This window comes from Taudactylus pleione, unplaced genomic scaffold, assembly GCF_031769625.1.
Source record: "Taudactylus pleione unplaced genomic scaffold, aTauple2 ptg000967l, whole genome shotgun sequence".
NCBI lineage: Eukaryota > Metazoa > Chordata > Amphibia > Anura > Myobatrachidae > Taudactylus > Taudactylus pleione.
In genome coordinates this window covers 4,766,542-4,838,630 of record NW_028285368.1, presented here as the reverse complement: position 1 = coordinate 4,838,630, position 72,089 = coordinate 4,766,542, and the positions used below count along the sequence as shown (strand labels likewise).

Below are 72,089 nucleotides of genomic sequence, written 5' to 3'. Positions count from 1 at the left end.
ACCCCAATTTATATTATGCTAAATAGGACTGGACAGTGTATTTTATATAGTGTGTGCAGTGACGGAGCAGGGTGATGGAGGAGAGGAGGGGTCGGAGTGTGAGGGAAGGAGCAGGGTGATGGAGGAGAGGATGGGACCAGAGGAGCAGGGTAATGCAAGAAGGATCAGAATGTGAGGGAAGGAGCAAGGTTATGGAGGACTGGAGGGGTTGGAGTGTGAAGGAAGGAGGAGGGTGATGGATTAGAGGATGGGAACGGAGAAGCAGGGTAATGGAGGAGAGCCCGCGGTGTGAGTGAAGGAGCATGGTGATGGAGGAGACGAGACAGGGCTGCCATCAGAAATTGTGGGTCCTAGGACTGACCAAAAAAGGCAGGGCCCCCCCTTCCATCCCCCTCCTCCCCACTACCACTAAGTCTCATGAGTCATGACTTACCTTATTGCCTTGAAGAATGCTCCTTCCTTCTGGCTCCTTCTCCTCCAGGTCTGGCTGGCACTGCTCCTCACGCGTCGCTGCTACTCTGACCTCTTCCAGCGGCGTGGAGTGACGTCATGAAGTCACACACGCTCACTCCAATGGGGAAAAAATAAAATTATTGAACAAGAGCAGTGGCAAACAGGTGGGGGGGGAGTATTTCTAACATATATAACATATATACATACACACATATATATACACACACACATATATATATATATATATATATATGAATATATATAGGTCACTAAACCTATTGATTTTCTGCCACAAACTTCAAAAAGCAATGAAATTACGATCATTAAGGTTGACGCCTTAATGGACGTGTTCCTTGCACAATACAGATATGGTATGCCATCACACCCTGTATAATATATATGTGTGTGTGTGTGTTTATTAAACATACACGATATATACAGTATATAGCAAACATATATATATATATATATATATATATACACACACACACACACGCTACCACATTTACAGTATACATACACTAACATATATATATATACACTAACATACATACACATATATCCACACGAACACATACATACACGACAGATTTACACACTAACATACATACACATTATACAAAACATACATACTGTACTTACACTTCTGAGGCAACAGCAGGTTGCTAATGGGGGTGGGCACCTCACATCATTAGACCACGTCCCCTCCGCAATGACAATTCACGTGTGTATGGGGGTGGGGCTTGAATTGGCTCCACCCCCATTGCGATCATAGACTGAAGGGGGAATCAGTCAATCAGTTCCCAGGTTGGAGCAGGCCTTCCTCCTATAACTCAACTGAGTATCACAGGGCCCCCACCCATACTGCCAGTGGCTGGCAGGTCCAGTGTCTGCCAGCGTCCGGCAGGGTCCCCCTGATGGCAGCCCTGAGATGTAGGTGTTGGAATGTGAGGGAAGTAGCAGATTGATGGAGCGCTGGCATCCCATACCCATCTCAATATAACAGTAAAGTGAACCTATAGGTTTGCTAGAAATTAAAATATGGTGAGTGAGGGAGACCAGAGCAACACTGACAATGTCATTGTGGGTAACTACAATGTTGACTTCAAAGTAGTGTATTGTCCACACATTGGAGGAGGTGCACACTCCAATTTGGTCAGCCATGTATCTATCATTGGATTATTGTCAGATATACTATATGTGATATTATCTCAGTGTGTAATGATTAACTTCCCACTTCATGACCAGGAACCTCACTCTCCTTCCCTTTTTGATGGAACGTACAGTGTAACCGTCACGTGTATACAACTGATGCTGAGATGCATTTGGAACAAGCCAGAGTTCTTGAAAAATAGACTAGGACTGTCCTTGAAAAACAATCACGTGAGAGCTCTACTCTTTCAAGCACAGTTCTACATAACAAGATTATTTGAACATTTCTACATTCATCAGTGTAATTATCTGTTAGAGTAGGGCATTCACCTTTCTAACAATTTTTTTAATTGCGTGCCAACTTTTTGTTCAGTTGATTAATGAAGCAACCTAGAAAATAATAAATTCTTATTAGTGAAACAATTAAAATTTGTATAAAGCCTAAAAAAATATAAAATCATGAAAATGAACAGTGTTCAACAGCATTGTAAGTAATAGATACTGTGTATATATTAGTATTGCATAATACACATTAAGGCCCTTTTGTTACCAGAACATGTGGCCATGCGCTACATTTGTTTTTTGTGTAAATGCATTAATCTGACTGCTTACACCAACTTTTAGAATCTATCTCGCATAAAATGTTTGCTCTTTGCAAATTCTGATGAAAATATATATTGAATAAAAATAAATGAGTGATCAAAGATCGGCCTACCATCACTTTATTACTAACCACACATATACATTTTAGTTTTGTCTTGTTTTTTTTTTTTTACTCAAAATACAGTTCATTCCAACATCATGTCTTATATTAATTATGGGCGAGGGGACAATCTATTGCTTGAGTCAATATCATACCTTTAAATGTTTTTATTGCATAGCTAGAATTAATTGTAGAGTGCTCCACTGGGGCACGAACTCTGTAAAGAACTGCGGTGTGCTATACAAACTGTTAATAAATAAATAGTGCCCGACAAGTATATACTGTAAATGTTTATTTACTATATGGCAGCTTTTCAAAGCTGACGATTATCAGCATTTTTGCATGCAGAATTTAAAACATCTATACGATTACGTGTAAAATACACTTGGTTTTCACTTAATAGTATTTCTGTTTTAACCACTTGTCTGGCATGGCATCAGATGCGACTACGCCAGGCTGGGCTTTCCATGACATGGTGGCATCTGATTTCACCAGTTAGAAACTCCCACTGGACAGCTGCTGGTAGAAAATCTTCCAGGCCCCTCTGAATGCATGGCTCCTACCCCAGTGTCTGCCGATCACTGCGCCCAGCCTGGCGGCAGCTTCCAACCGTTTGCATGTAATGAAAGTAGCTACTCTGTTCCTGTGTATACCACTATAACTACACCAGCTCGAGGCTCCTACTGAGGCTGCACAACAAGCTGAAAGTCCTATCTCTACAATGGCGCATTCTTGAGGTAATAGTTTAAAAAACCTAACTTTCTAATTTACCTGAACCCCAAAAGCACGTACCCTGGCACAATAGCTACCTAATAAAACAAACCCCAAGTCTAAATTCGCCACCTACCCCGAGTTCTGCTCTGATATTAGACCTTGTCAGTGAATGATATATCACAGGGGCAGAATGGTTTCTAGTGATATATTGTACTATTGGATACTACTAAAATCTTGAATATTTACAGGTTGGTATATCAATATTTTCTATATATCAGAAATGTCAATGTCCATCCCTAACACCGATTGGCCATCCCTAGTTCCAACCAGCCTAGCCAATATAAACAGGAGCCCACAGTCATGAGGAGCTCCCAGATCATCCTTGATCTGTCCCCCCTCACAGATCATATGGTGTCTCTTCAAGTATCTTCTGCACACACACACACACACACACACACACACACACGATATCCTCCATCTCTTGCCAGCAACAGTGGTGGGCAGTCCTATGAGGAATGTCCACCCCCTGCTGCTGGCTTATCTTCTCACAGGACTGTGAGTCTTGTGACAGTGTAGCTGAGGATACAGAGAGCAGTGATACAATTGATAGTTATTATAGTGACTGACAATTATAATAAGTTATACTTTCTAAACTGTTGAAGGCAACAAATTGGTGATTTCTGAGCGCAAAATAGGATCTGCTGACTGTAGTCACTATTAGGGGTATCCTTAACCCCAGAATATCAAATGAAGAAACAGTATATAATGACCTGGGTGCTGAACATAATATACACTTGACTGGGAGATAAAAGCAATGATACATTTATTACATGAACAAAGATAAAATCCAAAAAAATTCACAGAAAATATTGGTACAAATATTGAAATATACTTAGTCTCTGATGGTGAGTGTCACTTTGGGTAAAAGCAACAGCAGGGATTTTACAGAATACACACTTGCTGGACACTCGCAGGCATGAAGCAGAGTCCTGGTAGAATAGATAGCAGCGCACAGGCTGGCCAACGAGTTTTGAGCAAATATTGGTCTTCCTCAAGGCTGTCTGTGTGCAGTCTAGTGTATGCCCTTTAAATAGCAGCTGCCTGATGTGTCATCTCCATGACCCGGAGTTTTTTTTTTTTTATTTCTTCTTTGTTGAGTGAGCTTCACCTCTTCGTGTCTGTGAGGACACTATAGGTGGTCGGGGGTGCTTGGAGCCGTAACCAAGGTTCTTAAGGCATGGTAGATTCATTGCGCCGTGTGGTCTCCGAAAAACCAGAAGTGCGTCTCTGTACACTTTCGTTTTTTGGTCTGGTAGACGGAGATTCATCCTCTAGTGTTTTGAATGATATTTCTCAATTTTGTTGTTGATATTAGATGGCCAAGTATGTATGGAAATAAAAAAAGTGCATTTAATAGGAAATACATGAACAGAGGTATATTAATAGGACATATACTGTATATCAGTTATATGTGTACCATAGGTCACAGAGTCTAGGATTATACTGCACATAACAGTAGTATAGGAATATTTATGAGGGCAGGAGTATAAAATGAGGCATAAGGAATTAACAACGAATTTAAACATATAAAACCAATAAAAATATGCTAAAACTCATAAATCACAAACAAAACCAAAAATATATAAAAGAGGGGCAAAAAATTATAAAACTGTATAAAAGTTAAATAAAACCTCTAAAAGACCATAAAATTTGTGAGAGGTATTTTTAATAAAATATGTATTTTTGGGTATTTACAGAAACCATTTCAATTGGAAGTCTTTATTGAGACCCTCTGGGACCAATGTTTTTAACTTCTCCTTTCGGGCCAATTTGGTTTCCCTGTTTCTGTTTTTCCAGTAATTTTTGACACATTCTGTACCCATAAAGTTTGATATAAAATTTGTGGAGCAAGAATTGTTTTTGCTAGAATGATCAGACAATGAATGTGTTTCAAGGCCCTTTCTTATATTACGGAGATGTTCCCCCATACATGTCTTTAGGGCTCTGGATGTGCGTCCGATATACAATAGTCCACAAGAACATTCTATGAGGTAGATAACGTTAGGAGTATGACGTGATGAAGTCTGTAGTTATTCTTTTCCTTTCACTGTGAACTTGGTGAATTCTCTTTTTGGGTTAAGGTTTAACACATATTGCAGGTACCGCAATGATGAAACCCTTCAGTTCTTATGGGCTTCATGTGTTCACCTTCCAAAACACTTTTCACAAGTTTTTGTTTGAGATTATCCGCCCTTCTGTATATAAAACTGAGTTTATCTGGTAAAACTTTTGATAAAAGGTGCTAATGTTGTTTAAAAATCCTTTCTATATGCGGATGATGTGACCCAGACTTGGTTATAAACTACCATTCTTTCTTCTTGCTTTTTTACTTTGGGTCTAAAGAAAGTGTTTCTTTCCAGTTCCAATATTTCCTTCTTTGCTTTTTCCAGTTGTTCCTTTTTATATCCTCTGGATAAGAAATTTTGTTCCATCTCCTCCATCTGTTTCCCGCATACTACTACTTCGGTGCAATTTCTTCTTACACTCACAAATTGGCTTTTAGGCACTCCATCAAGCCAAAAGGTTCAGATGTTCACTTTTCTTGTGTATAAAACTATTGGTATCAGTTGGCTTATGAAAACATTTTGCTTGAAGCGTTCCATCTTTAGAGTATACCGTTATGTCTAGGAAGTTGATCTTGTCTTTGCGGATAGTAAAAGTCAATTGTATATTCAGCGGATCATTAAGATAATTGCAAAAAATATCTAAATCCTCCAATGAACCTTTCCAAAAAACAGTATGTGTCATCTATATATCTGTTCCAGGATACAAGGTCTTGCCCCCAGGATGGATGGTGCCATATGTAGTCCTCTTCCCACTTAACTAGGAAGAGATTTTCATAGCTGGGGGCAAACATGGTACCCATGGCTGTTCCAATGCGTTGTAAATAATAATCCCGTTAAAATAAAAATAATTGTTTTGAAGAATAAAATTTATACTTTGTTTAATAAAATCTTTTTTCTTTTCTTCAAGATCAGTTTGGTCTAAAAACCAACTGGTTCCTTTATCGTGTTCTATTATGGTGTATAATGACGTAACATCAGCCGACATTCATACATATTGTCGTTCCATGCTACTTTCTGCAATTTCAGTAGGGTGTCGGTCGTATCTTTGAGATGGGATGGTGTTTTTTTGACAATAGGTTGTAAGTGATGGTCGACATATCATGATAGGTTACTTGTAAGGCTGTCGGTACCTGCAATGACGGGGCGTCCTGGTGGATTTTGCTCGTTTGTGAATTTTGGGTAGGACATATATGGTGGAGGTGAGAGGATCTTTGATATCCAAGAATTCTCTCTCTTCTTTTGAGATGGATCCTTTGTTATGATATTCTTCAATTCATTCTGAGAAATGGTTTCTGATCCTAGAAGTCGGGTCATTCTTCAATTTTTGGTAGGAAGGGCTATGAAGTTGTCAGTATATTTTGGTCTCATATCATGTCCGATTCATAATTATAATGCTACCTCCTTTGTCGGATGGTTTAATGACAATATTCTTGTCGCCACGTAGATCCTCAATCGCTTTTCTTTCCTTTTTACTCATATTCCACTTCCTCACATACTTTTTCTTTGTCAATTCTTCAATGTCATCTAACACCAACTTCATAAAGCTTTCAATACAATGTCTTTTTATATGGGTGGGATAAAAGGTAGATTTATTTTTAAAGGATTGAGCTTCCATTGATGTTTGGATGTTTTGGGGTAAAAAAAAAAATTTAAGTGTCATTTTTCGGACAAATTTTTGTAGGTCTATGAAGGATTTAAATTAAACCATTCCGCAGGTAGGGACGAACTTGAGGCCTCTCTGTAGTGCTCTCTCCTCTTCTTCAGTAAGAATTCTGTCACTTAAGTTAAAAATCCTGCAAGATTCGTCCTTTATAATTTCACTCTTTTTATTGGTTTTATTCTTGCCCCTCTTTTTTAATTCCCCCCTCTTTTGCCTTTTTTTGTTTTCTTATATGTTACGCCATCCAATTCTCCTTCCTCCATCTGTTGCCTAAAAAAGCTCTTGATGTGGTAGCTTCTTCTTCCAGTGGATTAAATCTATTGGATAGACGTAGTCTTTGGTCTTCTCTTGGTTGATAGGGTTTACTATATGGGTATCTTGGGCTCCTCCATTCAGTATTACTGTGTTGTTTCTGAAAATACTGATGTCTCGGATATTGTCTTTGATAAATGTTGTCTTGTGGATATCTGTGCAACTCTTCTCTATATTTATACTCCTTATGGTTATTTGTATGCTTCCTTATTTTCAATGTTTTGTATGTCTTCTAATTGTCCTTTGTCTTTTCTCTCATTTTTCTTAGGATGTTTCTCTATTGTCTTTATTTTTCTTTGATTTCCTTTTTTAAAAGGAAATCAAAGTCCCGTTGAAATTTCTTCCACTTTTTCTTTATGATTTTCTTGTGTTTCTTTCAATTTTTTCTTACATTTTTCCCCAACTCCAAGCATTCTTCAGATTCCTCAAATGGTCGGATCAGTGCTTGCAGGATGTCTATACATTCGTTTAATGTTTTTAGAGTTTGTCTCCGTTCTTTGAAAATAAGATCAATCAATTGGAATGAGCATAAATCTAGGATCTTTTTCCATTCCTTGGTGAATTCCTCCATTGCTTCTCCAAACAAAGGTAGTTTCTTAATAAGGAGTCCTTTGGGGATAATTTGTTTGGCCTTTTACTTTTCCAAGGCTGCAATTTCCCACCAAAGCTTATTCTCCCTAATTGAGCATTTATTGAGAGCAGACATGGCTGTCTGAATATCATCTGTGATGTCATCATCTTTAAAATAAACAGCTGTTTTAACAGTGTTCTCTCTATCTGCAATGTGGGAAAACAAATTGCTGCTCTGAGTCACACCTCAAAAGGGAAAAGTAAATAAAGGCAACAAATTGTTGGGTTCTGAGCGTAAAATAGGATCTGCTGTCTGTAGTCACCATTACTATTGTGACTATTACTACCTTAACCCCAGAATATCAAATTAAGAAACCATATATAGCGACATGGGTGCTGAACATAATATACACTCCACTGGGAGATAAAAGCACGATATGTAGTTTCTGGCTGAATCAGAATGACATATCGGCTGCATTGCTCAGTGTGTATGGCCAATATGCTCGCTCCCGTGGTCTCATGTGGTATTGTCCGGTAGGCCGTGTTGCATGTCCAACCGGACAATATCGCATTTGGCTCCATTGCAGGTAATTAAGGAAGGAACGAGGGATTGTTATATCGTTCATTACCTCATTCTAATATGTACCAGAGGTACAATATGTCGGCCAACATATCGTACCGGTACACATTGCTCAGTGTGTACCCGGTTTTATAGATAGCAAAAGAAGAAAAATTGGATGCAAGGGAACAGATATAAGGTTCAGAGGAACATTTTTATAAGAGTAGAGAGACAGAGAACAGAAACAGACAGGAGAATTTGGTGGGACAGAAATAAATGGAAAGAATGGTAGGCTAAATATTAGGTGGAGGGGGAGGCACTGTTGAAGAGGTGGGATTTGATGGGCATCTTGAATGAGTGAAGTTTGGGGGAAGCGTTGGTCAGATGGGGAAAGGATTTCCACCGGTGGAAAGCAGTGTGTGAGAAATCTTAAATGCTGGAGTATGAGGTGGTTACCGGGGGTGGAGAGAGGCATGGGTTCGAGGAAGATTGGAAAGGGTGAGAAGGGATGTACCACAAGACAATGCATATGGTATGGGGGAAAGGTGAACTGATGAGGCCTCTGAAGGTGAGGAGCATGAATTGGATCCTGTAAGATATGGGGAGCCAGTGGAGGGTTACAGAGTGGTGTAGCAGAGTAGGAGCACATAAGAAGATCAATCTTTATACAGTATTTATGATGGATTCCTGGGGTGAGAGTCAGTAGTTGGAAAGGTGAGACAAGTTCCTCACACTCCTCTTACTCTGCCCCCCTACATATACATATATACAGGTAGAGGGATGGAGGAGTGTGACAGGAGACAATGTGTGTGGAAAGTGTGATGCAATGGCAGGCGATCTGGTGCATCTTGTAATTGTATCTCTATTGAAGATATGTGTCACAATTCATGGATGGATAAGGATGCTAGCTCGTATTTTGGGATTGGCAAGACCCAGTGCTGAGGAGCAGTGTCTAATGTGCCGGCGGTATTCACCAGGGGCCCCCGCAAGGAGGTATGGACTTGGCTGCATCTGACATGCAGGTTGCCGCCCTCAAACTTGGTTCCCTAATACAGGCACTGGTGTATTCAGGAATAGAGCAGCATACGATGGTACTAAGGAACAGACAAAAACAGGTGACATTGAATAGCCAAGATTAAAAACCAGGATATCAAGCGCAGTACCAGGGGTGAGACGAAATCAGGTCACGAACAAAGCCAATTTCAGGAACGAACAGTGAGGATCACTAGGGAACGCCGGAGTATGGTTGGAAGCCTATACTCAGGCAGTGGACTGTACTTCGGAAACCTCTTATATACACTGTGCCTTCAAAATTCGCACCAAAAGTAGAGTCCAAGATCTGCTTCACCTCGTATTCCTCCTGATGATGCACTGGAATCACATAGGGAGGAATGCGGAAAACCAATTAATCACCAGAGGTTTGAGAAGGGAGACATGAAACACATTAGGAATTCTGAGCATGCCTGGAAGCTTCAGATGAAATGTTATTGCATTGATCACCTGAAAGATCTGGAAGGGACCAATAAATCTGGGAGTGAATTTCATGGTGGGAACCTTCAATCTTAAGTGTTTAGTTGACAACCACACCTTATCACCAGGTCTGAGTAAAGCCCCCCCTCTTCTTCCTGTCAGCAAAGAATTTCTACCTCAAAGAGGTTTTCCACAGATTCCATTTCACTTTGCTCCAAATTTTGATAAACCGCTGAGTGGTAGCTCGAACTGCTGGAAGGGGAACTGACTGGCAAGAGGGTAACTCCGGCAAGACAGGATGAAATCCATTCTGAATGAAACAGGGAGAAAATCCAGATGTCTCATGAAAAAGATTATTATGGGCAAATTCGCCCATGGCAATAGAGAGACCCAGTCGTTCTGATTTAGCAGAGACATACATTCTGATAAATTTCTCAAGATCTTGATTCACACGTTCCATCTGTCTATTACTCTGGGGGTGATATGAAGAAGAAAAGTTCAGGCGGATATTAAAACACTTGCAGAGTGTTCTCTAAAACTTGGATGTAAACTGCACCCCTTGTTCCGAAATGATTTCCTTGGGAAATCCATTCAGCCTGAAAGTGTCTTTAATGAAAGGGGTGTGGATCATTAGGTCTACATTGTCTAGATAGACAATGTTTAGGTAGACAATAGAAGATAGACAGACACTAAAGGTCGACTAGCGACAATATCGACATGTACAAAAGGTTGACAGGGTCATTAGGTCGACACTGATATAGTCGACATGCAAATGGTTGACACTTTTTTTTTTAGGGTTAGTGTCAGGGTTAGGCACTTACTCCAACGGTTAGGGACTTACCCCGACGGTTAGGCACTTACTCCGACGGTTAGGGTTAGGCACTTGGAGAGTTAGGATTAGGGTAAAGATTAGGGCTTAAAAAAACAAAACGTGTTGACCATATGAATGTCGACCTAATGACCATGTCGACCTTCAGTGCATGTCGACATTGTTACTAGTTGTTGACCTTTCGTGTGTTGACCTTCAGTCTGTCGACCTTACTAGTTGACCTTTAGCCCCTGTCAACCTTCATTACCTGTCGACCTTGTTACTAGTCGACCTTTAGTATGTTGACCTTCAGACCCTGTCGACCTACTGCCTGTCTATCTTCCATTGTCTACCTAAACATGGTCTATCTAGACAATGTAGACCTAATGACCGGATACCCAGGTCAGCAACACTTCCATCACACACCCATAAGGCGGCTCCCAGGAGTGCCCAGTACATTTCTGATTTCTATGAATCTCAAATGGAACTGTACCGGTTTGTACTCAGTGTAACACCTGTACAGTGAGTTTTTTTGGGTTTTTCATACACATAGCAGAATATCACTCACTTCTGTGAACATGGATATTGCATGTAGCTGAGAATCAGGCCCTGTTTTATAACAATACAGTAACAAATCTTACACAGGTTTTCCTCTCATTTGCCATCTGTAACCTGTAAAGAGAGAAAAAAAAAAAGTCAAATAGCACTGCTCACATGATGTGCCCTCGTCTATATCGCTCAATTGTTTGGAAGCTGTGATAACACTTTAGAAAGCATTAGGTTTAGGGCTCCTGGGGGGGACTTAGGGGAGGTTAGGGTTAGGCTAGGGTGAGGGAGGGTTAGGCACCCCCCTGGGGGACTTAGGGTTAGGCAGCGGGGAAGGGGGGGTTAGGTTTAGGCACAGGGGGGGAAGTTAGGGTTAGGCACCCCTAAGGAGGGTTAGGTTATTTGATACTTACCTTTAGGACGATCAGGATTTCCAGCGCTGTCGGGTAGCTGCTGTCGGGAATTGAACCGCCGGGCATGCGCCCGCCGGTAATACATATCACACCCCTGGAATTGTGGGTTTCTGAAACATATGTGCCATAATGTCGCAAGCAGAAGATGTGGTATAATTTATACGCCAGTAATGGCCTTGTATGTACATTTTTGAGTATCCCTTGTATTGTGTTCCCTCCAGGGCTCAACAATACCTTTGGCTCCATTAATCCCATCAGATGACCACCCCAATGGAACCTTTATAGACTAGGGAGTTCAGAAGAAATGTTATGAAACCTCATTATTGATAGATGAGTTTATATTAAATGCCTTCAATTCAGTTTCCCATATCTAATTAGTTAGAATTTATGAAGGTAATGCAAAAAAGTGTCTAGTCAAGAAGATATCTAAACGGTATGCATTCGGGATGCCGACGGTCTAAATGGTTAGGTACCCCCGGTGGGAGGTTAGGCACCCCCTGGATTGTTTGGTTTAGGCATCGGGAAAGGGGGGGTTGGGGTTAGGCACCACTAAGGGAGGGCTGGGGGGGGGGTGGATTGGTTTATACTTACCTTTAGCACAGTCGGGATCTTCACTGGTGCCGGTCTTCCGGCGTCGGAGTTTGAACTACCGGACATGAGTCCGGCGGTAAATCATACCGATCCCATCTATACAGCTTGTCACTCAACATATAATAATTAATAATTTTTACAAAGCAATATTAATTTTAAGAAATGGTCCCTGCATAATGGTTGCCATAAGTAAAGTTCTAGTCAGGAAAAATTACTCTTCTTTCAAACAGTGGTTTATTACATTAGAGCAGCCGTAAGTGGAAGTGAATAGACTGCATCTGGCACCAACGTCTTCATGTAATAAGATATTGTCAGCAGGGCTGGATTGAGGGCCAGATGGGCCTGGAGCTGAAAATGACCAAGGGTCTAGCATGAGAAGCAGTGGAGGTGACCAGTGCTGTTAGGGGGTGACCAGTGCCATGTGGGTGTGTACACCACCTATACTCTCAGCCCCAATTTCTCCCTAAATATGGTAAAGAAAAATATGCTACATTTTGTGAGGTAAATAGAAATACAGTTTTATGACTTATGATTTATGGATGACCGTGTGGAGAGTAGATGGCCAGTCAACATCATGTTGTCGTGACAATGGGCCTATTTTATGAGGAGGCCTGGAGCTGTAGCTCCATCCACCCTATTGTTAATCTGGCCCTGATTATCAGCTATATAGAGGCGTTACATCATGGCAAACATGTTTTACTACAAGTTAATTCTAGGAGGTAAATTTACTAAAGTGAGTCTTTAGAAGTGGAGATGTTGCCCATAGCAACCATTCAGATTCTACTTAACATTTAACTATACCATCTAGAAGATAATAGCTAGAATCTGATTGGTTGCTAAGGGCAATATCTCCACTTCTAAAAACTCTCACTTTAGCAAATTTGCCCCTAGCACTGGTTATGGGATGTAGTTATCAGACGGGCGGATGGTATGCCGCCGATCTGAATCCCTACGCTGAAAGTCCGACATGGGACTTATAATAGGCAACTGTATTTAGATGCCTATCTTAAACCCGACACCAGAACACAGACAGATGCCAGCTCGAACAAAGTAAGTCCGGGGTGTCTTAGCGGTTAGCCGCAGGGAAGGGGGTTTAGGTACCATAGCAGGGTTAGGGGGGGGGGGGGGAGTTTAGGCACCCCTAATGTGTGTGTGTGTGTGGGGGGGGTTAGGCACTAAGGGGGGAGGGTTAAGTTTAGGTACAAAGGGGGGAGACTTAGGTTTAGGCACCAACGGGGAGGCTTAGGCTACAAGAAGGGAGGGTTAGGGAGAGAAAGGGGGTGGGTAAGTATAATTACCCAACACCTGTCAGGATACAAACCATCAGGATGCCGCTGTCGGTATTTTGACAGAAGGCATCCAGACAGCCGACCATTACATACAGATTTCCTGGCTATTGGTTATGCCCATAACAGTCCCAGCATTACTTACATGCACTAAAACCCAGTAACATCAGTCATGGATTTTTTTTAGCTTCATGGGGTTGGAGTAAACCAATGTGTTTTATGCTGGCCCAATATATGTAATGTTAAATGATTTAGGTTTTGCCTCACAGCTTAGTTAAAAATACTCACCCACTTATCACTTATAAACTAAGTATATATGTGCACTTTTACTTCCAAGTGACAATTGCATATACACAAATAGATATTGATTACAATTGCTGTATCACTATGTGATCTAGCAATTCAGTGCAAGTGGTTTCACTTTCTACCAATTACTGGTTAGTGGCCCTGACTCAGCAAGGATTGCAGTTGCTAATACGCACGCAATTAGCAGATTGTTGCGTACTGCGCATGCATCGCAGTGCGTGAACCAGCCACTGTGATCGGGACTGCAGTCGCAGTGACCACACAGAGCCATTGCAGAGTGATTGACAGGAAGTGCAGTTTGTGGGTGGTGATGGGGGGTGGTCGGAGAAACATAGGCGTGCCAGTGCGTTTAAACACCGTTGCAGGGGCGTGCATAAATTAGCCACTGCGATGTTTTACGCAGCTTGATGACTCATAGTGTGCAATGAAGTTAGCAATTTCTGAGTAAGGTCTGACTTTGTGCAAGTGTGCGTGAGGCAAACGATGGTACTCGACTGTACCGATGGTTTAACAGTCTTGCTAAACATTACGGATGTGTGTAAGGTAAAGTGGGCATCCTAATGTTGTGCTGTGGCGGAATGGATTAGCATACTATCGCAGTTCAAGTTGCAATCGGTAGTGAATCAGGCCCAGTATCCTCAATCAAAATGGCAAATGATGGTGGCTGAAGTGTGTTAGCATTCTTCCACCCAAATCTTTGTAACGCTTGAAATCCTGAATATACATTAATCTCCAAACCTAACACCTGAGGTTTTCAGAAGACTATTTGCTTTTTTGACACATCAAGGAAGAAACATTTCCAATATCCACTTAGACCAGCAGTTTTCAGCCATTGTGCCACGGTGCTATTGTTCAGCGTCCCGCAGCAGTCAGAGCCGCCGATCATATTAAGTACTGCAGTCCGAGCGGACCAGGCTGCCGCTGAGCTCTTCTGGGAAGCTCAGGCACGCCCAGGCCATGACCTCTGTAGACGCTGTGGTGTGACATCACAGATCACACCCGCTCACTCAGCCATGCAAGCCCGCCCCACCAGCCCGCCCTCTGCTGTGTTGCCAGCTCTGCACTGTCAGCCAATGAGGGACAGGTAGTTGTCAAAAAATTTATATTTTTAATGTGGGAGCCAGTGTGAATTGCTTTTGGGTGAAAGCAATGTTTTTGTTTTTTTTTTGTAGGGGTCAGCCAATGTTTTTTTTTTTTTTTAAGGGGAGCAATGTCGTTTATATTTATTCTGTGTGGCCAGCCAATGTGATTGTTTTTCCTGTGGGGAGCAATGTGGTTTTGTTTGTTTCTGTAGGGGCCAGCCAATGTTATTTTTCCCGGTGGGGGCCAATGTATGTGTTCTATTTCTCTGGAGCCAATGTATGTGCATTTTATTCCTGTGGGGACAATGTGTGTGTGTTTTATTCCTATGGAGGCCAATGGCTGCGCTTTTTTTTTTTTATATGGGATCAAATGTATTTTCATAAGTCGCGCACACCGCATCGCCGGATGGTGTGCCTTGGCAATTTTAAAATCTTCGTAGTGTGTCTCAAGTTGAAAATCACTGACCTAGACAGTCACATCATTCCTTATACGTGTAATGTATATTTACTCTGTACCCATGTTCTTCTTGTTATGAAAATTGACACATAAAATGTTCACCTAAATGGGAATATATGAAGAAAATAAATCTCTCACTGTATGACACTGCTGCATACGGGTTGGGTACAGGATGCCGACAGTCAGAATCATGACGCAGGTAAGTGTACTAACCCTAACGCTCCTTTCCTGCAGCCTAACCCAAACCCTCCCCTTCCGCAGCCTAACTGTAACCTTTCCCTTGTAGCCTAAACCTCCCCCTAGTACCTAACCCTAATACTTACAGTATGGACGCTGGCTGTCGGAATTCTGGTAATGCGACCGCCGGTGGGTTTGGTACGGAATCCCAGCAGTCGGGATGCCGGCGGTTAGAATACCAACAGAGGCATCCTAACACAATTAGGTAAGTGTACTAAACCTAACCCTCCCCTGCTGCAGCCTAACCCTAATCCTCTCCGTAACACGAATACTTACCAATGAGATGCCGACTGTTCAGGATTCTGAAGCAGGGATTCCGATTGTTGTCCATGTATAGCCCATAAAAGTCAGCATGTCTGCTTCAAAAAATAATCAAGACCTCCAAAATATTGGATAGGGTAGCACTGCAACGTGTTATTACAGTCAGAGAAGGATACCTTTATAGCAAGGAATTTAAAAGCTAAACTGCAAGAAATATCTGTTTCTATTTTGGCATGCATTTAAAATGTTGACTGGAAAATGTAAGTCAACAATTGTGAAAACTAAAAAGTATATAAATATATAAATCAAAAACCAACAAACACAGCACATTACACTACATGATTAAGAGTAATTTACTTCTCATTCAGAAATGTAAACATACAACTAGGGTTTACCAAATAGTAACATGTTTATTTCACTCATGTTCTTAAAAATAGTTCATCTGTAGTTGTCGCAAAAACATCCTACTGTAAAAAAATATCGAACTGTTAGGAAAAAAAAAAACCAAAAAACAAAACATGAAAAACAGACCCAAAAATGTTAAGATTTTATTTACAAAGTTTTTTTTCCTCTTTTTGTTGTTGTACAGAAAGTAAAAATGGTGCTCCAACGTCTATTTAATAGGTAGCCATTGACAATCATGACTCACCAAATCAGACCCTCAATGTTCTATTTCATTAACCCTTAAGAACCCCAACAAAATAGTAAAAGCATTGACCCAGTTTATTTAGCTGAAATATATAGGTGTGTGTAATATTATTTAATACACACAAATATATATGTCATTTTGTAATATATATTTATTTTTTTGCCTTTTCCAGACTTAATTATAAACCATGATGTAATAAGCTTCCAGTAGGTTTTATTGGCTGTGTAGGAATGTCACAGTAACGACTCTTTGGCTCTTTTTGGGTGTTCAGGGATAGGGCTTGTTTTAATTGTTACAATTCATTTGCAGCCTGCTTTTCAGTAATCCATGGATGGGGCCAGTTCAACCAATACTGTATAATCCAATAAGGTCCTTTTTCATTTCTCTTTTATGACTTTAGTCGTCCTCTTCATCACCTTCGTCATCTGTTTCTCTCTTTCTCTTCTCTCCTTTTCCAGTTTCTTCATCTTCTGAAAAATAGGACAGGTAAGAAAATAAATTGACATAAAAAGATACTACAAAACATTTCCTGATTTTAGAATCCACATACAGCCATAACACGGTCATATATAAAGGTGTTTAATTACAACACCTTAAAAACTTAATCTACCCTCTGTATTTTGTGTTTGAAATAAATGAACAATAGTTTAAGCAAGATGTCAGTCAGGATATAGTATGATTGTCGAATCAAAATGTCGACAAGCATTATGGGACTCTGGAAGGTAGGCGCTGCAATGTTGAAATTACCATAATGTTTACAGGTATATTGTTGGCACACGTAAAATGCTTAGAATAGCATATACTGTCTTTATAAGCTGCATATTAGATGTATTAAACTATGCTTATCGGCCTATTTTACAATCTATATTCTTTGCCAACTAAATGTGCGATTATTAGTAAAATGTAAACGCATCCATAAGGCAATGGAGTAATTGGCAGATATATGTAGAACAGGGGGAGATGGATATCACCTGAGGAGTTGTGTTAATATGACAATGTATTTAACAATGTATTAATATAGTTAATGGAAGACACTAAGAAATATATACCTATACATAATTTATATTGAAAAATGCGATATTATGAGATTCTGTAATTTTACACTCCCTTTTTCTTTTTTTTTTTTCTTCTTTTGTTTCTTTTCTTGTCTATGTAACTTTTGAAGAAAAAAAAAAAAAGTCTAGTTTCAAGTTAAAGCAGATTTTACATTAAATCTACTGTATCCATATTTTTCTCACACATGTAAGTTACAGCGCATATTTAAGCAGTGAAATGGTGCCATACAAGGAGGTTCACAATTATTTTTGCCTGTGGAAATAATAATTTAATAAAAAAGTTTTGCAACAATGTTGTCACATGAGTAGATTTTTTTATTCTAGTTCAAAAAAGTCCGACTGCAGTATTTAGAGCCCGCAGAAAACCTGCCAGAGAAAACCAGTGCTTCATATAAAAATGTAACAGTTCTTCTGTAGCTACAAAACTGGATTAAAACAACTACTAAAATATTCTGTAGAGCTTTTCAAGTAGCTTTTTGCTTGGCAGAAAGAAAAACTGAATGATAGATAGCCTGCAGGCGGCACAACCACTATCCCAGCCGTAATGGTGCCCAATAAAGACTTGGAGAGTGCCCTGTGTAACGGATGATGCCCCACGTAATTTCAGTCTGATTTCTAAGATTTAAGCAGTCGTGAAAGCAGCTGCCTGGCCAGGAAAGTGAACATGAAGAATAATGAAAATAACAAGAGAAGGAAGAAGCTGAGAGAAGTAATACAGGGGACATGCTTGACAAAATTTGGTGAGCATGGTTTGAGGAAAGCTGGCGAGCAGGAGTTAGAAAAATTGATGAGCAGGGGGGCATGCACATACAGATAATGGGGGGTGGGGGTTATAGCAGAGAACACAGAGACATGGAAGTAATGAAGACACATTTTTTTAAATCTGTTTATGCCATTTTTGTTTTTTTGCTCTTTGGAAAACTCACTCTAGTACGTCCAGTGTTAGAAGTAGAGAAAAGTCTACAGATGGCAGGAAGAGGATGGATGCCAATCAGAGGTAGGACAATTATATTTAAGAAATATTGATGTTATACTATTTTCTTTTTGGTTTTTTTATTTTGGAAAGGATATTTAAGTGGGTTAGGTATGGTGCCTGGAAGAGGTGATGAGTGAGTGGTACTTTTGTGGCTAGGTATGAAGTCAAAAAGTGGTGGTGAGCGAGTGGTATTTCTTTTCTTTTTTAATTGCGTTAATTTTTGGACTTTTATAGTTTACACCGACAAAATGACAGCAAACAAGTGTACAAAAATATAAGGTTTAACATATATTACGTTTAAACATTCAAGAATATAACCGAATAAGTATAGCACAAAACGAGCGGCTCAGTGTAATATATCACAAAGAGATTAAAGCATACGAGAAGTAACTCACATAATATTGAAAATCATTATACACTAAAATCTTTTACAATATAATAGTTATGAAGTGGGGACTGGAAGACGCCATTCAGACCCACGCAACATGAGACCAGGTGAATAATGGGTATCAGTGAAACTAATATGTACTCCGCTCTATAAAAGGGATCAGTGCAAAACATCCATATCCCAAAACAAAGCACCGGACTGAGTCGCCCTAATATCAACCTACCCATATAAGACAAGCAGGAAGTAAAAATAAACAAATCAATAGAAATAAACCAACAAAATATACACCAGTCATTATCTCAAATATATAGACAACAAATTATAATAAATAATCTCCCAATACCTCCCATCCTATACGACCATACCCCCAATTTACGGCACACCTGGATCCCCCAACAATCCCCTCCCAACCCTAACTACTCTATGAGAACATAGGGGCAACTATTCCCGTGTACCTGAAGGCCATTGTGTATCTAGCCCAGGATCAAAAGAGGCACAAGAGACTCCTAAAAATAACAAAATAGCCTACCCAAAAATAAAACCTAAAAGTAAGGTCAGACAGGAAAACTTGAGAGAACATAACAGATCATACCCGGGGTATATCAACCCATGTCGAGGTTCTCTGGGTGCCCGCAAAGAAATTCTGTCAAACTGCCACCCCCAACATTCTTAATAAGGAGAAGAGCAGTATCAGGATATACATAACAGGTATTTTTTACAATAAATGTTCTCGGAGGGCCACTTAAAAAAAATTAGACTCCGGAGATGTACAGCAGGGCTGGTCAGCAGTAAGCTGAGAAGAAAATGAGCTTGTAATGAAACATCTTTCAAGGATGGCAGGGTCTTCTGGGCACAGCACCCTCTGAGATTCCAAGGGGATCAGCTGAGTAACAATAGGAGTGCTGCAGACCATAAGGACGGAAACAGAACACTCATCCTCAACATTTCCAACCAGCTTCTGCGGCAGAACTTGACATAAAGGAGACAAATCAGCATGCAGCTTCATCACCTGAGCTGCCAATCTCTTTCCGAGGCAATTGTCGAAGCTGGATAATTGGCTGAGACAAGATCAGTTTAAAATTGGATCGCAGCGACGCCATCTTGCGACTGGCAGCAAGACGCCATCTTGGAAATGAGATTGCAAGACGCCATTTTGCGAATGGCCACCTAAGCGCTATTTTAGATAAACTCACACTTTAGTACATGTGGCGATATTACTATTAGCATCATGCGATTGCATCTGTGACCATCGCCATAAGTTACGGCGATTCATCAAAAGACCATTTCATGACTTTACGTAGTTTGGGTGCTCTGGATAAAGTGTGTATATTATTATAATTCCCCTAAAGGATATATTTCAGAAATGGCTGTACAGTATGTCAAAATTGGATTGCTTTAGTTAAACAGAGCAAATGGCCACGTGACAACTAGCCTGTGAAGACAAGCTTCATGGACATAACGTCTGCTCACTCCAGGTGGCCCTGCTCGAATACAGCAAGAGGGTCGTTTGTAGCACCTTACATTAGCAGGCTTCCTACAATAAAATACCTTCAAAGTCAAGAGTGTTATCTGAGGTTTGGGTCTTGTAGCTGTGCTAATTTGCATCTACACAGGCCCTGGGAGAACAAAGACCAGTATTTTGGAGCCTGAAAAGGGTGGGGGCTGCTGGGGCATGAGCAAGTCATGGAACTATAATGCTCAGCATTCCACACTGCTAGGTGTTCACTTCTAGAGATAGCTGAGAGCGAAGAAGTGCTCCCCATGTCGGTCTATGGTGGTCTCCCTACACAAAGATTCTCTAAGACTTCAGATCAGCGTCATCTCTGTGCTCTAATGAATTCACGTGCCTGTAGAGGCTCATGCTATAATTGCGTAATCACTGTGAGTTTAAGTGAGATTTAAGTGCACCATTTCTCATACACACATTAATACGCACAATTGCGCTGTTAACTAGTCGCATATTAGCGAATGCATAAGACCCTGTATGAAAACGCTGAATATTAGCTCCATGCACATGCATCTGCCCCAAGTTAACTAGCGTCTTTACATCAAACCCCACATACTCACACATTACATATTCACATACAAGGTTCCATAAGCTTTAAGGTATAAGATTCAAGTATGCACATTTACTATAATTGCTATGAAATAAAGATTATTTCGTAACTAAGGTTTTATACGTGATAAGTAAGCCATGTTTGGTATTGTACTGATGCGTACTCTCTCAACAGTATTCCGGTAATATCGATGGAGAGATCGCAACATGCATTCTCAACTTATGGACCGCAGAGACTTCAAGCAACAAAATGTACATTATATGAACAACTGTTAGGATTTGCATGAGGTGGGAAACCAGAGACCTCCAGTTGTTAGAGGCTGGACTGTGTCTATTTGAACCAACCTGTTAAATTCTTTGTAACATATGCCCTCTCCTTTAGGACCAATGGTATTGGCAACAAACTTCTCTATTGTGTTGTTTATTTCTGGGGGGTATAAATATGTGTGCTCTGACCCTGGGTTCCTAGTCTTTGTGCTGAATGCTGATTGATGAGGGGTTTCTTGCTGATTCTCAACATCTGGACGAGAGAGCGCCGCGTATGTATAATTGTACTTGGGTCTGTATAATCTCTTTGCGCTAAGATTATATGAGGATCATAGCGTGTAACTGCTGTACTTTTACTTGAATAATACTTTGTGCTTTGGAACCACAGGTTCTAGGTCTGGAGTCTTTATTTACTGTATGACTGCATACGCAAATTAGCGTCATCCTTAGAGGTTTATAGGCAGGATATTAGAAGGTATAGGCAGGGGTATATAGAGGTTCAAAGGCAGTATCGTTACAATAATAGCTAGTAAGAGTATTTCCATAATGTGCACAAAAGATACAGTCACAACAGGAGAGAATCACAAAGGTAAGTATCAGCAACCGAAGAACAGTCCAATAGGCAGCACTAAACAGGAGACTTAGCCACAGGAAGTCCAGGATAATGCAGGAAATTAGAGAGGAAAAAAGCAATCACTGCAGCAGGTGCCCAGTAGGTCCGCAGCACTGTGCGATTCTCTGTGCCCGTTTTTAGTTGACCTCCCGGGAGTCTATTGCTGCCTATGTTCCACCTCGTACGATCCTTGGCAAAATGGCTAGGGCTAGAAATGTGTTAAAGAGCAGCCCAATCCTGATGTAGAACCAAGCCGCCTAAAATGAAGAAAAAGATTATTGAACGCTGTATATCCAGCAGTGATGTGTTGCAGGGACTGGGGCTGTGAACAAGAGAGTCCGCCTCACAGTGTTTGCTTGTGTCCGAGCCAAGTAAGATCCCTCGCGGCTCTGGTGTAAGCTTCAGTAGCTGACAATCAGCGTGGCCGAGCTAGTCACAGGGGGCATCCAGACTGCAACACTTGCCGGATCAATACACACAGGTACCTGCAGCAAACCCTCAATATGGTGGCGGGCAAGTGCGGTCACTAGAGGACAGTAGGCACAGGAGATTAGACCACAATCAGGAACCATTGGGCACTAAGAGGAATCCCAGAAAACAGCAGGGCAACAAACAGAATGTCACAGCAATGGCGGCCCGGCAGCTGAAAACGACACAGGCACCAGCATAGCACGGGCATACAAAGGAGTAAAGCGAAGGTCCGAAGCCCAGTAAAAGCACCCCCAGGGCAGCAGGATGACGTCCCACTGAGAAAAATAGTAAGATGGAGTCTCGGATTAGCCACAGGATAAGGAATCAGGATATTTAGGCTGGAGTACTGTAATACTCATATCTTATTCCGTGCCTGTCCAAGCCAAGCCCTCTCAGTATTTTTTTTTTCTTTTTAAGGAAAATTATTAAAACTCTCATCAGCTACTTATATAGCATCAGGATATTTTGTTGCACTTTACAATTAGGAACAACCAATAATAACTGGGTAATGACAGTCAGACAGAGGTAAAAGGGCCTTGCTTGCAAGCTTACAATCTATAGGGAACTAGTCATGTATACACAAGGATAGCTGCTACCTATTGCACATTGGCCCAGCCGGATTGCAGAGGTTCTTGGTGGGCTATATAATCCAGTCACACAGGAATGTTTGCCAAGGATTAGGATGATGTGAAATAAGAGAAAATATGTAAAGGTATGAGTGGACTGTATAGAGGGGATGTAATTGGGTAGGATAGCTTATGGAGGTTATTGTTGATAATGGAGTGCGCTACCTGTTCCAAGATGGCCGCAGACGTCAATACTGCACATGTGCGGCATCATCTATCCACTTTGAGTGATACAGTGGGAGACGTTTGAGCTCCCTTGAGACTAGGTATTTATTCTGCACCGCTACCCGCTAGAAGTATACACTCACAGCCTGGTGAGCTGCATCACAACCCTCTCCGCACCATTACAACCAGTGTATCACAGGGAGTATGGATGTACATCACCTATCTTCTAATAAACCATTCACTGGTTAAGCAAATGAGTGGTTTGTAGTGATTAGGAATTCAATGGTGTGTATATAATTCTGTCATACCTCCACATCTGTACACACAGGTTATGGGCCCAGGCACACAAGAATAAATTATACAAGCCCCAAGCTACTAGGATGCATGCAGCAGCACACAGGCTCCATCTTAGGCACAGACTTCTACAGGCCACAGAGCAAGGACAGCAGAGTGTTAACAGTGCAGTGTCAGCATAAAAGCTAGTCATTACACAGAAGCTGCATAAAACAGTGTTTCCAGCACAGTATGTCAGTACAGAAAATAATTAAGTAGTGTACATATGGCTGCAAGAAACACACACGAGCTGCACCCATGATGGGTTTTTATAAAATTGGAGAGGTACAAAAAAATTTATACAAACTGATAGTTTGCTATGGAAAACAATTAAAGTGTGATAGATCACAGTAGACCCAGGTGAAAGTCTAAACCCAGATGATGTAGAAAGAGTCTAGGGAACCATAGGCTTCAATGTACAGCAACACGTGCACTCTATTATACATGGAAAGGAGTCAACAAATAACATATGGGCAGCACTGCAGACAGCATACCATGATGGAAGTCTCATGTATTATACAATACCAGGTAATGCGAATGCAGCAGTATGAGTGATTACATTGACAGAATGAGGTCTGTTTCTCAACAATTAAGTGTCTGTTGGCGTGAAAGAAGATGAAGACATTGCTACAGAACTTGAAGCCAGAGTTTGACTTCCTGGCATTGGAAGCAAACACAGCAAATTTAACCACAGACAGATGGTTTCTAACGTATATCATGCGAATCAAGTGACAAATAGCTGCAATAAGGATTGCTAGTATATTGGATTCATATGTAACAAGGCAATTCAGCTACAATGAGGAATAATTCATCAAGTTAGTTGCAGGTGACCCCATCACAATCAAAGGGATTGGCAATAAAGTGCTTACAGCTACAAAAGTTGGAAAAATTAAAAGCACATCTGAAAGTTGGAACAAGAATTAAACTCACAGAAATCCAAGACATTATTTACAGTCAGGTGCATAAATATTGGGACATTGACAGAATTTTCATATTTTGGCCTCTATTCACCACCACAATGGCTTTGAAATGAAACAAAACAAGATGTGCTTTAACTGCAGACTTTCAGATTTAATTTGAGGGTAATTACATCCAAATCAGGTGAACGGTGTAGGAATTACAATGGTTTCTATATGTGCCTCTCACTTTTTAAGGGGCCAAAAGTAATGGGACTATCAACTCAAAAGCTATTTCATGGACAGGTGTGGGCTATTCCCTCGTTATTTCATTATCAATTAAGCAGGTAAAAGGTCTGGAGTTGATTCTAGGTGTGACATTTGCATTTGGAATCAGTTGCTGTCGACTCAATATGAGATCCAAAGAGCGGTCACCATCAGTGAAGCAAGCCATCATTAGGCTGAAAAATCAAAACAAACCAATCAGAGAGATTGCAAAAACCATTAGGTGTGGCCAAATCAACTGGTTGGAACATTCTTAAAAAGAAAGAACGCAGCGGAGAGCTCAGCAACATCAAAAGACCCGGAAAACAACTGGCGGATGACAGAAGAATTATTTCCCTGGTGAAGAAAAACCCCTTCACAACAGTTGGCCAAATCAAGAACACTCTCCAGGAGGTAGGTGTATGTGTGTCAAAGTCAACAATCAAGAGAAGACTTCACAAGAGTGAATATAGAGGGTTCACCACAACATGTAAACCATTGGTGAGCCTCAAAAACAGGAAGACCAGATTAGAGTTTGCCAAACAACATCTAAAAAAGCCAATACAGTTCTGGAACAACATCCTATGGACAGATGAGACAAAGATCAACTTGTACCAGAGTGATGGGAAGAGAAGAGTATGGAGAAGGAAAGGAACTGCTCATGATCCAAAACATACCACCTCATCAGTGAAGCATGGTGGTGGTAGTGTCATGGCGTGGGCATGTATGGCTGCCAATGGAACTGGTTCCTTTGTATTTATTGATGATGTGACTACTGACAAAAGCAGCAGAATGAATTCTGAAGTGTTTCGGGCAATATTATATGCTCATACTCAGTCAAATGCTTCAGAACTCATTGGACGGCGCTTCACAGTGCAGATGGACAATGACCCGAAGCATACTGTAAAAAGAAACCAAAGAGTTTTTTAAGGCTAAAAAGTGGAATGTTATGCAATGGCCAAGTCAATCCCCTGACCTGAATCCGATTGAGCATGCATTTCACTTGATGAAGACAAAACTGAAGGGAAAATGCCCCAAGAACAAGCAGGAACTGAAGACATTTGCAGTAGAGGCCTGGCAGAGCATCACCAGGGATGACACCCAGCGTCTGGTGATGTCTATGCGTTCCAGACTTCAGACTGTAATTGCCTGCAAAGGATTTGCAACAAAGTATTAAAAAGTGAAAGTTAGATTTAGGATTGTTTAGTTTGTCCCATTACTTTTGGCCCCTTAAAAAGTGGGAGGCACATATAGAAACCGTTGTAATTCCTACACCGTTCACCTGATTTGGATGTAATTACCCTCAAATTAAATCTGAAAGTCTGCAGTTAAAGCACATCTTATTTGTTTCATTTCAAAGCCATTGTGGTGGTGAATAGAGGAGAAAAAAAAATATGAAAATTCTGTCAATGTCCCAATATTTATGCACCTGACTGTATGTACCAGAAATGGGAACAAATCTTATAGTCATCAGCGTCCTAAAACAGAAAGGTCACAAAGTTCACTTTGCTAAAGGAAAGTGTGAAACAGAAGAGAGACCATAACAGCTGCAGGCACAAGGTACCAGCAATAGTACATCCTAGATACACAGTACTGTTATGCGTTGATGACAACTGCTTCATAGTCACTGGAGCACCGAAGATTTGGTCACCTTGGGTATGAGTGTTCAAAAGCTACAAAACAGGATGGTCATAGGAATGTCAGTGACTAACGTAGGAAAAAAAAAAACAGTACCTGAGAGCTGCACAGCAGGAAACCAAAGTCATAAACCATTTTCCAAGTCAACAGAGCTACAGCACTAGTTGAGACAGTATATTTAGATGTATGTGGTCCAATGAAAGTAAAGTCAGTAAGTGGAAACAGATACATAGTGCCATTAATAGATTACTTCACAAGAATGACATACATATTTACGTCATCAGAGAGAAATCCGAAGTTGCAAAGCAAACTGCAGTATACAAAAGACAAGTAAAAAATCAAACTGGTAAGACTCAAGATACGGAGATCTGATAATGGTGGACAATACCTAAACAAAGAGGTGGAATCTTTCATAATAAAATATGGACTAGAGCATTAATTGACCAATGCCTACACTCCTGAGCAAACTGGTGCGAATGAACGAGCAAACCATACACTATTTGAAAAAGCAAGATGTATGCTGAAGTATGCAGGCCTAGTACAGCAGTTTATCTAGAACATTGTTCTCCTACAGGTGCCCTAATGGACATATTACCTATTGAAGCCTGGTCAAACAGAAAAATCAAGTGTAAGACATCTGAGAACATTTGGAAGTACTACCCATGTACACGTACTAAAAGAAAGATGCAAGTTGGAATACAACTACCAAGAAACTTGTCAAGTCCAGAGATGTTATATTCAAAGAAATAGCGCAAGCTAGAGAAAAACTGGAATTTGATATGCAGAACTAGTATGTGTTACTGAACTTGCCAGAAGCTGGAGATGTGTCTGAACCAGATGGTACCAGCATGGAAGACCACCTGGGATGTAAAATGAGGATTTTGCATTCAGTGAGCCACAGGATATCCCGAAGCTAAAGTCTAGATCTGATTTGTGAATACTTGGCAAAGAGACTTTGCAAGATCTACACTCAAACTATTGTGAAAGACATCAAGAATCATGACAGTAACATCAGTCCCGAGTTCGTGAGCCAAGAGACTGATATGGCCCTCGCTGTCAGTGAGGTTAAAATACCTACCAACAAGGACAAATGAAAGTCATGTGATAGGTTGATGACTTTTTATGGATTTAACCCAGTTTCTCATCCAGGTAGCTGCAGAGAAGCTGAAATGTAATGTTTGTGTTACATGAAGTTTGTAGCGAGGGGGTGTGTTGATAAGGTACTGCGCTACTGTGTAGACTCCATTTTGTTCCACCAGGGAGGCTTAATTTCCTGTTCCAAGATGGCCACCAAGGTCAGATGTACATCACCATCTTGCCACTAAGAGTGACACAATGTGAGACTCCCTTAAGACCTGGTATATTACCGCCATCACTGCTGTACCAGCATCCTGCACCGCTACCCAGTAGAAGTATACACTCACAGGCTGGTGAGCTGTATCACAACCAGTGTATCACAGAGTGTATGAATTTACATCTCCTAATAAACCATCCCACTAGTTAAGCAACTGGGCTGTTGGTAGTGATAAGGCATTCGCTGCTGTGTACATAATTCTGTCATACCACCACACTTGTACACACAGTTCCAGCAGTTATGTGCGTGGTTCTTGACTTTGATAAGCTTGACTGAAGAGGTGAGCTTTCAGGGAATGCATGAACGTTTGAGAGGATCTCGAAAACTGTAGTGCAGAGGATACAATTAAATAACCAGAGAGGACAATAGGAAATGGGCCCCTGGAATAGAAGAGTAGGGACATTATATTGAGTCCACATCTTATAGAAGGAATCAGGTGAACCATCTAGTTAAATAGTCATCCGTTCCATTTCATAAACAAACCAGATTTTGAGAAGTGAAGTAACAGAGGAAGGGTCAGTAGATTTTCAAAAGGAAACAATCAGACAAGTGGCAGCTGTGAAGACATGTCTGGCAAGCCTGTTCTGATGGTTTGTCAGCTCTGGGAATGGGAGTAAGATATGCTTGGGTAAGAACGGTAGTGTAGTACCTAGAAGGGCGTTCAGGAGAAACATGACTCACAGCCAGAATTGTTGGAGAACGGGACATGTCTGTCAAATATGTAGGGAAGAGCCAATGTGCTCGCAACCTCTCGAACACAATGGGGAGGTGTTTCCTTAATGCATACACATATAGAGGATTTGGAGGAACCTGTCCAAATGTGCGAGCAGTCATCCACATCAAGAGACCTACCAAGATCGATTTGTCATTGCAGTTTGTGTCTGCAGCATTTGAAGAGATGGGAAGCAGAATAGTTAGAAAAGGAGGAAAAGGAGTCCAGGAAAAGGGCGGCTGGTCAACAGATGTTCAGAGAGAGTGAGGGACCTTGAAGAGAGTCTACGAGAATGTGTGTAGAAAAAGTATCAAAGTTGTAGGTATTTGTAAAACAGATGTTGGTATGGAAAGGTGCTAGTGAAGTTAAGAGAATGTAGGGAACCCACCTCTGATGACAAGATCATTAAGGAACCTAATTCCCAATCTAAATCTAAGCCACAGAAAAAATGCTGAGGGGGCTAGCCCAGGAGGGAAGTCCATATTAGTGAGTAAAGATGACTACATCTATGCCACATGGTGAGAGAGAAAAACTATCACAAGATGGGCAACAAGGGGCAAGGAAGAACTGAGGAGGACAGACTATTCTATATCCACCCAGAGCAGAGGGAATCGGTATGAAATGCCAGCAGCGCCTGGCCGACAACAGCAGAGTTCTCGGCAGCGGAAGCCCGACAGCGCTGGAAATCCCGATCGTGGATAGGCAAGTATTAACTAACCTAACCCTCCTTAGGGGTGCTTAACCCTAACCTCCACCCCAAGTGCCTAACCCTAATCCCCCCCTTCCCCGCTGCCTAAACCTAAATTCCCCGGGGGGGGTGCCTAACCCTAAATCCCCCCCGGGGATGCCTAACCCTCCCTTCCCCTAGCCTAACCCTAACCCTCCCGGGGGTTGCCTAACCCTGTCCCCGCCGGGTGCCCTAAACCTAACCCTCTCCCCCCCCCCCCGCAGCTGTCCGCTCCCGGCGCCCGGCATCCCTTCGATCGGGAAGCCGGGCGACGGTCTCCGGCGTCTGGGAAATGTCAGGCATCTACATCTAGACGCCCGGCATTTCATCCCTCGCCGGGATGTGACAGTCGGGAAGCCGGCTGCCGGTATTAAGGCAGCCGGCTTCCCCATTGTATACCGAGCAGAGAACCTGGGAAGTAGTGCCAGTAAATGTATTGAGCAAGTTGAGCAGTATAAAAATATTTGTTAAGGTTAGGGAGTTCCAGGCCTCCTCCTAAGCTAGATCGCTGGAGGACAGAGAGTCTAATACTTCGTTTCTTGCCTGCCCACACGTACGAGGTGGACAATTTATGCAGCATGTCACGTAAAGTGGGGGGAGTGGAGGACTACAACCTGTAGAGCCTGGAACAAATAATGCAACAGATGCAGGATACTCAGTTTGAGTCCGTAATATGACCAATCCTTAAGATACGCAGCTTGGTCCATGAGCGAGTGGTATTTTTATTGGTGAGATATGGTGTCAAAATGGATGATAGCACTGAGTGAGGGGTATTTTAGTGTTTGAGGAATGGGTGAGTGGTATTTTGTGAGTTACAGGCAGCAATACTTAAACCTGGGCCTGCACTGATAGTTTGTCTATATTGGTTATTCACTCCTCCAAGCATCCTCAATTTAACAGTGAAAACATTTTGGACATCACATATATACATACTTGTATATAAGTTGGTTTGATATGTGTCATCACCAAGGGTAACTACCATCACCCCCACACTCAGGGCACTAAAATTCCTAGTTACACCTCTGCCTCCTAGGTCTGGCTGCTTTTGGTTTTTATATTGTGCCACGACCAACAAACAATAAAATTGTTAATTTTGGGTGGATCAATGAAGAGTAAAGGAGAACAAGGCATGAGAGCGAAGCATTTATTTAAAAATGAGAACTAATAACTACAACTTACATCTAAGTGAGCAAATATGCATATCAAAAGAAAAAAAGTTGCTATTTAAAATGCAAGGAAGGTAGTTACATTAATGTTGGAATTAAAAAAACAAAAACAAAAAAAAACGAACATTAAAGAAAAAAAAACACACATAATAAACATTAAAAGTACAATAAAAGTCAGTTCCCATATAAGTTGTGAGAGGAGGATCATACTGCACTAATTATATACAAAGGCAAAGAGAAAACTCAAAATATGTAAAAATGTTGACAGCTGTGTCTGCGCATCAATGCAGGTTACATACAATACTCGCTCAGTGGACCTGGGAGCATTACAATCTCTATTATACCATCATTACTGCATGTAATGATATAGTGCTCTTTTCTGAATAATAACTCGTATAGCCTTGAGCTCAAGAATAAATGGTAAATAATTGTACATGTACAAAAAAGGAGAAATCAATTATCTAGTTGGTTAATACTTAAGAAATTAGAATTTCCAGGGAGAAGTCTTTGAAACCCAGGACAGTGCTTTCTAAACTGAGAACAGTTGGATAATAAATATTACCATATTGTGCATGACATGATAACCCAGTCGGGCAGGTTATATAAATACACAAATCAGCCATAACATTAAAACCACTGACAGGTGAAGTGAATAGCATTGGTTATCTCAATGGCACATGTCAAAGGGCGGGATATATTAGGCAACAAGTGAACAGTCAGTTCTTGAAGTTGATGTGTTGGAAGAAAGAAAAAATAGTCAAATGTAAGGATCTGAGCAGCTTTGACAAGGGCCAAATTGTGATGGCTAGAAGACTGGGTTAGCGCATCTCCAAAACAGCAGGTCTTGTGAGGTGCTTCCAATATGCACTGGTTAGGACCTATCAAAAGTGGTCCAAGGATAGAGAACCGGTGACAGGATCATCATAATGGGCACCCAAGGTTCATGGGTAGCAAAGGCTAGCCCGTCCGATCCTATCCCACAGAAGATCTACTGTAGCGCAAATTGCAAAAAAAAAAAAAAAAAAAAAGGAGTAATGCTGGCTATGATAGAAAGGTGTCAAAATACATAGTGCAGTGCCCATGCTGATGCCTGTTGACTGCTGAAAGCACTTACATTGGGCAAATGAGCAATGGAAGAAGGTGGCCTTGTCTGATGATTCACATTTTCTTTTTACATAACGTGGACGGCCGCTTGCGTGTGCATCATTTACTTGGGGAAGAGATGTCACCAGAATGCACAGTGGGATGAAGGCAAGCTGGCAGAGGCAATTTGATGCGCTGAGCAATGTTCTGCTGAGAAAACTTATGTCCTGGCATTCTTGTGGATGTTACTTTGACACATACCACCTACCTAAACAATATTGCAGGAAGTACACCGCTTCATAGAAAAGGTATTTCTTTAAGACAGTGGCCTCTTTAAGCAAGATAATGTGCCCTGCCACAATGCAAAAATTGTTCAGGAATTGTTTGAGGAACATGACAAGAGTTTAAGGTGCTGACTTGGCCTCAAAATACCCCAGATCTCAATCCGATTGAGAATGTGGGGGCAGGGGGGAGGGGGGTATGGAAAAGCAAGTTTAAGCCATGGATACCCCACCTCGCAACTTACATGACTTAAAGGATCTGATGCTAATGTCTTGGTGCCAGATACCACAGGACACCTTCAGAGGTCTTGTGGAGTCCATACCTCAACAGGTCAGGGCTGTTTTGGTGGCACAAGGGCAGCCTACACAATATTAGGCAGGTGGTTTTATTGTTATGGCTGATCAGTTTAATTTAGATAGACAGATTCTGTTGGAAAGCAGCAGTGGTTAACTTAATTGTGAAAAGATAAATAATCACATGACAGGTGTCACAGCAGCAGCCATTTTCCATTTACTTGCACTTGACCTGACAGAGGATACCCAATTAAAAGTGTGTTCATTTTATTTTGTAAAACAACCTACTGATTTACTGCACTAGTTTTATAACAGCCCCATACTACAGAGCATCTGGAAAGTATTCACAGCGCTTCACTTTTTCCACATTTTGTTATGTTATAGCCTTATTCCAAAATGTAAAATTCATTTTTGTCCTCAAAATTCTACACACAATACCCCATAAGTAAAAAGTTTGAGATTTTTGCAAATTTAACTAAAAAAAACAAAAAAAAAAACTAAGAAATCACATGTACATAAGTGTTCACATCCTTTGCTCAATACTTTGTTGATGCATCTTTGGCAGCAATTACAGCCTCAAGTCTTTTTCAATATAAGATGCCACAAGCTTGGCACACTATCTTTGGACAGTTTCGCCCATTCCTCTTTGCAGCAGCTCTCAAGCTCCATCAGGTTGGATGGGAAGCGTCGGTGCACAGCCATTTTCAGATCTCTCCAGAGATGTTCAATTGGATTCAAGTCTGGGCTCTGGGTGGGCCACTCAAGGACATTCACAGAGTTGTCCTGAAGCCACTCCATTTATATCTTGGCTATGTGCTTAGGGTCGCTGCCCTGCTAAAAGATGAACCGTCGCCCCAGTCTGAGATCAAGGGCACTCTGGAGCAGGTTTTCATCCAGGATGTCTCTGTTCATTGCTGCATTCATCTTTTCCTCTATCCTGACTAGTCTCCCAGTTCCTGCCGCTGAAAAACATCCCCACAGCATGCTGCTGCCACCACCATGCTACACTGTAGGGATGGTATTGGCCTGGTGATGAGCGGTGCCTGGTTTCCCCTAAACAGAACGCCTGGCATTCACGCCAAAGAGTTCAATTTTTTGTTTCTCATGGTTTGAGAGTCCTTCAGGTGCATTTTGGCAAACTCCAGGCGGGCTGCCATGTGCTTTTTACTAAGGAGTGGCTTCCGTCTGGCCACTCTACCATACAGGCCTAATTGGTGGATTGCTGCAGAGATGGTTGTCCTTCTGGAAGGTTCTCCTCTCTCCACAGAGGAATGCTGTAGCTCTGACAGAGTGACCATCGGGTTCTTGATTATCACCCTGTCTAGGGCCCTTCTCCCACGATCACTCAGTTTAGACAGCCAGCCAACTCTAGGAAGAGTCCTGGTGGTTCCGAACTTCTTCCATTTAAGGATGATGGAGGCTACTGTGCTCATTGGGACCTTCAAAGCAGCATATATTTTTCTGTACCCTTACCCAGATTTGTGCCTTGAGACAATCCTGTCTTGGAGGTCTACAGATAATTCCTTGGACTTCATGCTTGGTCTGTGCTTTGACATGCACTGTCAAGTGTGGGACCTTATATAGACAGGTGTATGACTTTCAAAATCATGTCCAAACAACTGAATTTACCACAGGCAGACTCCAGTTAAGCTGTAGGAACATCTCAAGGATGATCAGTGGAAACAGGATGCACCTGAGCTCAATTTTCAGCTTCATGGCAAAGGCTGTGAATACTTATGTACATGTGATTTCTTAGTTTTTTTTTTATTTTATTTTTTATTATTAAATTTGCAAAAATGTCAAAAAAACTTTTTACACGCTGTCATTATGGGGTATTGTGTGTAGAATTTTTGAGGACGAAAAGGAATAAGGAATAAAGAAAAGGAATTTTGGAATAAGGCTGTAACATAACAAAATGTGGAAAAGTGAAGCGCTGTGAATACTTTCTGGATGCACTGTATATGCACCAAGAAATGTTGGCATGGAAAATAAATAGATCTTTACATGACTGAGTATTATAAATACTAACTGAAGGAGCAACATTTTAGCACTTTACTGAAATACTCAGTCATAAACTATCCCCATTCCACAATGTTGTTATTTACAAAGATGATAGACTTTGTACGGTGGCTATACTTTGTAGTATACAGTACAGCCCACACAAGGAATTCAATTGCTGGTAATGTGGTCATTAATTTTGGCTCTTGGCATGGAGATCACTATGTTATTGCTACTGATGCTGGCCACACATTACAATCACTGGATCATTACAAACCAATCAGATCTGGGACCAATCTGGTCATACATTTGGAGAGCAAGTGGCATCAGGTTGTAATGAGCCAAAACTATTGGATTGTGATGGAAATTACATTCACACACTATCCTACTTTTTAGGGGTTGGCTGATGACCCAGTATATATACTAATTGAATGCAACCCATTCCAGAACCCTAGATTCCATATTAATAAATTAATTTTAGTCAAATTTCATTATTTAGGGTAGGCCATACAGTGTTCAATAGTTAATTCTGACCAAATGGCTCCCCCTACATAGTAGTATCTGGATGGGTTAGGAGTTCTTATTCCTTTGGCAGCTAAAAAACAGACGGCAACTGTAAACAGTTGTGTAGTGGTGAGTATTACTTTGCAATGGTGTATTTTTAGGGGAGAGTTCTTTAAAACAGTAGTTTATTATAGATTGGATTTTTTGTGGAACAAGCAATTTCTAGTTATATGCCCATTTAGAACTCTAACAAACCTTCATCTTCCTCCTCATCATCATCCTCTTCTTCATCTACTTCTCCATCATGTCCAAAATCTTCTTCCTAAATTAATAAAAATGAGCAAATTATAATCCAAACATGTCAATATGGCAAACTTTCCAGCCATTATGTTTGTAGGGGCATAAGTTGTGGTGGTTGCAAGTGAATTTTAATGGCTGTGGCGAACCTTACCACTTCTAGAATAATGTCCTTACAAATGTTAAACACAATAAAAACAGAAACAAATACATTTTGTGTCACTGAGATTATATGGATGAACTGAACATGAAACACATTTGAGATCCAAAGTAGGCTAGATCCCCAACACCCCCAAGAAAGGCAAAACAATTATGGTAATACAAATATCAATTTGAAGTTACAGACTCAAATCAGCACAAATGGTGTCATCGGCTCCCCCTGGACTACCCACTTATATTGTATAAGTGGACGCCAGCAGTTTGTCAGTGTAAAAAGAGTGGCAGCCATTTTGTGTGAATATTGAGCGTAATTAAAGAGTAGTTTGGGACTGAGTTATTGCTACTATGCAGCGCTGACGATAATTGGCATATATATCAAATGGAACTGTGTTTATTGTACCTAATCATTGGAAAGTCAAAGCTATTGCTCTCTGGAAACAGGAAAGAACAGCATTAGATGCTATTACCAATTGTGGATTACAAATACATGCATGTTATAAGTAAGGGATAGGCCAGCAACAGAGTACTCCAACAACAGACTTTGGGTGCACTTTACAGTAAAATACTAAACAGCTTTGATTTTTTTTTGCTAAATTTCCTAGTTATAGCCAAAGAGGTGCTGCAGCAAAGATAAAGAAGCTCGTTTAACTATTGGAGAAAGTTATTGCCCAATGCCTATTCACTCATGTATTACCAACTATGGTGTTAAAATTGCTATATTCTTTATTTGTTGCAATCTTCTGTCATATGTATGGTGTTCATTATTACTATACCGTGACCTGCCCTGGATCTACATCCTCCTATCTAAATCTACTTGATAATTATTTACCAAGGCGGTCATGTTATGTCATTTTACTGTGTGTAAGGGGCTAACTTCTCAGCTACAGCCTGATGTGGATAAAGTTTATGGAATAATTGTCAAAGGAGAAGGAAGATTTGCTGGAGCTGCTGTCTCTGTTGTAAGGAACCATCTACACTTAACCTATGTGTGTCCACTACAACACCCAGGCTAGCACACAAGGTTAAAAGGGTTTTAAATAAACAAATGCTTCCTTTTTATTGTAAGGATCTGAACAATGGACTAGGCATTTCAAAATTATGTTAATAACAGACTGTAAACATGTATTAATATCAAGAAACAAACAAGAATACAATTCTACTAACCTCTTCCTCTCCACTTCCATCATCTTCATCGTCCTCTTCCCCAACCTCCTCTTCATCGTCATCATCTTCCTCATCTATATCTTCTTCCTCTTCGCCCTCCTCCTCTTCATCTTCTTCCTCCTCTTCTCCTTCTTGAAAACACAAAGTAAAAGAAGTATTTAACATGAAACAATGCCACATGCAGAAATATGTCCTGCTGTACAGAATGCATGACTTCATTTTATTGTAGTGGAACTCAGGATATACTCAAATAAATTGGTATCTGATAAATGTGTGGGTGCAATATGACCACATATATGGCTGGAGCAGGATTAAGTATGAATGGGACCATCGCTGCTGATCTCGAATCCAAGCACAACATGCTCATTCAGCCAGAGGTAATTGCATCACTATACATATATGCCCAAGTACACCTAATCCTCAAATCGCACCAAATAGTCCGGGTTAATCACGCCATGGATTTTGCTACTTAGCCGCTATAAACAACAATCCTAAGCACCTAGTGCACTATTTGTAATCTAAAATTGAGGAAACGTGTCTCAATGCAGGAAAAAGTACACAATCCAGGTTAAAACAGGCAAAAGTAAGGACAGATTCCAGGGACCCTCTCTGTGCATTGTTATGCTTCATCTGCCACTTTTTACCATTTGCTTTGCTACAAAAAACTAATTCTACTAGACTTTTTGCAAACGAAGGGCCTGATTCAGCAGAGTCTTCCAAGTTTTCTGGGAGTGGCAAGGCAGGATCTGTGTCCATGGACGGAGACTTCCTAGCTTCGCAGGATGACCGGACATGGCCAGGCTGCAGTAAGCTTCAGCTACTGCAGCCTGACCAAAGGGGCAACCATCGCAACCGGTTGCGATGGTGATCCCAGGCTGCGACTGCAGGTGCACCAAAGGAGTTGTCAGACACCTCCTGCTGCATTTGCATTTTTGCAGGACATAAACTGCAAAGCCACTTGTGTGCAGCTTTGCAATTCCGTCGTCAGCTGAATAAGGCCCTAAATCACAAAATTGAGGAAACAGTAGCACAATGAAGGAAAAAAGTAGCAAAGTTGAAAAAAAAGTAGCAAAATTGATGAAAGTTCAGAGGGCCTGATTCAGAGCCGGACGCTCTGAATCAGGGCGTCCCTGTTTTTTTTTTTTTTAAAAGACGGCCTCCTGGCCGCTCGCTAAGCTGTGGGTGACCATCCACAGATTTAGAGAGCAGCCAGGTGATGGTCGCGATGGTCACGATCATCGGAGCTTGCGACGAGACCCTTGTGGTAGGGTCTCGTCTGCCGCACGCCCTCTAATAGAGCCGGAAGCTCACCCACTGACGTCACTCGTGATGTCAGTGGGGCCGCCGCCAAACGGGCAAGCGTTCCTTTGGGAACGCCTCCTTTTGGCCAGCCACCCCCCCTACCCGCCTCCAAAACGGGGCAAGCTGTCAATCACAATCGACAGCTGCCCCACTTTGGTGCGAGACCCGTAGCGACGGACCGCCCGTCGCTGGCCGGGTCTCGAGCATGCCCAGTGGGGGACCATCGACCCTCTTGTGAGCGCTATGCTCTCGCGAGCGGGCGGCTCTGAATCAGGTCCAGAGTACAGGAATCACAGCAGACGTCGCACACAAAAGGGATAGGGATACAGAGGACACATCTGTATACCAACATAATACGACTTTATTTCCAATGAAAGGCCATCAAATCATGGTTTATTGTTTGCGGTGAAAATACTAGCTATAAAGCATGAGATTCATAATGGGATCCGTTTATAAGCATTTCTTTGCAAAGCACCACCATATCGCGCAGTGCTTTAAATAGAATACTTCTTAACAATTGCTACCGTCAGCAACAGTTAAAACACAAGGATTGCCAAGTACATAAAACAAAGTAACGAGAGTACAGTTTATCAGTTTACTAAAACGTGCAATCTCTTGAATGCATGTTAAATCACAAAATTAATGCCACCACCACAGATTAGTTATGTATTTGAAGTACACTTAATAAAAGATATCACACCTTCATCTTCCTCCTCTTCGTCGACACCATCCCCATCAGCCTCAGCATCCGAGTCTGGGGCTTCCTTATCATCTCGGTCATAACCATCCAGATAGGTCAACTGAGGGAGGAGCTTGAATACACTTTCTCTATAGTCGTTAAGATTTGTTACTTCACAGTTGAACAGGTCAAGACTCTTCAAATGCTCCAACTTTTTCTGAAATAGGTTACATGATTTTTTGGTCAATGACACCTCAAAGATCAATACAAACAAACAGCAAAAGTAAACAAAAGGTACCAATGATCACAAGTGTTTTATAGTCAAATTAGCCAAGTAGTAAAAAATAAAAATATATATTTTTTATTTTTATTTAAAATACGAGTCGTGTGAATAATCTACAGTGAAAACTAGGATGAAATGAGGCAGCCATTTCTGGCATTGTTAAAGATAGTGGCATCTCAATTATTACAATACATTACATATATTTTACTTACTTTGTTACAGAGATTGACATTAAATGGACATTTAAAAAAAACAAAAAGGAACATACTGATCACTGTACACATATATAAACAGGCATTTAGAGAACAAGAATTACCTTGTACTTTTAATTCTATATGCAATGCATACTGCAAGGTGTAAAATACATGGTTAAACTATACATCACACACCTTGTACACAGGTACTGTCACTAGCTCAGGATGGCAATTGAGAAGGGTCTGTAGTTGAAAACAGTCTTATTTAGATAAAGCATACTTTATTTAGTTTTTCACCTGAAGTTCCACTGAATATGCACAGAAGGCTGCAAGACTGGATGGTGAAGTGTGGTTCCAGATGAAAGGTCTACAGTAAAAAGGTCAACAAGCAGTAGGTCGACACCAGATGTGTTCGACAGGTACAAAACGTCAACATGGAATGGTCAAATAAAAATTTGTTTTAGGGTTAGGCACTTGCTAGGAGTGTTACGGTTAGGCACTAGAAGGGACAGTTAGGCTTATGCTGCATGCACATGGGACAATTCTCCTTGACGATACGAATGATAACGATATCGTTAAACGATAAATCGTTCATTTTTATGCAGTGACTGATCGACCAACGATGCGCGTTCCCGCATGTACGATAACGATATCTATGGTCGTTCGTAAATGCAGGACAACTTCTACGATTTTGTCAAGATATGCCTGTAAAGACATGACTTCACTGAAATATCTATCATATTTATCGATCATAGATAGCTATCGGTGTGCACACCTAAAATCATTTGCCCTGCACTACAGAAAGTTGGAGGGAAATCTATCAGCGATATATCTTTGTTGTGCAGGTTGTACAGTGTGTATGCAGCATTAGGCACCAGCAAAGGGTTAGGGACCAAGGAGAGGGGAGGGGTAAAGATTGGGGTTAGGGGGAAAAAAAAAAGTTAGTTTTTGTGTCGAACATAACGTAGACATTTTGACCCTGGCAACCTTTTGCACCTGTTGACCTACAACCATGTCTACCTTTTGTCCCTGTCGACCAATATACCATCAACCTTTTTATTGTTGATCTAATGAACCATATCCGGCGAAGTAGTATAGTAAGGGTACTCTTAGCACTTCCAGCCAGTATTTCCATGGAGCTGAGCATCACTTAAATTATATTACTACCTATACTTACCTGCTGCCTTCTACAGTAATAATATTATTGACATTTTTTGTATTTCTAAATGGCACTTTGCCAATAATTCAATTAACTGTTTCTAACTATAAAACTTAACATTTCCATTTCAAAAGTTCCATATTTGCACTTGAAGGTTGTGATCCATTTAGATACGAGTTGTCTCGCATGTTATCTTTCCTCCAAAGGGTGCAATGCACATTGATCAAATTAAACCCTATATTTAGATCTTTACCTCAGGCCTTGTAACTGATTCACTATTGATGCATTCCATGTGGGAAAATGTGTTCAAATTATCACAAGTTATTATTGGCAGACGCTGCGATGGTACGTGGCAACTGTGTGCAAATGGAGTTTAGTCCACACGGCAGATGAATTAACCAGGTACAGGTTATCAGGGTTCCCAGTTGCAGCCAGGAACGTTTGAAGTGTTGCTGAGCGTTGTGGTGTGCCACGTGTGTACACTCACTGTATCTGACTATATTAACAGTGGTAGCAATGGAATAGTTAATATACTATGCAGTGGTGAAATAGGGCCTTATTCAGAGATGTACGCACACCACATGGCGTGCGTACATCTCTGATGGAGGAAGGACTGCTTTTATGCAAGCCTCTATCTGCAAGAATGCTCAGTGTCTCCAAGCTGCAGCTTGATAGGCTGCAGCCGTTTAGGAAAGGGGCGGGTGTGGCGTTGGCCTGCATTCCTGGAAAGTGGGCGTATTGCCAGTTTTCTGGAAGTACCGAGGCCATGCTCTGCGCTAGAACCCTCAAATTTACTGGCCTCGGCTATGCATAAAAGACAGCCCAAGGATATTCAGAATGGCATGCTCAGATGCCCGATGCTGCGTCTTCTACCAGATGGTTGGTGCACATTTCCCGTTTAGAGTCTGCACATGCGCAGGACCCGTTCTGTGCATGTGAAGAATAGGTCCTGCAATCTTGCTTGCAGACAGAGTTTGTACCAGGACAGGCTGCAGCCTGGCCAAAGGAGCAGCCATCGTGACCATCAGTTGTGATTGATGCGATGGCGATTACTGGGATCGCAGATGCAGCAAGGATGTGTATAGACACCTCTTGCTGCATTTGCATTTGAGATCGATGGTATTGCACAGCCGCTTGGGTGCAGCTCTGCAATTCCGCTCATCTCTGAGTCAGGCCCTTATCGTGCGTACACACGGTACGATAAAAATGCACGATATGAACAACAACAACAATATCGTTCATTTTTTGGTCCCTTCCAACCCTCATACGACCAGCGATGCACGGGCACGTATGGACGATAACAATATTGTCCATCGGCCGTGCATGAGAGCCAACCTGGTCGATATCGACCAGGTCACATAGGGACCCACTGGCCCGTCGTTGGTGGGTTGTTTATCGATCATCTGGGAAGGTGCAGGGAGATCAGTCAGGTATATCATTATCGCTGACTGATTGTACCATGTGGATGCACCATTAGCCTGTGAAGTGAAGAATTCACATATAATCTAAGTAAGTAATGCAAAATAAGCAGTTTTGCAGGAGATGGGGCTTCTTAGAACTTCAGAAACAGACCCCTTAGTCTCTTGATCACCATTAATCAATATTTAATCATTTGAATGAGTTGTAAATGAACGGCATTGCTAGTAATGTACTAAATGGATTGTGCCAATGTTACCATGACATTGTGATTTAAAATAATTCAATAACTTCTTTATTATTAGGTACAAAAGACACAACATCTCAGTTTGGTCATAGGCTACATTCTTGACAAGAAAACAGATAATATTAAATAATCTAATAGTACTCCTGAACCTTCATACACAGATTGGGGATTTCCTCTTGGGGAAAATATAAAACAAGTTCAACTTATATATATATCCTCTGCAAAATAAAATAATTTGAAGTAAAACTATCAGTTATGGGAAATAACCAATAGCCCAGTATTAACTTTAACCAAATTACTTGAGAATATTACATTTCTGTTGATTGATATATTTCAGGGTTGTGGCTCAACTATACCTTTAAAAAAATCAAATAATAATAATAATAATAATAATAATAATAGTAATAATAGTAACTACATACCAGAGGTTCCAAGGTGCTAATGTCTTTTAATTTATTTCCACTGAGATTTAGATGTGTGAGGTTGGGCAGTTTCTCTGCTAGTACATCCAGACCTCCAGAAATTCTGTTGTCACTCAGTTCAAGCTAAAAAAAAAAAGTGAGAGAGAAATAACAAATACCTGACCTGCACCAAGTAAATGCACTTCAGTAGTAGTCAACATTACTCTCCAAACCCCAATGTGAAGAAAACAATTCAGAACAAATAATGGCTCAATCCTAATTCAGTAAACATTGAGAGAATGGGATATGAAATCAACCTAAAAAGTATATTCATACTATCAAAGTTGCACACGCAAGTCATGGTTCCAGAATCATGATGCATACTAAACTATGACTGAAATGGCTGGAAGGATGGAGCTTCCACAATTTTAGGATTAGGCTATTCTGCTGCACTAAGAGCCCTATTAGCCTGATTCAGAGTTGTACGCTTTTAGCGTCGCTACTGCATCTTTGGACTCAGCGGCGATGTTAAAATATGAAATGCCACAGGGTTTGCGTATAACTCTGAATCGGCCCTATGTTTGGTCTTCTGTAAGATGGAAGCGAAGGATCTCCCATGAGTCATCACAGTGCTATACACAGAGACTGTTCTGATCAGTCAAACAACATCCTCCAAACTCCGTACAACAGAGTAGTGACATCATGGGGAGGCAAATCCAGCAATACCCAAACGGCCCTTCAAACTTATGGTAGCAGAATTCATTGTGACATAAGAACAAGAAACTATGTTTTGTGTTTGATTACTGCTGTGATTATAAAGACTGATTTAGTTTTTAATTTTTTTCCTTTCAATGAAAACAGGAAATTGATCTGGAAAACAAGTATTTCTTGTGCAGTCACTCTTCTGTCTGTCAGCTTTACTCAGTACTTACTAATCATGGCAAGATTTTTACCTTTTTTAATAAAAAACAAACAAACCTTGAAGACACTCCTTTTTCACCAATGTATTAAATTATGCGAGTGCAAAATTCCAAATTATAGCAGGGTCCAATGAGTGTAATACAATCCTTAAATAACCTAAAAGTGTTTATAATAAATCACTACAGAAGCAGTTGGTCACACAATGCTAAGATCTACTCAGCTTGCAGTATCTGAAAAAGCCCTGTTTCTGTAAGATGTTGCCAGCAGACGTAAGGATTTAAGTGTAAGTAAACTGTAGGCGAGTATTTGGTGCATACATCAACCAGGATCGTGAGGTCAAAGTGTAGAGCTAGGATCATACAGCATATTGCCACAGTAATACTGCTTGTCACTTGTGACTAAAACAGCTGATAACATAGCAAATGTAATTACCATATGAAAGGTCTCAAGTTCTGTCAAAGACTACATACATTTACATATACATTTTTTCTTCGTTTCAAAAGAAGAACAAACAGTTATACAGAATCGGTGCATGTATTTCATGATTAAATAAATTACATTTTGCTTGGTTCTCATTTTACTTAACGATATAAGATGACTCTTGAAAACTTGTTTATTATAAATAAAGCCAACATCACAACCACTATTGACAGTGTGCAGTATATTAACCCTATCGCCTTGTGATGTGTCTTGACAAGGCCTCTGTGAGGGCTGAAACGTCAATTATTGAGAGGTTATTCACTTGAAGCAATTTAATAAACAACACTTCATATGGATTTGGCGAGTGCCCTCAATGCTTTTGAATTAAACTAACTTCTTTAGAGGAGCACCCCTATCTGATGGGATGTGAGTGCAGACTTCCTGGAGGGTGAAATGTAGGGATGTGCGCTGACCCCCGTGTTTTGGTTTTGGATCTGTATCTCCTTAAAGGTTTTGGATATGGATTTGGTTTTGTAAAACCACCCTCAAGTGTTTTGGATCTGGATTTTTTAAATAAATGTTTTAAAAACAGCTAAAATCATGTAACTTATGCAATCCAAAACCCAAAATACGGATTTAAAATCTGAACCGCAAAAAGGTCAGAACTGCAATCGGGATTTACCTGGATCTCCTCAGAAGATTAGAACCGTGCCTCGGATTTACGAAATTCGGGTGGATTCGGATTTCTGGAGAACCGAACCGCACATCTCTAGTGAAAAGGACTAGAATGTTTCCTCCCCCTATGCAAACTCCTGACTGACTTATCGTGGCTGTAGCACAGTTCAATATTCAAACACAAACTGTCATCCCAGGTGCTGCCAAACATCACTGGCAGGTGGTGTGGCTCCTCTATGTGATTAGTGAAGGAAGGGAATGTGTTTGTACACAGGTGAGAGTAAAATGTGTTAGTACACAGATGAGGTAGGGAAATGTCAAATGTGTTTCCTCAGGGTTAAAGGAAAGGACTGTGGGCCTGATTCAGACCCGGTCGCAAGCGCCGAGCGCTCGCAACCGGGTCGATGGAGGCCCAGAGCGCATGCGCACGATGGAGCCGGCTCCGTCGTGTGCGCATTCGCGAGACCCGGATAGCGACTGGCAATCCGTCGCTCCGGGTCTCGCACCAAGGGAGGCGTACTGTCGATGTTGAGTGACAGCACGCCCCCTTTGGTGGGCGGGCCGGGGGGTGGCTGCCCAGACGGAGGCGTTCCCATGAGAACGCCTACCGTTTGGGGGCGGGCCCACTGACATCGCAAGTGATGTCAGTGGGAGAGCTTTCGGCTCTGTTTGAGCCGAAAGCTCTCTGGGGCTTGCGGCCACGAGACCCTACCACAAGGGTCTCGTCGCAAGCCCGATGGTCGCAATGGTCTTGACCATCGCGACCATCATCCTGGCAGCTCGCATTAGCTGTGGGTGACAACCCACAGCAATGCGAGCGGCAGGAGGCCGCTTCATAAAAAAATAAAAAATAAAATAACGCCCTGATTCAGAGCGTCCGGCTCTGACTCAGGGCCTGTGTTACAACACGAGCGAGGGAGGGCATGTGTTACTACAGGGGTGAGAGGGAGTGTAATGTCTTATGCTCTGTACACACGTAGCGATCAGCCAGCAATATCACTGGCTGATCACCCTGCACTGTGCCTGGTGTGTTGGAACAGAGATCATCCAACACACCACCAACTGCCCAACAACTATAAGCGACCCGCGATCTGTGATCACGGGTCCCTATAGTAACCACCTGCTCGATATCGAACAGGTTGGGCAGCATGCACGGTCGATGGATACCGCTATCGTCCATACGTGCATCGCTGATCGTTCAGGGGTTGGCAGGGGCCAAAACGTGAATGATTTGAACAATATAGTTAGCGTTCAAATCTTCAAGTTATATCGCTGCGTGTGTACACGGCATTACTATATCAGGGATTATTACTACAGAGCTTAAAGATTGATGTGTTATGGGAGTGGTGAGATGGAAATGGAAACAGTAAATATCTAAGGTATATTATAAATTGGAGCTATGCGGGTTCGGTTTTACTCGGTTCTTTTTGCCAAAATTATCGCAAGTTTGGATTAGTTTTGATTTATTTTATTGGATATCCAAAACACGTGATAACCAATAAGATGCAGTTTTTGAGATCCAAACATATCCGAGTAAAACCAAACCCGCACATCTTTATTATAAATATCTTCTTTGGATTATTCTAATAATATTTAAAGTGTATGGCACGTGAGGACACTTTTCCACACATCCCTGATCAATACGCATCAGATTTCCAGCACCATATCCTGCTGCACCTTTGTATAATGCCCACATGAACCCTCGGGTTCATATATGTATCTGTAAATCTGGCTCTAATACTAGTCAGTGCCTCCTCAGAAATAAATAAATATTATAATATATATATATATATATATATATATATATATATATATATATATATATATATATATATATACACACACACACATACATATATATACACATACACACAGGTGCATAAATATTGGGACATTGACAGAATTTTCATATTTTGGCCTCTATTCACCACCACAATGGCTTTGAAATGAAACAAACAAGATGTGCTTTAACTGCAGACTTTCAGATTTAATTTGAGGGTAAATACATCCAAATCAGGTGAACGGTGTAGGAATTACAACGGTTTCTATATGTGCCTCCCACTTTTTAAGGGGCCAAAAGTAATGGGACAAACTAAACAATCCTAAATCTAACTTTCACTTTTTAATACTTTGTTGCAAATCCTTTGCAGGCAATTACAGCCTGAAGTGTGGAATGCATAGACATCACCAGACGCTGGGTTTCATCCCTGGTGATGCTCTGCCAGGCCTCTACTGCAAATGTCTTCAGTTCCTACTTGTTCTTGGGGCATTTTCCCTTCAGTTTTGTCTTCATCAAGTGAAATGCATGCTCAATCAGATTCAGGTCAGGGGATTGGCTTGGCCATAGTATAACATTCCAGTTTTTAGCCTTAAAAAACTCTTTGGTTGCTTTTGCAGTATGCTTCGGGTCATTGTCCATCTGCACTGTGAAGCGCCGTCCAATGAGTTCTGAAGCATTTGACTGAATATGAGCATATAATATTGCCCGAAACACTTCAGAATTCATTCTGCTGCTTTTTTCAGCAGTCACATCATCAATAAATACAAGGGAACCAGTTCCATTGGCAGCCATACATGCCCACACCATGACACTACCACCACCATGCTTCACTGATGAGGTGGTATGTTTTGGATCATGGGCAGTTCCTTGCCTCTCCATACTCTTCTCTTCCCATCACTCTGGTACAAGTTGATCTTTGTCTCATCTGTCCATAGGATGTTGTTTCAGAACTGTAATGGCTTTTTTAGATGTTGTTTGGCAAACTCTAATCTGGTCTTCCTGTTTTTGTTGCTCACCAATGGTTTACATCTTGTGTTGAACCCTCTATATTCACCTCTTGTGAAGTCTTCTCTTGATTGTTGACTTTGACACATATACACCTACCTCCTGGAGAGTGTTCTTGATTTGGCCAACTGTTGTGAAGGGGTTTTTCTTCACCAGGGAAATAATTCTTCTGTCATCCACCACAGTTGTGGTCTTCCGGGTCTTTTGGTGTTGCTGAGCTCTACGGTGCGTTCTTTCTTTTCAAGAATGTTCCAAACAGTTAATTTGGCCACACCTAATGTTTTTGCTATCTCTCTGATGGGTTTGTTTTGATTTTTCAGCCGAATGATGGCTTGCTTCACTGATAGTGACAGCTCTTTGGATCTCATATTGAGAGTCGACAGCAACTGATTCCAAATGCAAATGTCACACCTAGAATCAACTCCAGACCTATTACTTGCTTAATTGATAATGAAATAATGAGGGAATATCCCATACCTGTCCATGAAATAGCTTTTGAGTTGATAGTCCCATTACTTTTGGCCCCTTAAAAAGTGAGAGGCACATATAGAAACCGTTGTAATTCCTACACCGTTCACCTGATTTGGATGTAATTACCCTCAAATTAAATCTGAAAGTCTGCAGTTAAAGCACATCCTGTTTGTTTCATTTCAAAGCCATTGTGGTGGTGAATAGAGGCCAAAATATGAACACTCTGTCAATGTCCCAATATTTATGCACCTGACTGTATGTATGTATGTATGTATGTATGTATGTATGTATGTATGTATATTATATATATATATATATAGTGATGGTATACATAGATACATTGCATGGCAGCATGTATGGCAGTTACTTCAGCATATCATACTTTACATGAACCATGTTGGTAAGCTTAACTGGGGTCCCAAGTCATTCCTAGTGCATAATCCCAACAGCTGTTTCGGGTTAGTACTGTCGTCAGGGGAAAAGCCAAATGTAAAATATATGTGCAGCCTATAAGTACCCACATCAATCAATCACAATCCCGCTCACTTGTCAGGTCAGCAACGGCAAGCTCACATCGTAATCACCAGGACAGTGTGCAGCCGCGGTCCATCTCTGATGACATCAGCCGGTAAGACCGACTCACCGCCATCAGCTTCCACGTGACCAAACAGTCGCATCCCCTCCACAAACCACAGGCTAGCGTGCGTTCGCCGTCACAGCAGACAGCTACCAGTGACATCAGCAGCGTCTGCGCAACTAGGCAACCGCACCACCAGCCAAGCGGCTGTATAAGGGCATAGCATCACCATGGTGACCAGTCTATAAAAAAGCAGTGCATTGCTGACACAATCTACTCTATAGCAGACCATTAGATGATACAAAAATAACAAAACTATGTCTGCCCACTGCATCCCTGTGTATTATGAGGCATAGTATCCAAAAACAGCCTACCCACTGGGATAAAGGCCATATAGGTAACCATGTCACACAATACACAAACTGGGTAAATTCAATAAATAACAACAATACACAAATGGAATCGTGTGTCACCAAAAAATTAACATACAAACATATAAACAACAAATGAAGATAAGACAAGGAAAACAGAAATATTATTATACATCAAGTACAGTTTTTTTCTATCAAAAAGATATCAAAGATATATCTAATGGAAAGGGTCCATATATACAGACACAGCGCCAAAAAATTATAAATACGATGAAAACAACTCCTCCTCATTAAGCTTTAAGAAGGTAAATCCACCGACATTCTTGTTTAAGAAGCAACTTATTTCTGTCACCACCACGACGTAATGGTGGAACATGGTCCAGGGGCATAAAAACAAAATCCTTGATATTATGTCCATATTGGGCAAAGTGTCTTGCCACCAGTGGAGTGCTTGGTTCCACAATAGTGGTCGCCTTTTTAATCGTTCGAACGATGCATCGCAATTCTTTCCTTGACCATACGTATAGTCTTGCCCACAACAACTTTTTGCAAGGATCTAATGGTCGGCTATAGAGTAGTTTGTGTCAGCAATGCACTGCTTTTTTATAGTATGTTTAGTGTTTACACACGGGTCACCATGGTGATGCTATGCCCTTATACAGCCGCTTGGCTGGCGGTGCGGTTGCCTAGTTGCGCAGATGCTGCTGAAGTCACTGGTAGCTGTCTGCTGTGACGGCGGACGCACGCTAGCCTGTGGTTTGTGGAGGGGATGTCTCGTGAGCGCTGGTCAGGTGATGCGGCTGTTTGGTCACGTGGAAGCTGATGGCGGTGGGTGGGTCTTACCGGCTGATGTCATCAGAGATGGACCGCGTGTACCGCGGCTGCACACTGTCCTGTGATTACGATGTGAGCTCGCCGTTGCTGACCTGACAGGTGAGCGGGATTGTGATTGATTGATGTGGGTACTTATAGGCTGCATATATTTTACATTTGGCTTTTCCCTCGACGACGGTACTAACCCGAAACAGTTGTTGGGATTATGCACTGGGAATGACTTGGGACCCCAGTTAAGCTTACCAACATGGTTCATGTAAAGTATGATATGCTGAAGTAATTGCCATACATGCTGCCATGCAATGTATCTATGTATACCACCACTAGTAAAAATGATGTTTTGGAGAAAGAGTGCTGGCCTCATCTTTGCTTGAGCCCCTGGTGGAGCGTTGAACAGGGGATGGATATGGATATTTAATGGACTCGCCTTGCACCTACATTTAATGCTGCAGTGCGGTGTGTGTGTGTGTGTGTGTGTGTGTGTGTTAAATATTGTTGCAGTTTCAAACTAGACTATCCATGGCTTGATTTTATTTACAATTGAAAAATAAAAATGTAAACTTACACCTTACCTTTTTTAATTTGGGTAGCTTTGGAAGATTTGACACAGACATCAAAATGACATTTATTAAGCTGAGAAACTCTAGATTCACAAATTCTGCTGTTAGACCCTCAATTTTGCCTTCACGTGCTCTGCAGTTATCCAGAACCAGTTCTCGTACCTGTGAGGGAGCATAGAGAATTAAACAGTATTATACACAGGTTCAATATTAATTTCAGCACTAATACCGCATCTACTGAACAAAGACATCTGAAAATGATCCCAGTCCCAAGTAATATGCCAGGTTTAACATTTTTATTTTTTTCTACCAAGGTTAAATAGTTTATGTTTGAACTGTGGGTCAATGTTATAATTTATTGCAATCTCTATTTTCATCAGGAAAAACTTAAAATTTGCAATTGGATGCAGATTAGTTGCTATGAGCAACTGCACCATTTTTCGCTATAGATGGTTCGATACATCTCCCTACGCGTATAATGAGCACAGGTAAACAGTAAAAAAATAAAACACACAATCTTAAAATTAACTTTCTTTAAATAAAATACTTCAAGTTCTCAAAAACCCTTGCTTTCCCACTTTACTGAATTGTAAATAAAATCATTCTGCTAATAGGGGAAGGAAGAGGACACTAACAGAATATACAGATGACGTCCTGCCCTAGGTGCCATTTATTATTGCTGCATACATTATTTTCAGGGTACTGCTGCTTTTGTTCCTATTAATCAATCAAGCTGACATTGAGGGAACCCCCCCCCCCATAAAAATAAACACCCCAAGTAGACTGCAGGAATAAGGCGAAAGCACAATGTGTAGAATAGAGGGATAAGCATTGGATGTGCAATTGTCTGAACGCATTCCCTGATCCAGGCATAATATAATGGAGTCTTTAAAGCATATTTGCCAACTATTGAAATAGTGTGTAATGTCTTGGGCTCCTGAGTGAGTCTAGCAATCTACTTGAAGCAAGCCACAGCGGAGGACACACTGGGTAGAAGCAAAAGTAATGACTACAGCTGTGTGCTGGAGAGCAGCGGGCATTTCCATATAGCACACTATCTCTTGTAAATAAAGTTCAACTGCCAGGAGGAGGAGAGTTACAGGCTCCCGGTTGGCACAAGATACACCCATTGGTGAAGCTAGACTTAACACATAGATGTGACTGCTCCACACAATGGTTAAGGATGCTTTAATGTGCAGTCTGCACCTGATCATCTACAAAGTTTGTCTGCAATTCCTTAGCTTTTTGGATTATTTACTGGAAACATACAGGAAGATAAAAATGAAGGCTCTACAGCATTCTATCTTTTATACATGCAATTATGTCATGAATAAATGCTGATGTTAAGAGCTATGGGCTTTGGACACAATGTACTTATGTATGTAAATGTACACGTACGTACACACACACACACACACACACAGTCACCATGTCAACAATCAATGTCAAAACCACAATGTTGACAGTTATGATGTCTTCATTATGTAGAATGTTGACATTAGGCTTAGGCTGTGATAGGGGAAGTATACTTAATCACCACTGTTTTAGATGGACGCCAGATGCAGAAGAGACAGCTGCATCCCTGGAGCCGCTAACCGGTAAGTGAACCCACTGCACCGCAGGGACACAATTTTTCATCAGTGTCGACATGATGAATGCAGACATGGTGCATGGTGCCATTACAACCATGAGTACCTAATTAATTTTAACAAAAAATACCCAACCCCTGCACAGGACATGTTACAAATATAGTTTGCAGTGATGAGATTGACTAGTGGTAAAAAAATCTAACTGTAAGTGGCCCGTGAAGCATTGAGCATTGTCACTTATTCTGTCTATTAATTATGGTAGGGGCTGCACGGTCAACATAGTGGCTAGCAATACTGCCTCTCAGCCCTCAGGTCAAACCAAAAATACTGGTGTGTTAATTGGCTTCTGACAATAAATTAATTAACCCTAGTGGCTATGTGTTCATGGAAAAAGGCTTTGGGGTGCTGATGCAAGTAAAATAGATATTAAATGTTGCTCGTCAAAGCAGTATAAGTATTGCCAAAAGTAGAACTCATTTTAAAAGCCAGCTCAGTGTTTAGAATCCGTGACACAAGAATATTGAGTAGTTTGCCCAATAGGTTCCCAAAGATTACAAACTGGCAAACAGGGAACAAATAGCTCATCTTACAATGGCAAAACAAAGGGATTGTGCGCTTCAGTATTCGTTGCTAAATAATAGAAAATAATGAAGGTGTGTAAATAACCTAATTTTGTAAATTGAGCCATTTGGAGATTTTTGGAAACACCCAAGAGAAGAAGAGTTGAAGATTATTATCGTTAAGTATTATATGGAGAATAACGATTAATTTGCTAGTACAAACTGAATGTGGTGATTTTCTTAAAGCCCAACATTTCAAATGACCACAATGGGAAAGAAGGGCATAGGACTATGATGTTAATCTATTCCATTTGCTTTACATTTTCCCACCCTCTGTATCAGTACTGGAATCTGCTCACATCATTCCCATTATTAAATATCAGAGCAGAATAGATCTATAAATAAATATCCTCATCAAACTAACAGATTTACTTTCAAATTTGTTCCAAAAAGACACCAATTATGCAAACTTCATAAATACATTATTTACAATCTAACACACCTGAAATTAAATGTTGCATAGATTATGGATATGGATAGACATTCAGCGGACAAAGAGGTATTTATGGGAGACACACAAGGTATAAGCCTGATATATTTACAAGGCTGAGGGGAGATTTATCAAACCTTGGAGAGAGATTAAGGTGAAAAGTTGCTCATATCAACCAATCAGCTTCTGTCATTTATCTAGCATCATTTATCTAGAGTCTATAAAATGACAGAAGCTGATTGTGTGCTATGGGCAACTTCTTTCAGGGCCGTAACTAGGGTAGTGTGACCTGTGCCATGGCACTGCAGGGGGCACTGTTTGGGCCTGTGAATTTTCCTGATTATTATCATTCTCACTTGTAGCTTCCTCTTCTTTTATCCCCAGCATCTCCTGGCCTCCCCTATCTCTTCCCTGGCCCTTCCCCATGAGGCAATGGCATTTTTTCAGGTGCACTATGCCAATGCTCTCTCTAGCACAGGGCACCAAAAAGTCTAGTTACGGCTCTGACTTCTCTTAAAAGGTTTGATACATCTACCGCATGAGAGAGAAAGTTTAAATGTAAGAAAAGGACAAAGCTAATTGGAATGTAAGCATTTTGCATGTGTTGTGCTTCTGTTGTTTAGATCATGTCCACCATATAATAGTAATCACATAACTGCTACACATGTGAAAATATGACGACACAAGTGAGACAAAGCCCTAACAATCTCCTTACCACAAAGAAAATGTTTCAAAGATGATGCTACAACTTTGGAGAAATGTAATAGATAATTGAATTTAACATTACTCAAAAATGGGTATGTAAGTCAAAACATTGTAGAAATAAAGAAATAATGATGTATGCTATATATATATATATATATATATATATATATATACATATACACACACACACACATATATATACATACATACACACACACACACACCTCTACACTGCTTAAACATCACGTGACCCGACATGTTAGACGTCATCAGTTACAACTCAGCCGGACCACGTGATTTAGATCTATAAACATATGACTTGGCAATACAACTCTGGGAAGCCATCGCTACTCTCAATAGGCCAAACCAGATCACATGGTTTGTGTTTACACCATGTGACCGGATGCCACTTTCCGTGTCTGACAAGATAAGGTATATGTATACAGATTTCTTTATAATATGTATGTTATTTATATTAATCTGTTTTATTTATGTGAATTTTTTTGATTTATAATCTGATATGGTTCTATACGGCTTGATAGATTAGATACCAAACAAGCTACAGCTGCTTACCACTAACATTTACATAAGGATATATAAAGCCCTTCCATGGACATTGGGAATCACGCTACTGAGGAAGTTGTGGGTTATTCCATGACGAAACGCGTTTAGCACCCCACTGACATCAAACACAGTACTTGGAACCTCTTGTGGATTTGTTTCCTGACCAGCACCACCCGACCTTTCCAGCCTTATATTCTTCATCATCAGGACGCCATTGCAGCAATATCTGCATACACACCAGGCTGTGAACATCCAAAACAAGTCTGGAAACTAATAACTAGCTGGATAATACTCCGGATCTATGCACTGGGGCCAGTGATTGTTATATCAATATTGACACACACTATATGGACTATATGAACTGAGACTTAACGAGACTCTTATTCCATTAAATTATTTTTTATATTTTTGATTTTATTTTTTTAACTTATATTCATCCCATCCATCCTTTATGAACTTGTTTTTTATGTCTGGATTTCCAGTGACAATATATTCGATTTTATCATATGTCTCTTTGCGTACAATTTTGATATTTGAACCTGCAGCAATAAGTCAACTTTCTAATCAAGCTGTATAGTTTTTTTATTATATATAATATATTTATGTTTTTTATATGAATTTCAATACATTCTTGTGTTTATACATTTTCATGTACTAGTGTTACTTTAGATCAGGGATGGGGAACCTCCTGCCCGGGGGCTGTATAAGGCCAACGGAATCATTTAGTCTGGCCCTCTGAGATTTTTTTCTGCTAACCTCATCTGGCTAGCAGGGTGCCTAGAATGGCACATTGTAGCCAGAATCTATGCAGGAGTGCCACCTGAAGCATCCTTGGGGCGCTTCAGACGGTCACACTGCTTGCCCTAACAGCTCCCAGGAGCATCCAGGGATGCTCTGGGCATTACTGTAATCACCGGCGAATGTGACCCCGCCCATTGTGACGTCACACGGAGGGGGCATGGCCTGCACTGGGCCCGCAAATAATGTTATATATATCAAAATGCCCTCGCCAGAAAGAAGGTTTCCTACTCCTGCTTTAGATGATAAATGCCTTGGTTAATCAATTCATGACATAACTGTTTAGACTTATTAGTGCTGTTCATATCATTATCTCTTCTTTCTTCTAATGGGAGTTTGACACCTTCTACTTGAACCGGCTTTTTAGCGACAGCGCCAACTGATTCCCCTTCCCCTATATATAAAATACTGTGCTAAAGAAATAAAAGCCCTATCTCCAATGAAAATAGGTGTCCCTGGCAGATCTAAGGATTCTCCTTCATTTTCAATTACCACAGACATTCTATATAGCTGGCAGTAGCCCCATAGTGACACAAGTACCATCGCAATCCTTCTTTCATCATCACCATGTGCAGGAAACTTTCTGGTAAATAATGCTTTAATGAAATAAAGCAATTTTTGTAATTGGAGGGCAACCAATTATTATTTTTTTTTTAATTTTAAACTGGAAGCCTTCTAGTACCACTGTGCATGCGTACACCAGTAAGCCAGGTCACACTTGTGCCAATGCACGAAGAGGGTGAATAGGTAAGAGAATCAATCAGATGCTCCAGTGATATTTTATGAGAAAATTGACTTGATAACGGATTGCTACTCTAAATGGTAATAGAAAATTCCAACTGATAACAATAAATAAAAGAGAACCAGTCATCTACACATTGTATTAGTCCATTTTGTGGCCTGAAATTGTCTTATAAACTTATGACGTGCAGTCTAAATCATCCTGGTTTTAGCCAGTGCGTTACTGGATTTTTTAATACTGAGCACTGCAAAGTGCATGGTGAAACTGCAACCTAAGGGGCACACGGGTGTTTGGAGGGGTAAAAATAAGTTTTAGTTAAGTTAAGATTTCTAACTTACATTTAAAGGACTTTTTCATTACATGTAGCAAGTGTGGGTGCTTTGCTTCAATTACATTGCTGAAATGTAATGTCTGCCACAGTGCAACTGAGTAGTAATATTTTAACAGCCATTAATTGAGAGTCAGACACCAGAGGGCAGCAACATAGCCCCTCTGGCACATTATTTAGTCAGATAGAAACGGTCAATTGTAACAACTATTTAAGGTGGTACCAATAATAAAATGCTCCCAAGAAACTGAATAGAATTCTGTTACTAATGCAACATTGAAGTCTCAGCTACCTTTTTTGAACAAAACTACTGTGAAAAAGTTTATAAATTAGCAGTTATCCAGTTTAATAGTCCAGAGCAGTGAGGGCTCATTAGTTCAATGGTACTGAATAAATCTAAAACAAATTGTGCATACAGATGGAGCGATCAGACAGTGATAAAAATATCGCTGTCTGATCGTCCTGCAGCCTCCTGGTGTGCTGAATTATCGATATCGATCATCCAGCACACCACCAATGACCCGTGATCAACGATTGCAGGTCCCTATAGTAACCTGGTCGATTTCAACCAGTTTGGCCTACATGCACGGGCGAAGGACGACACCGTCAATACGTGCATCGCAGGTCGTTGGGCACAGAAAAATGCACGATATGAATGATAACGATATGATCGATATCGTTATTGTTCATATCATCCATTTCAATCGTACAGAGTGTACGCACCCTAAGGATAACAGAAAGCTTTATTCAGAGCAATAATTAATATTAAAGTCATCCATCCACTTCACATATTTATATATAAATCCTGGCTTTGGAAAGCTTAGTTATAATATATATATTAAAAAATGGGTTATGCTGCTCTTCACTTCTATGGGGGGGGGGGGATTGAAGTGGGTTGCGCATCAGTGGCCAATAGAAGGCGCCTGACGGAGCCAGGACAGGACTTTTCACGGGCGCGGCAATGACACGTCATTTTGACGGTCTGCTATCTAGTTTATGGGTAAAAACACACCCATTCCACCAGTAATGACTGTCTTCATGTGTCAAGTTCTCTAGTGTTTATCTGAAAATTAGGAAGTCAATTTTATGTGTCCATATATAACCCTACAAAGTGTGTGTGTGTGTATAAACACACACTTGTATACTTATGAAATTGGACCCTGCTATAAATGAGTTCATCACATCTGTGTGATTACGACTGCAATGCGTGTGCACATCAGACTAACCCTCATAGTGCACGTCCTGCTCCCACTGCATGTGACTGATTTTCTTCAAAATGTACATGGATTGGACTGTTGAGGACTGGGGTAAAGTTATTTTCTCTGATGAATCCCCTTTCCGATTGTTTGGTGCATATGGAAAAATGCTTGTCCAGAGAAGGAAAGGGGAATGCTACCATCAGTCCTGTGTAATGCCAACAGTAAAGCATCCTGAGACCATGTGTGGGGTTACTTCTCGGCCAAGGGAGTGGGCTCACTCACAATTTTGCCTAAGAACACAGCCATGAATAAAAAATGGTACCAAAACATCCTCCAAGAACAACTTCTCCCAACCATCCAAGAACAGTTTGGTGATGAACAATGCCTTTAACCAGCATGGAGTACCTTGCCATAACGCAAAAGTGATAACCAAGTGGCTTGGGAAACAAAACATCAAAATTTTGGGTCCATGGCCTGGAAACTCCCCAGACCTTAATCCCATAGAGAACTTGTGGTCAAACCTCAAGACGTGGGTGGACAAACAAAAACCCACAAATTCTGACAAACTCCAAACATTGATTAGGCAATGGGCAGCCATCAGTTAGTATGTGGCCCAGATTGACAGCATGCCAGGGTGAGATGCAGAGGTTTTAAAAAAGAACGGTCATATTGACTCTTTGCAGAAACTTAATGTAATGGTCAATAAAAGCCTTTGACACATATGAAATGCTTGTAATTTTACTTCAGTATACCATAGTAACATCTGACAAAAAGGTCTAAAAACACTGAAGCAGCAAACTTTGTGAAAACCAATACTTGTGTCATTCTCAGAACTTTTAGCCATGGCTGTATTCCAGTGATCTTCAAATCTCCACTTATAACAATATAAACATTGCTTTTGTATTGTGTAGTTATGCCCATATATTAGCATACAAACATTATGATCATGCTTCTGTTGTCACTGTTAAAAACGTACAGTAGTGCCTAAAGTATTTTCTTGCATGCTCAACTTCTTTGTACTCACTTGCATCTATTCTCTTTGCTTTAACATATTCATGAATAAAATATATTTATTTTTGCTGGTTAAAAAAAAAACCTGCTAAATGTATACTACTACTGTTTGAGCTATCTGATTAAAAAGAAACAAAATGTTACTTGTGTGTTCATGGTCAGAGTGCTAAAGTATGCTGAAAGGGTGGGAAGCACTGGCCTAACACTGAGCTAGGGGTGGGCAATAAGCAGCCTCCCAGCTGTTGCAAAACACATCCCAGCATGCCCTGCCACAGTTTTGCCATGTTAAAACTGTTGCAAGGCATGCTGGGATTTGTAGTTCAACAACAGCTGGAGGGCTGCTTATTGCCCACCCCTACGTCTAACCTCAAAATAAATAAATAATAAAATTGTGCCTTTTACAAGTGAGTGCACGCTAGACAGTGTTATCCCTCATCATTATGTGGGTTGTGCATGTATCCTCTCTGCATACTGCTACCAATTACCTTGGCTTTTACCAACTAACTCAAATGGTTCCTGCCCCTTTGATTGCCAAAACAGTGCTCTAAGTGAATGCTGTGTTCAAAAGGCAGAATGTTCGGTTTGAGCATATCCCTGCAGAACTAATCCCTAGGACATCACTGGGATTACTTCAGATGTGGCGGAAACTCTGGGAGTATAGGACTATGAGGGGAATTCAATCCAACGCGCTAACAGCTGCACGCCCGGCACTTTGGTCAAGAATGCCGGTTACCGCGCCTTAACACCCTTGTTAAGGCGCGATGACCGCGATAACCGGCATTCTCCGACCACACAGCGCACTGAATTGAATAGCTCCAGGAGCTCGCTCCCGGCGCTATTCAATTCGCCTTGAATTGAATAAACCCCTATGTCCTCATGTAGCTGGCTTAAATACCACCTGGCACTGGATCCAGAGAATAATAGGAGTCAAATATAATCGCCTGAGATTTACGGGAACCTGTGCGATTCCGGCAAGACAGTCATTTAATTTAAAGTGGCTTTTAGTTTAAAGGCAAAACCAGGTTGTTTTACCTTTTAACTAATTGGTGCTTTAAATCTAGGGATTATCGCACTGGCTCCCGCATATCGTGGATTATTACATTTGGCCCTAAATCTAATAGCACTAATGTACATAAGAAACCAAAATGTTTCCCTGTAAGAGTCCTATACAATGCGTAACATTAATCTATGTAGTAACAGGTTGATTTTACACTGAAAAATCTTTGGGCCACTTTGGATTTCCAATTTTTGTCCACTAGACTACTATTACATGGATCTCTGGCTCATGGCAGATACAAGGTCAAAGTAGTGTTAAGGGTATTACTAGTATTAAAATGATGTCTAGCAAGATTCACATAGACATTGGAATAGTGGGCCCAATTCAGAGATAGACGCTGTGATGATGTTTACGCAGTGGAGCAATGTTTTGTTTTTTTTTGCTACTGTACAAGCACAAGTCCAGAAATCTTTTACTGTGCATGTGTGAACCCACGTGTTCTATGGCGGTTTTAATTGTGTATGGCATCACTAGCACTTAAGGGGTTTGTGATCCCTGGGTGTTTCAGGATGGAGACTGGGATGTGACCTAGAGTGAACTGAAAAAGGGTCTGTTTCATGGGCGTGTCTGGAAATGCTACTGCGTTCCCAAATGCAAATCCACAGCTTCAGAGGCTATGTTTAGTTGGCTTTGAGAAAAAGTAGCTAACTTAGAACCTAGGCTACCACAAATGTCGATGGTGCAAATGATATTGTGTTGGTTGTGGAATGTTTACAATCTCCATAACAAATGCACAGACCACGGAGATTGAAAGTGGGCGTCTCAGTGCTCCGACACGCCATCGCACCATCAAGCACAAAGAGAAGGCTGATATTAGCATTTGCATATTCCCGCAACAGTTATTAAAAAAGTGGCTGCGTTACCAAAGAGTAGGCACATCTGCAATTAAATTATTTACTCATAAGGTACACCGAAATGTTTATGCAGTAAAGTTATAGAAAAGAGCTTTATGCAAGAGAAAGCAGTTAAGACAAATTGAATGGATATATATTTGGTGATGGCAGGTACAGTAAGTGAAGAAACTTAAGGGAAACTACAGACTGGGGAAACTTCATGTGGTTATAGTTTCAGCTGTAGTTAGACAATAACATGAGGGGAACATCTGACATTAGTGGAAAGAAAAGTTGCAGTCTAGAGAAAGAGAAACTTTGAAGTTTTTGTCAGTGGATGGACGGAGGAAATGATGGATCTTGGCAAGATCTACAAACTATTTTAATGAGAAAACTCTACTATATACTCTAGGCAGTATGATTTAAAAGGTTGGGTATTGATTATGTCAGTAACCCACAGTAAAAATGTATTTATATACTGGAATCTTTCTAATACTTAAAAGAAAGATTCAAGTAAAGTAGATCATAATGTTGATAAATTATATAAAATGTATTTCTACACTTCATTTAGGTTTAGATAGATTTTTAAATACACTGTACATCATTTAACGTTCAGTAGGAGCAAATCCCGTTTAAGAGTGCAAAACCATAATGCAATGTGCAAGTTGTTTTTGGTTATACTGTAGCAGGAAAAATTACTGCCTGCATTTCCATGTAGCACACAAACACTGGGCGGCTGGAGTTCTACACAGCGTTTTAGGGTTGAAACAGAACCCCCACTATTATTCAGTTGCCACACCTCAAATTCCCCCCGCACGCGGTTCTACAGTATTACGAAGGTGAAAAATTACACATCTGTACGTACTCAAAATGAGTCCCACTGTGCGTATGTTACGCCCCACAAATAGGTTTCCACCGTTCCCTTTTAGAACTAAGAACCCAGTAAAGATTCTCCAATTTCACATGACTAAGGACATCTATACCGGTTTTATAACTCAAGATGCAAATAAAAGCTAAATTCTATAAATCAGCTTAGTCCATGTACATACCATACACAAATCCCTTCACTAGTTTAAACCAAACTTTGTATTAATACCATAAACCTTTGGAGATGTGTATATTCAGGTTATGCCTTAATAAATACAGACAAAAAAAGATGGCCTCCAATAACTAAGTCTATAAAATGAAATAAAGCACAAGTATGAAAGTAAACCAACACACACTAATTTTTCCCTTGCAACAACTTTATTGTAGCAGCTTTCCTGTTCCTTTTAGGTGACCTACTTCAAATTTCTCTAACTGCTACATTAACTCAAACTTCCAGTATTGCCATCATTGAGGCTACGTTGTCATGACGCCAGAAAGGATGATCTCTAAAATTTCCAAAACTCGCAGCTCTATCCATTGTAAACCAATGGTTTATACTAGCCACATACAATATTCTATCAGAAGTAGCGTCTCTGGCCAGCTAACAAACAAATAACAGTTAAAGCAGGCCTGTAATAATAGTTATGCCCACCCATTTCATAGTCATTGCTGATGCCATCTCAGTTCCACCTTTGCCTCCTTCTTGTCAGATGCCATCGCTGAACATTGGGAGCAAGAGCCTTTGTTGTGACATAAAATAAAAATTTCCACTACAAAAAACACATTTACCTGTATGTCTCGATTTTCATAATGCAAATTGTAGACTTAATTTATTTGCTGTGGTGCTTTCCAAAATTAGGTTAAGTGCCCTTCATAATTTGAATGTGATGCTAAAAATTACCACTGGGCTACACACTACCTACAGATGACCACAATAATAAAAAAAAAAAAAAAAAAAAATGCAAAAAAACACCTAACAGCCTTTTCTAGTACCAGTTGAGTAAAATGTTTTCCAGCAGTTCGCTTATTTAAGATCTAATTTCAACTGGACCAAAACCACTGGTAGCTGCATATAAATGTCAGTCGCAAATGGGCAATTAATTACTGGCGGTTGAGACCACTGCTGCGATTCAAAATGCTCACGCACTTTGCCCCCTCAGATGCTACAAATATTGTTCCGCTACCTTATGCGTCAAATGTTCCCAGTGGGATACGTGCAGTATCCCGGGATTCCCCTGTCATGGAAAATTTGAGGGTGAATGGTGGGGACATCACCTCGTACACAACTTTAGCCACTCTTATTTTGTAATTATACATGGAATATATTTTAGAGAGCATCTACTAATGCAGTTTAACGATTGCAGCTTTAGTATGACTAGTATTTTGGACAAGTCATTCATTCATTGGATTTTTAGCTTTTGTGCCCGATGATGCAGTTTCCCCCCCCCCTTTCGTTCCCCACCTGTCTTCATTTTTCCTACCATTTCTCTCAGCCCCATCTATCCCTCTCATTTCCCCATGTTCTACAGTGCACATTGAGTGGTAGATAGTTTGTAATACTCTGCAGAGTGGACAGTCAGTGACAAGGGGCAAAGCTTTGCAGTATAATGATAGAACCTTATTCAGAACATCAAGGAGTCAGGCAGATCAATTTCTGAGTTAAGATGGCAAAAAAGTGCTATTAATATTTGAAGGTTATAAGATAATATCCCTCCCAAGAAACTTGCAAACATATCTTCTTGCAAAATACTGGTGACCATCCACGGTTAATATAACATATTTGTTACAGATTTAACTAAAGTTCCTATCCAGATTATATATTTTGTTTCTTGTTGTTACTTACCATAATCTTCTAGAAAGAGAATAAATGCCCATTTTTGCTTTAACGGTGATCCTAAACCACCACTTAAATTCTGTAGGCACTCCTTACCCAATCACCACCCCTCTTCACTATAAAAATTAGGTTCTATTTACTAAGCCTTGGATGGAGATTAAATGAATGGAGATAAAGTCCCAAACAATCAGCTCCTAACTGCCATGTCACAGGCTGGGTTTGAAAAATCAGTTAGGAGCCGATTGGCTGGGACTTTATATCCATCCAAGACTTAGTATATTGGACTAATAAACTATTAAATAGGTAGGTGGAAAGTTTAACAGAGAAAGACTGAGTTTGAGGACATCTTAGATAAAATGACAGAAAGCAATTCTGTAATGTTGGTAAACACTGATCATAAAAGTTCCAGATATAGAATATAAATGTGGGTGTCTTCCACATGGAAAACTAGATTTTGGAATTCAGTATTCTAAGAGAAATTGTATAAATATACTAGAGCCCTCAGCCTTGAACTCCTTGAGATATAGGAAGAGTACAGGAGATGGATACAAAGAAAGAAACAGGCTTTAGATAGGTAGCATCACAAATAGGATAACATTTGTATGAGTAACAAGGGGTTAATTGTGCCAAATGCAGCAAAGAAATCAAGGAGAATTAGAAGTAGTGAACTTTAGATTAGGAATGATCAAAACAATGACTACCTTAAACTGGGTACACACTATGTGATTGTGTACCCAGCCGGCAAGATGACGCGATGGAACGATACAACACGCCGTCTGAACACACTGAACGATGTGGTGTACGAAAGAGCAATGTGTCCTTCCATGCTGCAATTAGTACGTGAGCTAAGGGTATGCAAGCCTCCCAACTTGTGCACGGGGGTTGAGAAATTGGTCAGAATTTGTTTTCCCTTCAGGATATTAGTAGTTACTTGATGCAAGAATAGTGATTGAAAGATACATGGGGGAAAGGGAGAGATTGCAGTTATTAGTTAAGGCTGGGATGAGGGTCATTTGAAGAATTAAAAATTTAAAAAAAATTGTGTCAATTTTGCAATTTAAGTAGAAACAATAATTGGGGCAGTGGTCTTTGTTGAAAAGAAATGTAAATACATTAAAGAGGAATTTTGGGGTTATTTCGGAGATGAGAAATTGAAAATATCTTGTTTGGGCATGTCAAGCGCAGGTCAGTAGTTTTATAAATGTGAGTACTTTTGAGAATATTAAAAGTATGTGGCTTTTGTAAATTGTTTTACCTTGCAGGAGTTTATGAAGGCAGTGCGTTTCCCTTGTGCATCCCAGTTAAGGTTGGGGTCAACCCCGGAAAGACAGTAAGTATTTACTGCTACTTGATGGAGGCTGTTAAGCTGGGTACACACTGACAGATATTTTGGCCGATCAATTGATCGGCCAATATATCTGGTGCCCGTTGGCCAGTTTGTACCAGCGATGTCATTCATAGACATATCTAGTCAGCTGTGCTACACAGCAGATGGACAGATGTATCTGTCCACCTGCGTGTGTGTGTAGGGGCAATCAGCCAATCGTCCGTACACATGCAGCAGCAGCCACAGGGAGGGGGGCAAACATACCCCAGGACCCGTGGCTCCCTGGAAGATGAGGGTCGTTCAGTGTATATTAACGACCATCATCTGCAGATCACTCGATCTGCAGATATATCTGCTAGGTGTGTACCTACCTTTAGTGTGATTATGACATGAAAGAGCAGTAGGGAAGAGTGCAGTAATTAGGGAGAATTGTTAGAGAGGTGAAAGGTTGTTGGAAATGTACAGATCTGCGATTTCTACTTGTATGAGGCAGCTTGGTTGAGCCAGAGAGTGTAAAGAGTTTAAAGCAGGAGAGAGATTGCAGGCAATTGTGAAGGAAAGTACTTTTTATTTCAATTCAGCTCTAATTTGGTGGGTTTAATATGCAGTTAATAATTTGTTTGAATTTGTTGTTGAGGTTTTATCACAATGAAATGGAACACTTATAACACAGGTCTCTTTAGTATTTTTGGGAAACCTGGGAGTCACAAACAGCACACACTTCTATAGGTTATACATTTCAATATTATAAGTATCAACTTAATATGCTCTCCCCAAGTACTGTATAATGAGGGCTCTATGAGTAACATTTCCAAAAGAGGTTAGAAGCATGCACAGAAGGTAAAATAACTGAATTTTCAAAAATATAAAATTTATTATACCTGTGCATAGATCAACTGTAGAATAAAAGCTGCTTGTTTGTAAAGACCGTCTGTGGTCCAGCAACCAAGATGGGTATGTAATAATTGCACAAATATTAAAATATACCTTTTATTTCATATAATTAAAATTGCAATATGTAGGATACAGTCAAACCAGTGAAATATTAAAATAAAGGAAATAAAAGAATGTGAATATTAAAATGTTGAAATAAAAACTGTGTGAGTCATTATTTGTCTTGATATGCCAAACCAATAGTAATGAGTATGTTTATTAATGACTATGGGGCATATGTATCAAAGCTTGATGCGAGATAAAATTGTGAAATATATGGGCTCAATTCAATTGAGTGCGATGTAAATAGCACCAAGAGATAGCTCCCGGAGCTATTCAATCCATCGCGATGTTAGGTTGGGGAAGGCTCGTTCTCGCGCCTTAAACAGGGTTTTTAGGCGCGAAAGCGGGCATTCCCCGACCTAACTTCCCGGCGCGATACTGTTTTCCTGGCACTAAGGGCAGAAAACAGCCTCGCGCCGGGACTTTTGTCGGATTTCTGCTCGCATCCCCGGAGGGATGCAAGAAGAAATCCTTAGTCGGGGTTAGCTGCGCGGTGTATTGAATAGCTCCAGGAGCTGATTGCCGGTGCTATTCACATCGCGTAGAATAGAATCGTGCCCTATATCACCAACCAATCAGCTCCACACTATCATTTCTTAAACACAGCCTGCAAAATGTAAGTTAGAAGCTAATTGGTTGGTGATATATATCTCACTAATATATATATATATATATATATATATATCTCATGAGAGATGTTTGGCAGGGGGTGCTAGGTCCAAAACAAGTTGTAATATAAACACCCTGTCACTAAGCAAGCTAATCGCCTGCAGAGTAAACAAAAAACCAGGGGCCCCTGAGGAAAACTGAAGTACAGTTGAAACGATCGTTGGGCCACTGATAGCTATGTGGTATATCTGTTCACATGCCTTGTGAATAAACCTGTGGATTCATCTAAACGTGAGTGCTGGTTTTTTGTTTACTCTGCGGGCGATTAGCTTGCTTAGTGACAGGGTGTTATATATATATATATATATAGCTTTGATACATATGCCCCATAGGTTCACAATCTGCACTGTAAATTATTGCTGTTAAATCTGATGTTGCTGTTAGCATATGTAAATGTATAAGTAGAATGAAAATACTCTCATAATTATATGGAGATATGTATCTTCCACTTAGTGGTATGATCTTCCACAATATCTTCATGGTATGTGTAGATATTAATACTAGCTCTGCTACCAGGCAATTTCAGGAGACAAAAAAATTGGGTAATAATCTCTCAGTACACTGAATTAGCAAGTATAATATTGTAAGGGTGATGAGATAATTACACCCAATTTTGTTCAGAATCCCTGCATAGTTACTTGGATGTAATGGCATATAAGGTTGAGCATGTAAGTCGCAGGGACAGCGGTTATCACAACCATTGTCCCTGTGAGTTTCCCTTAGTACATAGCGGGAATATTTTCATGGCAAGTGAAACCATCTGCCGCAAAATACACACTTATACTGGGCATACACTATACAACTGTCTGTCAGATATCTGTCCAATCTGGCTGGTTGGAATGAAAATCTGGTAGTGTATTGGAGCAAATGACAGTTGACCATTTGCTCACAAATACTGGAAAACAGACAAAAATGGTCGTTCAGACAAATTGGTTAAAACCCACAAATTTAACCAATTTTAACAATTGTTTTTTGTCCGTTTTCCAGTGTTTAAAACCATATGATCGACTGTCATTTGCTCCCATACATTACCAGGTTTTCATTCCAACCAGCCAGATTGGACAGATAATTGTATAGTGTATGCCCAGCAAACATGTGGCAGTTCAGCGATTAATGTATAGGCCTCATAGCAACAATTCAAAAAATTATGCAGAAAATGCTGTTTATACACAAATTTATAAAGAAAAACACAAAACAAAAAACAATTGATAAATAGGTCCCTAACACTGAAGTGATTATATCACAACTTACCAAATATAAACAGACAACAGAACTCACCATTCATACAGCTATTATGTTAAATGTCTATATTCAATATAATGGTCCCTTTAAAGCTAAATACGAGGGGGTATCAAAAGTTTTAATTATTACCATAAAGTTATTGAGATATCCGGATATAATTTCATCAACATAATCATTGATCCTTATGTTCATGATGTTATAAATTGCAGCTCATTATGTCAAACTTGTTTCGTTTCACGAGCTGGTAAATGTCAGTAACCTGCATGATGGACAAAATTGAAGCCTGCAGTGTTATTAAGTTCCTCCATTTGAAGAGTAACAACGCCTGCCAAATCCATAATGAAATGGTGATGAAAGGTCCATCATATGACACTTGTGAGGTGGAAAAGGAACTTTCAAACTGGACATGTCCCTCTCAGATGAGCCTCGACCCGGGAGACACTCATATCACAGATCTTGACATAGTGAAGAAAGTGGAGGCTCTTGTCCTCAAAGACAGACGACTTACCATTGAAGTGATCATGAAAAAAGTTGGTCTTAGTTATGGAAGTGTGTGGAAGATTAAGCATGAGCAACTGCACAGGTCTAAAGTGTCATCACAATGGTTTCCTCACTAGCTGACCCTATTTCACAAGCAAACTATGTGAACTTTTGCAGCGGATATTGAATCTGTTGGAGCAGGATGAAGAGAATTACTTTGCACATCTCATGACTATGCATGAATGCTGAGTCTACCTGTATGATTTGGAGACCAAAGAAATGAGCAAGGAGTGGAAACACTCCTCTCTCTCTCCCTCCCCCCCCCAAAATGCTAAAAGGTACAGAAATCTGCAGGGAAGGTCATGCTGACCATTTTTTGGGACTGTCATGGCGTAATCCTAACCGATTACCTTCTGAAGAGTCAGACCATCACCATCTGCAGAAAATGCGAGATGCCGTGAAAGAAAAACGTTGTGGTATGATCAGCAAAGGCATCCGTCTCCTAGCCAACAATGCACCCGCAGATTCTGCCTAAGCATCCGCTGTGGAAGCGGACAGGTGTGGCTATGAGATTTTGCCTCACCCCCCCCATTTGCCTTATCCCACACCGAGTGACTTCTTTCTCTTCCCTGAGATAAAGAAGCCACTTTGCGGTAGGCGATTTAACAACACAAATTTTGTAATTCTGAAAGTGGAACAGTGGTTCTCAAGGCAATCGCAGGACTTCTATGATGCGTAGCGGAAGGGCAAGAAACGCTAGCAGAAATGTGTGGCTCTGCAGGGCGACTACATGGAGAAGACTTAAGTTCAACATACCACAATTAACTTTCTATCTCATTTTGTTCATGGTGATAATTTAATCTTTATGATACCCCCTCGTATATGGATATTACAAATCACTGAGTCTCTAGCAGTGCAGCAGCAGGTGTAGTAGAGTAGATTCTGGCTTATGCTAGCCATACACGCTACAATTATCGGGGCGATCCGCCTGATATCGGCGGATCGCCCTGATAATTGTAGCGTGTGGGGGGACGACCGAGGGTTAAATATTGCTCCATCTGGCATGCCGGATTGTCCAGCTTGCCTGTCCGCTGCGATATTTCCCGTTAAACTGTCAGCCGCATCGGGCAGTGTATGCCCAGCCGCGGCCGACAGACAGACATTTCCTGTGTTCCTTCCTACGGAAGGAACAGGAAAATGTCTCCTCCCCGGGGGGCGGAGCGCAGATGTCTGCTGAATACACTGAGAGACATCTCACAGTGTATGCCGGTGACATCTGCGGCTGGCAGCCGGCCAGATAAAATGACTGTCGGTGTGACAGGCATTTTATCTGGCCGTGTATGCTCAGCATTAGTGACAGAATCTACTGCGCATGCGCGGGCCTCCAGGAAACAGGCGCCCACGCCGTTTTCCCGGGGACAGCATTACTACACATGCGCGAGTCACTGGGAAAATGGCCGCGCGCATTTTCCCAGTAGTTTTTGCTGCTCTGCAACACCGGCCCGGCGCTGAGGAGCAGCACTATGGAGACAACGGACAGGTAATTAGAAAGACTATATGGGTGTGTGGTGTGGGCCCCCTTGGACCCAGAGGCCTGTGTGCACCACACACCCTGCACCATTATAGATACTCCCCTGGGCTGCAGGTATAAACGGATAAGACTTCAAATATCTGTAATTATATAGGAGTCGTCAGTTAATCCTTTACACAACTTTTTCTAATAAACAAGAACTCATTATGTAAATATTTTATTAGAAAGAGCTCATATAAACATCTATATAGTGTACTATAAAGGTTTCTTAAAATTATATTAGTTACACATGCCTTGTGACCTTGAACAGGCTACTTCACTTGTAGAAGCAAAAACTAGACGGTAAAATGATCACCATGCTTATCAGGATATTGCATAGTCACTATTGCATACAAAAAAAAATAATATATATAGATTTGTAAAAAGCATTGTAAAAAGCATAATCATACTGTGTTTATTGTCATGTCACACTACAGTCCAGTGCTTGACTGAAAACATAAATCTGCAATTAAGCCAAAAACTCATCACTTCACGGTATTATTAAAGATCAGTGTGTGCAGGACAAGTCCTGTGAGCACACACACTATACAATAGCAAGCCAATGGGAAATGGAAAGACCCCCCCCCCCCCCAAAAAAAAAAAAAAAAAAACAAGAAGAAATCAGTCAGGTGCACACAATTCAGTGATTGGATAGTGCAAGGGAAATGAAACAGCATTTTCATTATGATAAAATACTATATTAAACATATTTGGATGAGAAATTCAAAATGTCTACAGACAATAGAATAATCAGACTGTTATGATGGTATAATAAAAGGCTACATGGTTTCCTGTCCGTGGTACTAATTAATTTTTATATATATATATATATATACATACATACATACATACACACACACATAGCTAGTACATGATGTGGAGCTGCTATTACAGAGAGATTACACCTTTAACAGAGGGACAAAGAGACAGAGGGGGGAGGGAAGGAGAAGCAGCGGAGGGGGAAGGCTGCCAAAATGCTAGAGAGACGACGAGGCAGCAAGCCACTAATACCCAGGCAGCCAGCGCCATGCCGGACACATACACACAACAGGGCAAGATGGAGGGTGGAAGGCGGGCACTGCAGCTGTCACCAATGGAGGAGAGCGCCGACAGCACGGCGACATGCACAACATGGAGAGTGGTGGAAGAGGACAACATGGCGATGTCTCCTCCTCTGACATTGCGCGGCCGGGGGAGACCTGGATTATTACCCCGGCATAGCACGCACGCAGCGGCACTGGCCTGAGCTGCGCCGTGTACCGGGGCGGCGGGGATCTATTATCCACATTAATATGGTTAATGTATTTATTTATTACTGTGTATGTGAGTAGGCGCTTTGCATTCTCCTCCCCCTCTGTTGCTTAGCGCTTTCCCGCCCGACTAGCAGAGGAGGAGGAGGAAGAAGAGGAGGGGGAAGATGTCGCCCGGGGTTTAGAAATATATATGTTTGTATGGCATGCACGGCGGCTGTATGGATGTGTTATACACGTAACTTGCTGATATTTACATAGGACAGTAAGGAAAGACGGCGGCCAGACAGGGACTGCTCGTTCTGATTTTGCACGGGGGGGTAATACGCAGGAAGCTATAGCCGCCGCCTAATGGGGCACCAGCCGACTGGGGGGGAAGGAGAGGCCGCCAAACACCGGCCGACTGGGTGTAGTGTACATTATATATACACACACACACGTGTAGTGCACTGTACACAGCCACACTGTCAGATACATAATGGGAGCGTCCTGCCTGGTGGTGAGGAACTTCTTACATGACACAAGGAGGCAGCACATGGATGTCACCTCATTTTAGAACACACTGGCTGACACCATGTTACCTCACGGATAGGTCTCAGTGTAAGGGCCAGCCAATGACATTCCACATTAACAATGACCCTTTCTTGTAGTTCCCTGATAGACGATGGGTATCTGTCTTCTGTCCCTCTGCTATATAACACAACCAACTTTCCATCTGACTTTGAGTCCGCCCTTCTGTACAGTGAGGGAGGATGTTATACAAATGTGGATATGCTCAGGTCATTCTCCATGTGTGTGTGCTGGTGAGAAGCTGGCTGGCCACAATGTATGTAGTCATCATCACACCCAGAGTTCAGCAAGCGGCTCTGCCAAACAGCAGCTACAGTAACACAGGCTCAGATAGCTTCTGTATGCAGGAACGGACTCCCCACAGCAAAATGCTGCATGCTATAAGGGGGCATTTCTAGTAACTGTGTTTAACTTAAAACTGTTTACTGCAAACCTGAGGAACGTGCAATTTATACCCCCAAATAATCAGCATGATGCCTGCAAGGGAGGAAACAAGACAGCAAATCAACACAAGCCTCAGCTACTAATACCAGCTCTTTATTTTTTTGTAACCTGTAAGGGCGGCCAGGACAGGTAGGGGCATATATACAAAACATGGCTGCTAGCTGAGAGGCTGCGAAGGAGTAAGGAGAGAAAATTAAGAGGAACTTAAAACTGCGAAAAACCAATGAAACTATCCATCTAATTTTCCATAACGCCATCTCTCCCTCCTCCTACAGAACAAACTCTGATCACCTTCCTAAATCACAACGAAAAGAAATTAAGAAAATACCTCCAAGCTATGGAGGCAAAGTTTAATGTTTTGCAAACCAACCACCAGGAAGGCGAGAACGCCCAGCGCTGCTATTACTGCATCTCTGGCTTTAAATAAATTTCATTAAAAGTAACAATGTATCTCTTAGGCAGTGTTTGCAGGAATGTGCTGGATATTGTAATAAACTGGACACATGTAACAAGGCTAAATAAAAACAAGGTAAAAAAAAAAACAGCGTAGCCAAAATAAATAGCGAGATGCCCATGTGGTCAGTGCAAGTCATTTTTGTGCTCTAAAAAGAAAAGAAAAAGTGAACTAAATGCAAAATCCGATGCCTCTGACCGGGTAGTTAGCTGAAGGGAATAAACAGCATGACCATCACAGGCGTGCACTTCATAGGGATGTGCGATCAAAAGCCAGGAGTGCATTAAAGAAAGGCGAATGAATAGAAATGTGATCTTACATCAGACGGCGTCCTGTTCCTCAGCTCCAGGTGAATTCTTTTCTCCATGTCCATTTTCTGCTATCAGTCGTGCGTCCCCCGCTCTCTTCTCTATAGATCGCACAGATCTATGGCTCTCCCCCCGTCCTGGCTCTCTCTGTTTTTTCTAGGTGATCTAGCTGAGAAATAAAAGTTTGGGAGGGAGGGGGCGGGAGGCTGCACGGGGCTCCGCTTGCAAAAAGAGCAGCTCGAGGTGCCCTTAATGGAGGGAGAGGATCTGAGCGCTCTCTGTTTAGGAAACGTGTGGAAACTGCTGAGACCAAACGCCAAGTTACTCACAAGAGCGAGGAGGAGAAACCATGGAGGGAAAAAAAAAAAGGACATTGAGACTGCCCCTTCTGGCCACAGGACGTCATTGCAGCCTCAGCAAGCAAATGCTGCAGCAAAAAAGCAGAAAGCGACACCAGGGTAAAAAAAAAACCGCTTGCATAAGAAAGCTTAGGGGAAAGGCAGCTTATTTTACATAGCAGTTATTTCACGCTCTCCATTACTGCATTTATTTGACCTGTTATATTAGTTGTTTTGAAAAACTCTTTTAAGAGTATTCTATTCAATTGCAAATAAACAGATGGACCCTGGAAGCAGAAAGGAGTGGCCGAGAATGCTTGAATTACAATTATTTATTTTGACTTCAAGTTGGCAACAGTACTCCAAGCTAATCTACTGTCTAGTTTAATATCTCAGAGCATTAGTGTATCAAAATAATATTCACTCTTATTTTTGTATGAATTTGTATTTTTAATAAAGCAGTATAATGTTATTCAGTGTTTGCAAACATATTTTCAGGTGTTCTACTTTGTAGCTGCCTTATGAAAACAGAAAGGAAGAGGAATTTAGGGGCCTTTGTGCTAATAATCGTGGCACTGCCACGATTATTAACAGTGTATCGCAACGGATATTTTCATTTTGAATGAAAATATCTCTGCTATGTACTAACTACCTTGCAGGTGCAGCGGTATCACTAACCACTGTCCCTGCAAGTTACTTTCCTGGCAATTTGAAGGAGTCTTTCACATTT

The 72,089-nt window shown here is 41.0% G+C and overlaps 1 protein-coding gene across 2 annotated transcripts; it reads right to left on the bottom strand.

The window, feature by feature from the left end:
* Positions 1-16,240: 16,240 nt before the first annotated feature.
* Positions 16,241-71,393, bottom strand: ANP32B (acidic nuclear phosphoprotein 32 family member B). 2 transcript variants are annotated; one of them, XM_088460092.1, is made up of 7 exons: positions 71,033-71,393; positions 49,150-49,299; positions 41,545-41,667; positions 37,845-38,040; positions 35,843-35,973; positions 34,478-34,544; positions 16,241-16,822 (listed from the first exon to the last, which is right to left on the bottom strand). In XM_088460092.1, exons 1-7 carry the CDS (start codon positions 71,084-71,086, stop codon positions 16,752-16,754), a joined length of 792 nt encoding a protein of 263 aa, XP_088316218.1. In that variant the 5' UTR covers positions 71,087-71,393; the 3' UTR covers positions 16,241-16,751. The 2 variants fall into 2 exon arrangements, with proteins under 2 accessions (XP_088316218.1, XP_088316217.1); XM_088460091.1 differs by having other exon boundaries at positions 16,241-16,825; positions 71,033-71,392.
* Positions 71,394-72,089: the final 696 nt, after the last annotated feature.

What these genes read in the sequence shown, in the direction of transcription:
- ANP32B (XM_088460091.1), bottom strand. Translation starts at nt 71,086, where the DNA reads ATGGACATGGAGAAAAGAATTCACCTGGAGCTGAGGAACAGGACGCCG. An exon ending in ATGGAAGTGGAGAGGAAGAG is followed by an intron (nt 34,545 to 35,842) that starts GTTAGTAGAATT and finishes TTATTAATTTAG; the next exon opens with GAAGAAGATTTTGGACATGA. An exon ending in TGATGAGGAGGAAGATGAAG is followed by an intron (nt 16,826 to 34,477) that starts GTTTGTTAGAGT and finishes CCTATTTTTCAG; the next exon opens with AAGATGAAGAAACTGGAAAA.